The sequence below is a fragment of the Loxodonta africana genome, chromosome 16, assembly GCF_030014295.1.
Source record: "Loxodonta africana isolate mLoxAfr1 chromosome 16, mLoxAfr1.hap2, whole genome shotgun sequence".
Classification (NCBI taxonomy): Eukaryota; Metazoa; Chordata; class Mammalia; order Proboscidea; family Elephantidae; genus Loxodonta; species Loxodonta africana.
Genome location: NC_087357.1, coordinates 79,074,117 through 79,146,205, shown reverse-complemented (window position 1 = coordinate 79,146,205; position 72,089 = coordinate 79,074,117). Strand labels below are relative to the sequence as shown.

General features: G+C 43.4%; 1 protein-coding gene and 1 long non-coding RNA gene across 6 annotated transcripts in view; one reads left to right on the top strand and one right to left on the bottom strand.

The window, feature by feature from the left end:
• LOC135227951 (uncharacterized) overlaps positions 1-11,738 on the bottom strand; it is a 14,391-nt gene extending 2,653 nt beyond the window's left edge. Inside the window, exons 1-4 of one of the 3 annotated variants that reach the window (XR_010318149.1) lie at positions 9,599-11,392; positions 9,376-9,454; positions 8,082-8,177; positions 1-666 (exon numbers count right to left, since the gene is read on the bottom strand). The exon at positions 1-666 is cut by the window's left edge and continues 2,653 nt beyond it. This is a non-coding gene — a long non-coding RNA (uncharacterized LOC135227951). The other 2 variants (XR_010318148.1, XR_010318147.1) reach the window with 2 other exon arrangements.
• Positions 11,739-32,748: 21,010 nt separating this feature from the next.
• HNRNPF (heterogeneous nuclear ribonucleoprotein F) lies at positions 32,749-65,677 on the top strand. Of its 3 annotated transcripts, none has more exons than XM_010589269.3 (5): positions 32,749-32,819; positions 33,146-33,211; positions 42,997-43,114; positions 45,107-45,165; positions 48,490-65,677. In XM_010589269.3, the coding sequence occupies exon 5, from the start codon at positions 48,545-48,547 to the stop codon at positions 49,787-49,789; it is 1,245 nt and encodes a 414-aa protein (XP_010587571.1). In that variant the 5' UTR covers positions 32,749-32,819; positions 33,146-33,211; positions 42,997-43,114; positions 45,107-45,165; positions 48,490-48,544; the 3' UTR covers positions 49,790-65,677. The 3 variants fall into 3 exon arrangements, with proteins under 3 accessions (XP_010587571.1, XP_010587572.1, XP_003408964.1); XM_010589270.3 differs by having other exon boundaries at positions 42,981-43,114; XM_003408916.4 differs by lacking the exons at positions 32,749-32,819; positions 33,146-33,211 and adding an exon at positions 33,441-33,526.
• The last annotated feature ends 6,412 nt before the right edge of the window (positions 65,678-72,089 follow it).

Below are 72,089 nucleotides of genomic sequence, written 5' to 3'. Positions count from 1 at the left end.
TTTCGGTTAGCAGCCGAGCACTTAACGACTGCAGCACCTGGGCTTCTTCTGAGGTACGCCACTATGATATCAATATATTAAGTTGAAATAAGCTCAAAAGGCAAGAGAAATGTTTACATTACAAAATACTGAACAGGAATTTTTTGAAAAATACTGATTTCATAAGCTTCTGATGTAAACTGGTTACACGGCTACCACTTCTGTAAGAACAGCTGCTCACTGTTCCTCGGTTACCTGTAATGTTAGACTGAAAGAAGTGGTGTTTTTCTAGAAAACTAGCAGTATCAACATATGCTGGTTCTCACAAATACTATACGCATCACTGTGCTTCAACGTCCAATCCACTTTAGTTCCACATGACCTGAACACTTCAATAAATCCGTGTGCTGTGGTTTCTCTGCCTTTTTCAGGGCCATTTGATATATCTTCTGACTAGAGTTTAAACGAAGCCTCAGCACTCCACCTGCCTTCTCTGGTGTAGAAAAAAATGAACGTCTGATGCCCCATCCTGAATTCGGTAATCAGAGAGGCAACTCTCCACATCTTCAGCACTGAGGTAATTATCAAGGCAAGCAGGACCACAAATCCTTCGTCTCTGTGGGGACCCAGCACATGTAGACTTGACAGGTCGGGCATCAAACCAGCCTGGTGTACAGCTTTCTGTGGCTAAAAAAAAGTAAAAACTACATCATTAATATTTCTAACAAGAACGTGTAGTATTATTTTTCCCATTTTCCAAACAAGGAAGGTAAGGATGAACAGAATTAAATAAAAGACTTTAAGAAACATACCAAATACGTTTGAGAGCTGAGATTCAATCCCAGGTCTCTCTTACTCCAAAGCTTATAGAACCACCCCAACTTCCACCCGCAGGTACCAACTAACGTTACCCAGAGGGACTGTGCACAACTGAACTGAATCAAAATGGCACTTGGAGCACACACTGCATAGCCCCTCTGAAAAAAATCCTTAGAAATCACAAGATATTTTAAAACTATATATGTGTATCACTGGAAAATGAGAAGAGTCACCCCCAGTGGACATGGAATTTTGAAGAATTCAAGGAAGGTGAAATGACCATAGTCCAGCACCCTGCAGGCGATGGCAGCTGAGAAAACGCAAGAAGCTCCAGGGAGAGTTTGAGCTCTCAGGTTCCCTCCTCCTTGTGCCTGGAGGACTGGAATGCAGTCATCTGCTTACTCCCAGGCTGGCACTGTGAGAGTGACCAGGTGTGCAGGGTAATACCCCCAAGCTGCCAGGATACCCCAGGAATCCCATGCCAGTACACTGTCTCTTAGCACTCACTCACCCAGACTACATGCTCCATTCTACTATCAACACGTAAGGACACTGGAGTCAGGAAAAACACTAAATAGGCAATAGATAAGTGGTAACCTTGGTGAAGGGTAAGACAGTACAATACTGGAAAAGCCAGCACAATTTGCCCAAGGCAAGTTCATAAGTGCCATAAACACACTGAAACTCCCTGAGGGACTGAATTACTGGGCTAAGAGCCGTGGGGACAATGGACTCCAGGAACATCTAGCTCAACTGGCATAGTTTATAAAGAAAATGTTCTACCTTCTACTTTGGTGAGTGCATCTGGGGTCCTGGAAGCTTGTGGGCAGCCAACATATTCCGCTGGCGTCACCACATCTGGAGCAGGGGAGAGTGAGGAAATCCAAAGACACAGGGAAAGACTGGTCCAAAGGACTGATGGACCACAACTACCACAGCCTCCACCAGGCTAAGTCCCGCACAACTAGATGGCGCCTGGCTGCCACGACTGACTGCTCTGACAGGATCAGAATACAGGGTCCCTGACAAAACTGGAGAAAAATGTAGAACAAAATTCTAACTCACAAAAAAAGGCCGGGCTTGCTGGCCTGAGACCGGAGAAACCCTGAGAGTATGGCCCCCAGACATCGTTTTCGCTCAGTAATAAAGTCAAGCCTGGGGTTTACCCTTCAGCCAACGATTGCGCAGGCCTATAAAACAAAATGAGACTAAATGTGCACAGCAGCCCAGGGGCAAGGACTAGAAGGCGAGGGGACAGGAAAGCTGGTAATGAGGAACCCAAGGTTGAAAAGAGGACAGTGTCGACATGATGTGGGGTTGGCAACCAATGTCACAAAACAATACGTGTATTAACTGTTTAATGAGAAACTAGTTTGCTCTGTAAACCTTCATCTAAATTACAAAAAGAGAAAAAAGAAAGAACGGTATAAATCCATTTAATTCCACACACGAAAAAGAATACTTAGAGTCAGGCCAGCCAGGACCCTCAAAAAGAAAAATGTGTATACAACATGAGAGAAAAGCCAACACCCAAAAAGTGTCACCCAACTGAAAGGCCAAAAGCTACCATGGATGAAAACTAAACCAACAGAGCAGCAGGGGACTGTAAAAGATATATATCTAATATATTCAGAGAAATAAGAGGGGATAAGACACCTGTAAAAGAAGTAACATCTTTTATGAAAAAGAACAAACCGGGATTATCACATATTAAAAAGTGTCAAAATGTGGGGGGAAAAATGCTGATAGTATTAACGCAATAGCAGAAAGGGGGGGAAATTGGGAGACTGACACGGTGAGGCGGGAGACCCAGTCAATGCTGCAGAATACAGTGGAAAAGGAAAGAGTGTGGTTTTTATTTTTAAAGGGCCAAGTTACAATTTCTAATAGCCATCGACAGTATGTTCCAGAAGAAAAGAAAAGAGAGATGAATCTGGGGCAGTACACCCTGAAACAGTAGGATAATTTCTCCGAACTGGAGAAAAATGAGTCCATAGATTATATGTATATTACTAAAGCAGGAACATGTGTATAATCCAGTTGCCTTGAACATTCCAGGAATATAAATATTAGTCAGGTTAGGGCAAAGGTGCTTTCTGATTAGATTTATATTTATTTCATATACTGTCAAGATAAAAATTGGTAAATTGATTAAAAAGAACTTCTCTGTGAGAATAACTGTAATTGTCAATTACGAAGAAAACCCTTACACTTAACCATGAATAGCTGCTGACTTGTTTGTGGGAGGAGATACATAGGATTGTTGCTGATAAAAGTTGAATTTCACCTTGACGAGCAAACCTTCTCACTGCCTATGGCCTTAATTACTACGTTTTAATTAACAAAACAAATAAAGTAATTACCCTTGGAACCTTGTGGTCGAGAGCAACTACCTGGCTCTACCTTTATAACAAATTTTGGTTAAAGTAAAAATGAGTGATTAACATATCTGAACATTTTAAACCACGGGTTGAAAATCAGATTTACAGCTCTGGAAAGGAACCACAATCAGGTCAGCAGCGATGTTTATAAGAATGCAAGAGAGCAATGACTTCCACATGCCAAGGGCATATAATTTTGATCCTAAAATTTTCAATTAGATAGGAAAAAAACCAAGTATAAGGCCTAAGCGCAGATTTGTTTTACCCACGACCACTATTTTTCAGGATTATTGAAGGATGTATCTCGCAAAACAAAAAACTAATTCTAAGAGATGTGGTATACACAACTGTGATGGAAAACATTTATATATTGCTAAGACTAAATTAACATATATATTTTAAAATAAAATTCTACAATTAAGGCTGTAAAGGATTCCCATGTGAGAGACACCAAGTAGGAGGAGATGGGATAGGCACACGTGTAACATGTGACCAAGTGATCCCCTTCTGTGAATATGCCCAGGAGAAATCCTCCTAAGTGAAAGCTGGCAGGCGAACAAGCATCAGGATCAGTTTGAAGGAAATAAATATGCACAGAGCAACATGATTAGATGGGAGAACACTGTGCTGGGTGACAAAAGAACAAAAAAATTCACCAGCAGAGTATTACGTATTTGCACTGCAAACAAAGGCTCAGAAAATAAATTATACATTTTACAAGTTCACATATAAATAAAAGGATACATAAAATACATCCCATTAGAATTGCTGCCTACGGGTTCAGGGAATGGAAGTAGGAAATGGGCATTTCCCGGGAGCAAATATATAACAAAATGGACCCGAGTGTTATAAAATTAAGAAAAAATTTACTCACCACTATGCACCTGAGGTCCAAATTAGAAAAAATAGATACAGATTTATATAAAAATAAAATATGGAGGACATTCCCCTCAGTGAAAGATGTAGTAACAAGCACCAGATTAAACTTCTCATATGAAACAATAAAACAAAAATCAACAAAATATAAGGAATAACAGTTTTCAGAACACTAGACATGAGGCAACAAAGGGCAGTAATCCCCAGGAGATGGCAAACAAATGAGTCCCTACAATCGCCCCAGTTTACTGCTTGACAGAGTATTCCCGCTGTCAGGAAGACAAATTAGAGACAGAGCCTGGAAGACTCCCAAAGTTAGGAAATGGAGTTGAGAGTCTAGGAGAGGCAGCTAGAGTTCACAGGACAGAGCGCTAGAGAGAGAGGACCTTCATAATCTGCAGAGGTCGCCCTTGAGTATTCAGCGGAATATTGATCAGCATGTGCGTGTAAAGAAATTACCTAGGTTCCAGGAAAGAATTACCCAAAAGTATTAGCGGAAGCAATGCCTGGCACTCACAGGGAACCTGAAATAGTGTCTGTGCCTACCCGTCAGAGAGAAAAAATTCATAATTCATGGGCCATTAAGTAGAATATATAAGATCTTGCTTCAGTAGTGGGGAGTAATTAACCCTAAACTGAGTGTTATGGATTGAATTGTGTCCCCCCAAAACATACATCAGCTTGGCTAGGCCATGATTTCCAGTATCGTGTGACTGTCCACCATTTTGTCATCTGATGTGATTTTCCTATGTGTTGTAAATCCTACCTCTATGATGTTAATGAGCCAGGATTAGAGGCAGCTATGTTAATGAGGCAGAACTCAATGTACAAAATTAGGTTGTGTCCTAAATCAATCTCTTTAGAGATATAAAAGAGATAAGCAAGCAGAGAGACCTGGGAAACTCATATTGCCAAGAAACAAGAGCCAGAAGAATAGCACGTCCTTTGGACCTGGAGTCCCTGTGCTGAGAAACTCCTCAACCAGGAAAGACTGATGACAAGTACCCTCCCTCAGATCCAACAAAGTGAGGGGGCTTTCCCCTGGAGCTGGCACCCTGAACTTGGACTTCTGGCCTCTTAGACTGTGAGACTGTAAATTTCTCTTTGTTAAAGCCATCCACTTGTAGTATTTCTGTTATAGCAGCACTAGATAACTAAGATACAGAGCAATGCTCTGAACCTGCCTAACAAATCAAAGACAAAAATTGATAAAGACCGAACTGTTTTCAAGTAACTTAATTATAGCCCTGAAGATTTATATAAAAAAGATTTATAGGAATACAAAAATAAGTCATAATGTCTAACATTCAATAGAAGATTATCAAGCATACAAACTGGCAAGAAAACATGACCTACAATGAGGAGAATATCGATGAATTAAAACTGAACCAGAACTGACACAGATATTAGAATTAGCAGAAAAAGGACATAACAGGAGTTATCGTAACTATATTCTGTATGTTCAGAAAGTAAGGACATGGGAGACCCAAACTGATCTTCTAAAAATAAAAGCTACAATGTCAGAAATTAAAAATACACAAGCTGGGATAAACAGTAGATTAAAAATTACAGAACAGATTGTTGAACTTGAAGGCAACCAAGTTCATTTCTTCAAAATGAAACATGGGGGAAAAAATCCAAAAACATATCCGTGAGTAGCGTAAAACCAGCTTGGGGGCAGCACTTGACCTCTAACTTCATGAGGCAGGTAGGAAAATCACAATCTACAGCCCAAGGCTGATACCTATGAAGCAGAGGTCAAACACCTCCTCTCTCCTCCAACTTTACCAATTCTGACACCAACTGCCCCACCCACAACTCTCTCTGCTGGATCATTGCGATGGCCACACAGAACTCACAGACAATACTGACAATTATAGAGTTTATTAGGGAAGCAACAGGTGCAAACTCAGGCTCAGGAACACTCAGGATACAGTTCCTCCATCAGGACTGCCTCGTTTCAGCTGTGCTCACAGGCACGCCTCCCTCCGGCCCTAGGCCTCTGCCCTTCTCAGGCAGGCGTTATAAAGCTCTTTCACGCCCTGCCAGTAAGTCCCCAAAGGCACCCCGGGCACTCAGCTTTCTCACTCCATGGGCCAGGACGCCCACTGCTTGGTCTCCTGCTGGTCTCTCCTGCCACCACTTTTTGCTGTCTTCAGGGTTACAGCTTACTCTCTGTCTCCTGGTTCCAGGAGCTTCTCAGCCCAGGGATCCCGTGTCCAAAGGATGCAATCTCCGCTCCTGGTTGCTCTTCCTTGGTGGTGGTGGGATCCTCTCTCTCCTGCCTCTGGGATGGCTCACCTCAAGCCCAGTGGGATGGCAAAACTGACCAATCCCTCGGTGGCACACAATTACCCTATCTGCTCAATCCCGCCAATCATCTGCGGGGGGAGTTACCAAATGATGGTGAGAAAGGCCACGCAGCTATCCATCGCACTGCAGTAGTATGAGGACAACCAGTTTAATATATAGGTAATTGGGGCTCCTGAAGAAGGGGACGGGGAGAAACAAAAAAAATTTGAAGAAATAATAGCCTAAAACTTTCTAAACTTAATATAAACCATAAACCTATACTTCCAAGAAACTCACCAAACCTTAAACAAAAGACAACTGTATCAAAGAACATATAACGAAATTTCTTAAAAAAAAAAAAAAAAGTCTTAAACTAACCAGAAAAAACACGTTACACATAAAAGAACAAAGATAAGGATGACATCAGGTTTCTCATTAGAAAAAATACAAGCAAGAATAAAAAAGAGTGACATCTTTACAGTACCGAAGGAAGAAAACTATCAAAGTAGAATTTTATAGAGAACAAAAACATCTTTCAAAAACGAAGGCAAGTAAACTGGTGATGGTCTTAAAAAAAAATGAAGGCAAGACTTCCAGTTTAGGACAAGATAAACAGTACTTCATATTCCTTCTACCAAGTACAGATATAAACCCTGGACATTGTAGATAACGAGGCTCTGAAAGGTGGAAAGAAAAAGCAGATCAGCCTGGGACCTGAGGAAGAACATGGTGCTGCGCTCCCTCGGTTCTTTTTGCCTCGTATATATCCCATACTACGTGTTAGAGAAGCCAACGGCCTGGAAACATCAATAGGTGCAGGTCAAAAAAGCCTAAGGAAAGCCTGTTCTCTCTGGTCAAGGACAAGGAAAGGGGCAGTCTAGCAAGACAGAGAACTTTGAGAAATAACCACCCTACTCCACCCAAACTTCATGGAGAAGAACTGATTCCCGCCCTCACCCATGTTAGCTGTCTTCATTATCTTGTGCTGCTGTAACAAATTCCGTAAGTGGGCGACTTTAACAAACAAATTTATTTTCTTACAGTTAGAAGGCTAGAAGTTTGAATTCTAGGGGAATTCTAAGGGAAGCATCTCACTGCTCTGGGGAGGTCCCTGTGTCTTTTCAGCTTCTATTCCTCAGTTCCTTGGAGATCTTCATTTGGTATGGCATCTGTCTTCCTCCATCTGTGCTTCCTTGCTTTATGCATTGCACAATCTGCTCTTTTTATATCTCAAAAGAAACTGACTTAAGACACACCCTATACTAATACTGCCTCATTAACAGCAAAGAAAACCCACTCTGAAAAGGGATTATAACCATAAGTATAGGGGTTTAGCATTTACAATACATATTTTGCAGGGACACAATTAAATCCATAACATTAGCAAAGACTTAATACAAAGTCTAGACTTCCATCCACTCTTGCTGGGCTACAAGGCACACCTCACCCTCCCAGCCAAGGTGCTGTCATTGAGGGCCTACTATGGCACCTGAACATATACTGTGGCCTACTGCTATTGAGGCATTCCGCTCTGTCCCCATATTGTCAACAGAGGCTGAGTGGAGAACCTGGGCTTCCATCCACACCTGGCAGTAATGAGGTGGCCCTTCTCTTGCCCTGCTGGCACTGGGTCAGAGGAAAGTTGCTGAAAACAGGAGATTAAGAGCCAAGGTCTTGCAATATCCAGGATATCCTGGATCCAATAAGAAAAAAAAAAAAAATAGCTTGTCATACCAAGAACTAAAAAATATTGACTGGGATGATGAAAGAAAATCAACAGACATCAACACCAAAGCGCTGGAATATCTGACAAGGATTTTTAAGCAGCCACTGCAAAAAAAAAAAAAAAAAAGTCATCGAGTACTTATGAACATGCTTGAAACAAATGAAAAAACAGAATGACTCAGCAAAGCAACAGAAAATTTAAAGGAGAACCAAATGGAAATTCTACAACTGAAAAATACAATTACCAAAATAAAAACTCACAAGATTGGCCCCAAAGCAGAATGGAGCCAACAGAGGAAAAAAATCAGTGAACTTGAAGATCAAAAACCAAAACCAAACCCAGTACCGTCAAGTCGATTCTGACTCACACCGACCCTATAGGACAGAGTAGAACTGCCCCATAGAGTTTCCAAGGAGCGCCTGGTGGATCTGAACTGCCGACCCTTCGGTTAGCAGCCGTAGCACTTAACCACTACGCCACCAGGGTTTCCGAACTTGAAGATAACTAGTAGAAATTACCTAATTTGCAGGACAGAAAACAGATGGAAAAAATGAATAGAGCCTCAAGAAACTGTGGGTCTATAACAACAGATCTAACATTCATGTTATTTAAGTCCCACAGGGAAGTGTGGGGCTGAAAATTATTCAAAAAAAAAAAATGAAAAATCTTGATTTTCGCAAACAACATCAAAGGGTAATATGGGAAAACTATGAACACACATAAATTGGCAACTTTGACGAATGTACCAATTCTTGAAAATAGTACTACCACAACTCACCAAACATGAAATAGATGATTTGAAAAGTCCTATGACCATTAAGGCATAGTGGTTAAGAGCTCAGCTGCTAACCAAAAGGTCAGCACTTCGAATTCACCAGCTGCCCACTGGAAACCCTATGGGGCAGTTCTACTCTGTCCTATGGGGTTGCTATGAGTTGGAAATGACTCAACGGCAACGGGTTTTTTGTTTTGTTTTTCATAACTATAAAAGAAATTGGATTTGTAGTATAAAAACTTCCCCCAAAATCTCCAGATCTAGACAGTTTCAGTGAAGAATTACACCAAATGTTTAAAGAATTAAGCCAGTTCTATACAACATTTTCCAGAAGACAGTAAAGGAGGAAACACTCTCTAATTCATTTAATGATGCCAGTATTACCCTGATACCCAAACCAGAAAAGATAGCCAAGAGAAGAAAAACACAAGCATCTGCGATGAATATAAATACAAAAATTCTCACTAAAATATTAACAATTATTCAATAATATATATGTATTTTTTATATATACATAAGTTACGCACCATGACCAAGTAAAGTTTACTCCAGGTTTGCAAGGCTGGTTCAACATTGGAAAATCAATTCAATGACTACATCAAAAGGCTAAAAAGGAAAATCATACGATCATATTAACTGATGCAGAAAAGGCCAAAAAAAAAAAAAAAAACTCTTGGCAAATTAGGAATAGAGGGAAACCACTTCAACTTGGTTAAAAGTTATCTACAAAAAACTACAGTAATATCATACTTAATACTGAAAAACTGCACGCTTTCCTCCAAGATTACGAACCGGGCAAGGATGTCCACTCTCAGTACTCTTATTCAACATAATACTAGAAGTCCTAGTCGGCAAAATAAAGGAAGAAACAGAAATAAAATTCATGCAGATAAGGCCAAAATACAACTGCCTTTTTTTTTTTTTTATTTGCAGGTGGTACGTATCTTAGGTATCTAGTGCTGTTACAATAGAAATGCCACAAGTGGATGGCTTTAACAAACTGAAATTTATTTTCTCATAGTTTTGGAGGCTAGAATTCCAAATTCAGAGTGCCAGCTCTAGGAGAAGGCTCTCTGTCGGCTCTGGAGGAAGGTCCTTGTCTCTTCAGCTTGTTTCCTGGCTCCTTGGAGATCTCCATGTGGCTTGGCATCACTCTTCCCCCATTTGTGCTTGCTGGCTCTCTTGTTTAATCTCTTTTATATCTCAAAAGAGATGGACTCAAGACACACCCTACACTAATCCTGCCTCATTAAATAACAAAGACAACCCATTCCCAAATGGGATTATAACCACAGGTGCAGAGGTTAAGATTTATAACACATATTTTGGGGAACACAACTCAATTCATAACAGTGTGATTGTTTACATGGAAAATTCAAGGAATCTACAAAATAAATAAAACTCTTAGAACAACTAAGCTAAGCAAGGTCGTAGGATACATCCTCAATGTACAAAAATCAACTATATGTACTAAGAATAAAACATGGCAACTAAAATAAAAATATACTGTTTACAATAGCTCAAAAATATTAAGTATTTAGGTATAAATCTAGTGAAACATAATGGAAGTTGTATACTGAAAACTACAAAATGTTTATGAAACCTCCGGGTAAAGGAGGGAGCTCTGAAGATTGGGGCTACACAAAGGGTTTTAAAGATAGAGTTCTATTTCTTAAAATGAGTAGGAAACTCATAGATCATAGATTAAGTAGTATTTTTTATATCTTCCAGAAATGTTTCATATCTTTTGTGTCAAATAAATACACAACATCTTGATCAAAATTAAAATACACGAAAGCCTGAGACAAAGCCGTAAAACCACTCCCACACAAACCTGGTAGATTCTGGTCATTCCAAGCTGAGTTGTCAAAAAGGAAGCACTGCAAAATGTATTCAAGCTGTAACTAGAAAACGAAAAAAGAAAAAACAAAAGCTGACCCCAGGTACTCAGCAGAAAGGTTTGGCCAAGAGGCAAAAGAAACCAGTGAGTGAATCTTTCAGAACAAAGTATACAGATTTAGTGAAGCTGATGAAGAGCACAGGGAAGAGATGCCGATACAAGGGGAAGAAGGGCAATCCTTAGGTAAAAAATGTTCAAAGGTTTGAAACTGTTTCCTCAGGGAGCTGGAAATGGGGGGAAGATGAAAGAGTGGCTGCTCTGGGAAACAGAGCCTTGTGCGAGTCTGTGCCTTTTGAAATATATCAATGTATTGCTTTATCAAAATATTACTACTAATAAAGAGCCTCTTCGCACCAGGGCCCAATGCCCTTGATGGCGTCCCTGCAGGCAGGCGCGGGACTCTCATATCTGCAGGGTCAGAGACGGTCGCCCACCCAAGACTCCCCAAACAGACACCTTCGCCCTGAAGAAGCTCTTCCTTTTGGATCCTCTAGCCCGTCAACCGATGGACTGGCTGCTCCTCTCCTGGGGCCACCGACCCTCTGGGCTCCCTCTGCCGCGATCCCGGATCTCAGCTCCGCCGTCCCCCCACACCCAGTTCTCCCAGTCTCCGACCCCCGGGTGTGCAACCTGCCCAGGGCGCCCCTCACCTCGGGCTCCGAGTCTCCACCTCCGGCACCTCGCCTGTCCCTCCTGAGCACCTAAAGGAGAGTGGAACGCGCAGCACTGGGCAGTCGCACCCCAGGCAGTTCAGGCTTGTTCACCATCACCATGGAAACCCCTCCTAACGCTCGGGGGCGGGGGCCTCTGCCTACAGCTCCCGCAGCGCCGTGTGCAACAGGCGCTTCCGATCCCTGCCGTGCCACCTGCCCTGGGCTCCTGGGAGCGGCGGCCCCGGAAGTCCGTGTCCCCGCCCTTCCAGCGGCTGCCGACGTGACCGCGGGCCCGTCCGGCTAGCTCAGCCCCACCCTCAGCTCGCGAAAGTTCCAGGGCAGAGGCGGAAGGGCGGAAGTGCCGCGGCGGGCGCCATTATGACGCGTCCGGAGCCGAGCCGACGACTGGCCGGCAGGCCGCGGGGCGGGGCTGAGGCTCGCGCAGAGGGGCGGTGCGAGGGATTCTAGCCCAATGCCCTGGGCAGTGCTCCTTGGCCCCGCCTCGGCCTGTGGGCGGGGCCCCGGCGGGGCGGGCCCGCGAAGGCGTCATTGTGACGCGCCCAGAGCGGAGCCAATGGTTGGCCGGCAGGGCCCGAGGCCCCTCGGCGGAGCCAGGCAGGAAAGCGGCCGAGGGAGTTGGGCGGCTGGGTTGCTGCGGGTAGAGGAGCGGCGGCACCGGCACGAGCCCTGCTTAGGGAGGGGAAGGGGCCGGCCTCAGCTCCCGGAGGATGCTGACTGACGAACACCCGAAGAGGAGCCCACGAGGCCCCTGAACTGAAGAGAACCGTGAAAGAAGAAAATGAGCCTTGCCGAGGGAGCAGTCTTACAACAGCGGAGACGGAGTAAAGGCGTCTCGGAGTGCGAGGGCCTAAGGTGGGCCAGCCGTGTCGCAGGCGTGGGGACACGGAGATGAGGAAGTCGGCTCACCCGGCCCCGCACCTTGGCCGCTGGCCTGAGCCTCAGGGATAAAGCGCTGGGTGGGAAAATGTCACCACCGTGAACTTCACTGCTGGAGAAATACTGAGTTCCTGCTACATCCACACCAGCTGGGTTTTTGCTCCAAAAACCAAGACAGAACTTCCCAGACATTTGTTAAGTATATTTGTGTGTCATCCATTGGATTCTGACACATAGTGACCCCATATGACAGTAGAACTGCCCCCACAGGGTTTCCTGCGCTGTAATCTTCACAGGAGCAGATCGCCAGGACTTTTCTCCCGTGCTTAACCATTGCACCACCAGAGCTCCTTTAAGTTGGAATTAGCAGTAGGGAAAGCTGCTAAGCAATATCCTTTTACTTTTCATCACCACACTTGAAATTCATTGCTTGCTTAATGTTAAAAAAAAGTAGCGCTTACGGCGATACATGGTATATCTGGCCTGGTTGTTTCCACTAGACCAAGGCATTCCCCTCACAGAATACCAGAGGAGGACTGACCTTGTGGAAGGAAAAAAAAATGAGGCCACTCTAGTTACGCCTGAACAGAGATAAAAACAAAGACCCTACAACCACAAAAGTGACCAAACATCCCTTCTCCAGCTAATATGACTACTGCTGCTGCTTCCTTTCTCCTGCTTTCTAGATAAAAATTATTTAACTACTCAAGCACTAAATTCCTCCTGCTTTCTGGCAGCACCCAATCAAGAACAGACCCCCATTTCCTTGGACCCTTCGCAAAGTCATTTAACATAAGCTCAAATCCTTCAAGCAAGCCCTCTCAACACCCTCTTCCTGAGACACCCCATGGTTCCTCACGGTGTGAAGTCTGTCTACCTCCTTGCAGCAAATAATAACACACCTTTGACCATAACTATGTCCCTGGTGGTCTTTGGTTGGTAGGCATCCCCGGAATGAATAAAGTTTTGTATTTGTGTATGAACTATACATAACTCATACACACACAAAAAGAAAACGTCAGAACCAGTACTTTAATGAGAAATCAAAAGCAGGCATTTCTAAGTGGAGATAGATCTTGATATAGAAAACGCTTGCATGCTAAATGCAATGTGGAATCCTAGATTGGATTTTGGAACAGTAAAAAGACATTAATGGGAAAGCTGATCAAATCAGGTTAAAATCTGTAGTTATAAGTAATGTACTAATGTTAATGTCTTAGTTTCTACAAATGTACCCTGGTCATATAAGACGTTAACTATAGGAGAAACTAGGTAAAGGGTAAATGAGAGCTCTCTGTACTATCTTCGCAACTTTTCAGTGGATCTAAAAAATTATCCCAAAATAATTTTATTTAAAAAGAAAACAAAAAACTTACATGCACAGCTCACTTCGGGAGGAACCTTGTTTTTCTTTTGGGTGGACTGGTAGGGATGGTTGTCATATCATGAGTGACCCTGGCAGGAGCGACAAGAATATAATCAATCACAGCTGCCCTCTTGCCTCAATCTCTAGCCTCTGGCTCTTCCTGACATTTCAGGGTTCCCTCCTGGGTCCCCATACAACCAAACCCCTTGACACTGGGCATGCACTGAACTTCACCACACCACGTCTCAGTCCTGTCCCACTACTGCATTGTCACACAGACCCAAGTAGGTCCAGGGCTTCCGACTCCTTTCCTAGTGGAAATAACTCAAGTTGTAAATGGGTAAGAACCACAAACTCCCAGAAGGAGAAGTGTCAAGGCAGCACTGTCAATGGGAGGAGAAGGAAGGTGTCTGTTTCAGCTCTGCCAACACATTAACCCATCTCCTGAGCTTGGTTTTGCTGAGGCCCCCAGGCTTCAACCCAGGCACGGGGGTTAATGGACACCGTAAGGGAGAGCGTGGGGCTCTGACACACCAACAAAACATAAACAATTATTACCCAGCCTGAGCACTAGACAGTCACTGTGGGACAGAGTAACAGGCTGGCCTTGTGCAGCAACAGTGGACAGAAGCTTCCATTCGGGGAGTCCTCTCCTAGTTAGAGGAAGGTGGATGTGCGTGTTACAGAGGGAAGGAAAGATGAAGAGTGTGACTTAAGACAGTCAGGACTTTGGGAGAAGGGGTTTGTCTTCTGGCATCTGGTGGCTTTTATTATGTGGTAAGGATGGAAGTTCTCTAAAGCAGTGCTGTTCAATAGAAATATAATGTTAAATTTTCTAGTAGCCACATTTTGAAAAAGTAAAAAGAAACAGGTGAATATTAACAAATAACATTTGTATTTGACCCAATATACCAAAAATATTATCTCAATATGTAGTCAATATATAAAATCCTTAGACGTTTAACTTTTTAAAAATTAAGTCTTTGAAATCTGGTATTTTACACTTATCAAAACCAAACGCGTTGCCATCTAGTAGATTCTGACTCATGCGACCCTAATGGACAGAGTAGAACTGCTCCATAGGGTTTCCAAGGAGCACCTGGTGGATTTGAACTGCCAACCTTTTGCTTAGCAGATGTAGCTCTTAACCACTGTGCCGCCAAGTTTCCACTAAGGCCTACAGCACCCGGTATTCCCAGGCAGTCCCCAATCCAAGTATTAACCAGGCCCAACCCTGCTTAGCTTCCGAGATTTATACTTACAGCACATCTTAATTCAAACACTACATTTTCACGAGGAATATTTGATGTGTATTTTCATATTTACAGTAGAAAAAGTAGGTTCACATACCCATATTGTTCCAACATAAACTCTTTCCAATTAACTGAATTGACTATTGGTTTTTAAATTTAAAGTAAACAAAATTTAAAAGTCAGTTCCTCAGTCACAGCACTAGCCACATTTCAGGTGTTCAGTGGTTAGCTAATGGCTTCAGTATCACACAGTACTGCATTAAACGAAGAACCTGAAAAACGGTTGCCATCCAGTCAATTCCAACTCATAGCGATCCTATAGGACAGAGTAGAACAGCCAGTGCATTTGAACTGCCAACCTTTTGCTTAGCAGCTGAATGTTTAACCACTGTGCCACCAGGGCTCCCAGACTGAAAAGGAGGAACCAAAATCTTGCTATCCTCAATCTGTCCCTCTCTGTAAGGGCCACCTAGTGGCTGTGTCTCTACTGTAAGCCACTGCCTTTCTTAACTAAGCCTGGAGGGTTACAGCCTGTTATCTGATAACTCGTGATTATGGCAGGTGCTCTCACTAATTATTTCAGAGTAAACCTCAGCTTGTTTTTTTTTTTTTTTAAATAGTGTTTTCAGTGAAGGTTTACACAGCAGTTTAGGTTCCCATTCAACAATTTCTAAGCAAACTGTTCAGTGACATTGGTTACCTTCTTCATGATGTGTAAATACTTGCATTATTTCCATTCTGTTTGTTCCACTAGTCTAGTATCCCTGCCCCCTTACCTTCTCATCTTTGTTTTAAAGTGATTGGTGACCATTCTCATATAGATGATTTTTTAAGAGCACGGTACTCACGGTTGATATTCTTCATTTTGTGAGCCAATCTGTAATTGAGCTAAAAGGTGACCTCGGGCTAATTTCGATTGAAAGTTTAAAGAATATCTCAGGGCAGTAGTCTTGGGGAACCCTCCAGTCTCAACCATTCCAGTAGGCCTGGATTTTTTTTTTTAAGAAGTTGAGGTTCTGTTCCACATCTTTCTCCCATCAGGTAGATAAGGCCCTGATTCATGTCAACTGTCTTGTAGACTAGTTTCTTCTTTGACTGTTTGGTTTCCTTCTATCTCTTTTGCTCTGGGTAAGTAGAAACCAATAGTTGTATCTTAGATGACCGCTCGCAAGCTTTTAAGACCTCAGACACTACTTACCAAACTAGAATGCAGAATATGAACTTTATGAACAATATTATGCCAGTTGACCAAGATGTCCCATGAGAATATAGTCCTAAACCTTCACACCCAGAAAACCAATCCCAAGAGGTGTTTGGTTATGTCTAAGAAGTATCTGTAACCGTGCCCCTATGTACTTCATGATATTTGAATATATGTGCAAAAGTCACATAGCTACATATACATATGTATATACCTATATATAAACCCATATACACTCACAAGAATAAGGCATAAGGAAGACAGAAGAAGAATTATTGCCTTTGAATTGTGGTGTTGGCGAAGAATATTAAATATACCATGGACTGCCAGAACGAACAAATCTGTCTTGGAAGAAGTACAACCAGAATGCTCCTTAGAAGCAAGAATGGCGAGACTGTGTCTTACATACTTTAGACATGTTGTCAGGAGGGATCAGTCCCCAGAGAAGAACATCATGCTTGGTAGAGTACAGGATCAGTGAAAAAGAGGAGGACCCTCAACAAGGTGGACTGACACAGTGGCTGCAACAATGGGCTCAAGCATAAGAACAACTGTGGGCCTGGCGCAGGACAGGGCAGTGTTTCGTTCTGTTGTACATGCGGTCGCTATGAGTTGGAACCCACTCGACGGCACCTAACAACAATACTCATATCCCTACATGCATACACATATACCCACAAATTTTGGTTGTTGCTATGTTTGCAAAATTACATATGCCATGGCAATTAACAAAAGGTCCTTTTTTCTTACGTGTATCTTCGGGACATCACCTACCTTCGTCAAGTGCACTTACCTGTGCAACACTTCACCCTCTTTCTGTTACCTTTCCCATCACCAAAAATAATAAGTGTCTATTCTTTTTTATTGTCTAGAGAGTGAATCCTCCCTCCCGCCCCAATCCCTGGTAGCCACTAATGAATATCAGTTTCCGTTCATGTCATTTCATAAAAGAATATACAAAATATATTTGTGATTGACTTATTTTGTTCAACGTAACGTTAAACCTCAGGGTTTTTTTGTTTTGTTTTTTGTTTTTAGGAAGTTTCACTTGTATTTACAGAGGAAAATGCAGCCTCACCTGCATGTTCCAAACCAAACCCACTGCCACCAAGTCTATCCTGACTCACGGCAACCACGCGTGTTACAGAGTAGAACTGCTCCGTAAGGTTTTCTTGGCTGTAATCTTTATGGGAGCAGGTCACCAGGCCTTTGTTCTGCAGAGCCGCTGGGTGAGTTCAGACTGCTAGCCTTTGGGTTAGCAGCCAATCACAAACGACTTGGGCCCTGCGGGCATTCGTTTTAACCCTGCAGACGTGATTCTCAGCGTGGAGAATGTTTCTCAGGATGTGTAACAACCCTAGAGACTTAATCTATCGCCATTTGTCACCCCATGGAATGTTAACCTAAAATGGATTATTTCACACTGAAGTCAATGTGATCCAACTTGTAAGATTTGAAAGTAACTTGTTAAAAAGTTACCTTATTTGTGAGTAGCACAGGGACTAGAAATCTCCAGAACAGAAGGGTGAAGGGTGAATCTCAAGAACGAGGCATATGGAAGTTTGCTCTTGACTTTCCCTCTAGGGTTTAAGCATGGTTGACTTTTATTTACAGTTTTTAGCATAAACTAGAGTTCTCAACAGTGTTAAATATATACTTAAACAAGGATTGACTGGAGTTGTGTTACTTTTGTATTAACCTTTATATTTTATTCCTATGTGATTTATCCAAATTTTTGTAGTGTCTAATAAAATTTTTTTTAGTTACTTTTGGCTCCTGAGACTTTTTATTTTTTCTGAAAATGTATCGTGTATGATGTCGCTCAGGTTGGTGGTTAGCTCTCTAAAAGCAGAGATTAAAGCAAAAACAAAATTAATCCCATTGGAAATAAATTATTTATAAATTCATAGTTCGTATTTCCAAGAAATCCCAAAATTCCTTTACAGATTTTAATAGATTCATTTATAGTTTCAAACAGAAACAATGACTAAATGGTTTAGACCAGTCCGAGGTGCTTCCACCTAAAATTATAAACCTTACTTAACTGGGATTTTCCAAACACACATTCTCTTGAGACTTCTCATATTAAAGCCAAGAACCCTTGTGTTATGGATTGAATCGTGTCCCCCAAAACTACGTGTTGTACCTGTGTTTTTAATCCCATTTGAGGATGAGTTTTCTGTGTTATGTTAATGGGGCACTATTAGCGTGTGTTTTTTAAATCACTCTCTTTTGAGATCTAAAAGAGCAGATTAAGCAAGGAATAAAGGAATCAGAGATGGGGGAAGATAGATGCCAGGCCACATGATGATCACCAAGGAGCCAAGGAATAGAAGCTGAAAAGAGACAAGGACCTTCCCCTGGAGCAGCCAGCGAGAGAGAGTCTTCCTCTGGGGATGGCACCCTGAATTCGGAGTTGTAGCCTCTTAAAGTGTGAGAAAATAAATTTGTTTGTTAAAGCCATCCACTTGCGGTATTTCTGTCATAGCAGCACTAGAAAACTAAGACACCTTGCAACTATTAAAAATCCATTACTCAGTCAGATGCAGATCTTAAACTCTCGTAAAAACACCAGGCTTAATGGTCTGAGACTGGAGGGACCCTGATGGTCATGGTCCCCGGGCCCTCTGACAGGCCAAGATTGGAACCATCCCGAAACCAACTCTACATACAGGGATTGGCCTGGACTATAAGACAGACAATGATGCTGGTGAGGAGTGAACTTCGTGGCTCAAGTAGACACATAAGACTATGCGGGCAGCTCCTGTTTGGTGGCGAGATGAGAAGAAAGAGGGGGACAGGAGCTGGTTGAATGGACACGGCGAATACAGGGTGGAGAGGAGGAATGTGCTGTCTCACTAATGGGAGAGCAGCTGGGAGTGCACTGTGGGGGGTGTGTGGCTTTTTGTATGAGGGACTGACTTGGTTTGTAAACTTCCACCTAAAGCACAATAAAAAAAAAAAAAATCCGTTAACTGTCAAGTTGATTGTGACTCACAGCAGCCCCATGTGTTACAGAGTAGAACTGTTCCATGGGGTTTTCTTGGCTGTAATCTTTATGGAAGCAGATCGCGAAGCCTTTCTTCCAGGGTACCACTGGGTGGGTTAGAACTGCCAACCTTTAGGTTAGTAGTCAAGAGCAAACTGAACTTACTCATTTTTTCCCCCAGCTTTCTCGAAGATGCTTAGTAAAAAAAAAAAAAAAAAAAGACTACTATTTTTCTCAAACTGAAGTCTTTGGTATTTCCTCTTGAATGCCAGGCTTCCTTACTGGAGGAATTTGGCTTACTCCCAAATAAAATATTTGTTATAATTTTTATAACTAGACTCCACAATCTGTCATTTAACAATGGATTCAATGTTTATGACTGAATTGTAGACTGAGTTAGGTGGCCCTCTGGCTTAAAGAGAACAAAAGGAAGGTCTGACCAGTAATAACTAATGGGTTGTCACCTGGCAGAAGTCAAACACTGAGGAGGACAGAAGAGAGTCAAAGACCCCTTATTTCATTGCTGAGGAAACTCAGCTCAGGGAAGTTAAATGACTTCCGAAGTTACTCAGATGGTAAATGGCTGCTCACAAACCCAGTATTCTTAGATTCCATTCTAATGATCTTAATCGAGACAGATAGTTTTTTCTAGATCGATTATTGTGTGTATGCGTATGCCTGTGTGTGTGCGTATGCATGATCTTAATATATAGGGCATCCACTTAGCACAGCAGTGTGCGACTGTAACAATGACCATGTGAGCTGAAACAGTGCAGAGTGATCTTAAGGATCAATGGGAAAAAATTATGATTGTTCTGTGACCTCTAAAACTGTTGGTCAAAACATCAAAAACGCTTACTGTCAGTTATAAATGTACAGAGATATGAAAAAATAATATATTTAGTACCGTGTCACTTAAAATATTAGAAATGTTGAGAATTAAAGTGTTTTACTTGAAAAAAAGAAGTATCAAGGATAGTCCTTGCCTCTTCTACTCATCATATGGCTGACGACATGGAGGGCGTCTACACCTTGATGTTATGGATTGTGTCCCCCAAAATATATGCTGGAACCCTAACTCCTACACCTGTGGGTGTAATCTTCTTTAGAAATAGTTTTTTCTTTGTTAATTAGATGATGCCTGAGTAGGATGAGTTCTAAATCTAATCATCTCTGAGTTATAAAAAGAGCAGATTACATGTGGGCAGGAACACGGGGGAGGACAGATGCCCCCCAAGGATCTGCAAGGAACCAAGGAGTGCCCATGGCTACCACCAGGGAAGCACCCACCATGGCCAGACGCTGGCTTGGGTGGACTTTTAGCCTCCAGAACTGTGAAAGAAACGTTTTGTCCTTTAAAGCCACTCGCTTGTGGTATTTGTTACAGCAGCACTAGGTAATTAAAACACTTGGTGAATTGTCATATTCCTTTGTAAGTCTGGATGAGCTTCCAACATTTTATCCTTTGCATTTTCTATGTCACGAAATATCTACAATGTGAAGTTTAATATGAAGTTTTTTTTGCCTGCATCAGTTCCTCTGGGACATCTTCATCCTTTTGTCACGACCACTTCCTCTTTTGTTGCCAAGTTCCTGTCAACAAGTTCTTCTGGTTGCAGATCTAGTCTCTTGAATGGTGGCAGTAAACATCACACCAGCCAGCTGTTTTTTGATCACTCCATTTACATTTGATTCTGATTTCACTTCCAGCATTATCACTTTTCGTTTCTCTGCTGCATTTTCATCTGTGTTGGTCAATTTCCTCTTTTGATTATCCATTTTTGTAAAATGCCAGGTGGGCTTATGGCTGGGAGACAACAAACAACACAACTACATTCTTTTCTGTCTCTGCATAAATTGAACAGCAAATGCCCAGTGATCAATCACCGAAAGACTTTCAAAGAAATGGTCACTGACCACGATACACGTTACATAGTGATGTGTGGACTAAAGAGCTAGCGGCGAAGTTTCTATTTTATGCAATTATTCAATTTTATATATTGTAGTAACTGAACTCTGAACCATGTCGTTGGGGGACTAGTGTTATTTAACTAAAACTATGGTAAGTGAAATTTGTACATTTCAGAACCTTGTAAAGCTAGGACTGGCTGTGTCTGCATGCAGTATACCCAAAAAAACCAAACCCACTGCCGCTGAGTCGATTCCAGTTCATAGTGACCCTACAGGATGGAGTAGAACTGCCCCATAGGGTTTTCAAGGAGCACTTGGTAGATTCGAACTGGCCATCTTTTGGTTAGCAGCTGTAGTACTTAACCACCACGCCACTAGATTATAAGAGGAACACAGACTTGATTTGAATCTGGGATCTGCCACTTGCCATCTGGGTGACCTTGGGCAGGTCCCTCACCTGTAAAATGAGATAATACTACCCATTTCTCAAGGTCAGTGGAGCCCTGATGGTTCAGTGGCTAAGTGCTTGGCTGCTAACCAAAAGTTTGGTGGTTAGAACCCCCTAGTGGCTCTACAGGAGAAAGATGTGGCAGTCTGCTTCCATAAAGATTACAGCCTTGGAAACCCTACAGGACAGTTGCACTCAGTCCTGTAGGGTCACTATGAGTCGGAATGGGTTTCTGTGGGAACTGGTGATCACCTAAAGACCTTGTCCCACACAGCACTGGGCAGATGGTTGCCAGGCATAAGAGTGGGAATAGTGGTGCTCCTAGCAGTATAAATACAATCTAAATTTTCTATAGACAATTCCAAAATTACTTTTAGATTTTTACTGATATAATTAAACAGAGGGAGAGAAAATACTTTTACCTTCTTACAGTCTACTGCCTGTTCAGATGTCTAGTTTTGAGGGGTTGGGAAAGAAAGTTAGACTGTTTAAAGTAAGGCATGGGTATAACTGTCTAAGAGGCAGTGTTGCCTTGTTTCCAGGGAGGGAGAGGTGGGTAAGAAGTGTAGGGTGAGGTGTGGGATAGGGTTTTAGACAACGTTCTGTATTTTCCTGAATCAGGTCTGCATGGGAGCTTATTTTGTTTGCAGTAATTTCTAGAACATTAGCCAGTCTATTCCCAAATGAAGAACAGACATAGTCCAGTACCAAGTGTTAAACACTGTAATAGAGGTAAAAGTTAGAATGGCTCCCCTGGGCCAAGAGCCAAACAAAAATTAGACATCAAGTCGTTTATAAGAAACAGAATAAAAACTTAGCAAGCTTTACTTGCTTACCAGCATGAATTAGTATGAGTTAGCAGTACTTATTGGAGCACTGGTGTTGCAATGGGTAAAGCACTCATCTGCTAATCGAAAGGTTGGGCAGTTCAAACCCACCAGCCGCTCTGCAGAAGAAAAGACCTAGCCATCTGCTCCTGTAAAGACGTCAGCCTAGAAAACCCTATGGGGCAGTTTGACTCTGTCACATAGGGTCCCTGTGGGTTGGAATCCACTTGATGGGCACACAAAAAACAGCAACAGCAGTACTTAGAAGCATGAGTTAGCAACAGTCATCAACCAGTCAAAGCAAAAGGCAAGGCACTTGGTCATCTACGTCGTAAAAGGGGGTTGTAATTGTGTAAACTCGAGCCCCCTCAGCTTGGGGTACTCCCTGTTTGCAAACCACCTCTCACGCAATAAACCCTATTAACTCTGATTCGATCAAATTTTTCTTTTCGACACAAGTAACAGTTCTTTTGATATCTGCAATTTTAGTGTTCTGTATCACTGTGTATTTCTATGAACTTTTTTTTTTATGTACTAAAGTATAGATATATCGATGTCATGTATGTTAAGGAAAACAAGGTAGATCATTCAAAGTCTTTATCTTTTTTTTTTCTCAGAATCTGTAAAAATGGTGTGGCAGGGGCATCTGACCTCCTCTAACTTCACAAGAAGGAAGGAGAATCAAGATCAACAGCCCAAGGCTGATTCCTATGAGGTGAAGGTCAGACATACCTCCTCTCTCTGACCTTTTTACCAGTTTTGAAACCAACTGTCCCTCCCATGGTACTCTCTACTTCTCTGTGGGTTTGATAATTCGTTGCAATGGCCACACATAACTCACAGACCATACTCACAGTTATGGGGTCTGTTTTAGTTATATAGTGCTGCTATAAAAGAAATACCACAGGTGGATGGCTTTAACAAAGAGACATTTATTCCCTCACAGATGAGAAGGCTAGTAGTCTGAATTCAGGGTGCCAGCTCCAGGGGAAGGGTTTCTCTCTCTGTTGGCTCTGGGGGAAGGCCCTTGTCATCAATCTTCCCCAGTCGAGGAGCTTTTCAGCACAGGGATCCCTGGTCCAAAGCATGTGCTATTCTCCTGGCTCTTTTTTCTGGTGGTATGAGGTCCCCATGTCTCTCTGCTTGCTTCTCTCTTTTATATCTCAAAAGAGATTGGCTTAAGACATAGCCTGATCTTGTAGATTGAGTCCTGCCTCATTAACATAATTGCCTCTAATCCTGCCTAAGTAACATAAGATTTACAACATATAAGACAATCACATCAGATGATAAAATGGTGGACAATCATACAATATTAGGAATCATGGCCTAGCCACATTGACACATATTTTGGGGGGGCCATAATTCAATCCCTAGCAGGGTCTATTAGGGAAGTAACAGGTTAGGGAACATTCAGAATACAGATGTTTGATCAGGACAGCTGTGCCCACAGGCAGGTCTTTCTCTGGCCCTCAGCCTGGCCACTGCTCTGCTCCAGCAACTGTTACAAAGCTCTTTTAGCTCTGCCAGTAAGTGCCCAGAGGCACCCCACTCTGCTAGTAAGCCACTCTGCTGGTAAGTGCTCGGCTCTAGCTGCTCAGTGGGTAAGCAAACCTAGCTCCACCAAGTGTTCAGAGGCACCCTACTCTGCCAGCAAGCCTCCTACCCAAAGGCACTTAGCTTTTTCGCTGTGTGGGCTGGGAAGCCTACCTTGCCCTCTCCTCGGGGTCTCCTGCCTCTGCTGCTGCCGTTTCTCTGCCGCTGTTTCTTTCCATCTTCAGTGTTACAGCTCTCTCTCTTGGTCCTCTGGTTCCAGGAGCTGCTCAGTGCAGGGATCCTGTGTAAAAAGGATGTACTCCACTCCTAGCTCTTCTTTCTTGGTAGCGGCGAGATCTTCCCTTTCCACCTCTGGGATGGCTCATTTTAAGCCTAGCAGGATGGCAAAATTGACCAATCCCCTCATTAGGGTCCCCCCCCCCCACAAGGGTGCCATCTACCTTATTTACATTATTAGCAAGCTTTCCAATCCCCTTGCTGGGCCATAAGCACCTCATCTGCATAGTCACACCCGGTCATTTGGGGGAGTTACAGAGACTATGACTAGAAGGGCTACGTTATGTAACTCGCTACACCACACAGCCTACAAAATGGCTTTCAGGAGAGGGTAAGAACATGTCTGACAAGTGCTAGTGGCCAGTGGAATTAACATTGGTTTAACAGGCAGTTGAGACCCGTGAGAGCCAAGAGCATGTAAGTGGGCATTAGCTGCTCCAGATAAATTCCAGTCAGCTGTACAGGCAACTCACTTCAAGAGTATACGCTACAATAACCTGCAAATGAGTGTGCTGCACTGAGGCCCTGAGTTTGAGGAACCACGAAGAAAGGAGGAAGCCCTAGAAAAACAGAAATAGGTGGTCATCCCCATTTTCTGAAGAGATAGAGGAAACCACTGTTAACCTTCTTTGGCACATCCTTCTAGAAATTTTTAATATATGAAAGTACATATTACATATTTTATCACGATATCATAATACTTCACTCTAGGAAATGTATACTGAACCAACCACTTTTGAAAAAGGCCAAGACTTTCTCCCCTGCTCCCTGAGCCTTCATCATCCCAGGACAGTGAGCAGAGTTAACCACTTGTAATGTTAGAGGCTTTCACCTCTCTGTATTTGTTTCCTAGGGCAGGTATAACAAATGACCACAAACTCGGATGGCTTAAAACAGAAATGTACCCTCTCACAGTTCTGAAAGCCAGAAATCTGAAATCAAGGTGTTCCACAGGTCAGGCTCCCTCTGAAGCCCCTAGAGGAGGATCCTTTCTTGCCTCTCCCAGCTTCTGATAGCCCCAGGCATTCCTTGGATTGTTGCTGCATAACTCCAGCTTCAGCCTCTGTCTTCACAGGGCTGTCTTCCCTGGGTCTGTTCTCCTCTTCTTATTAAGGACATCAGTCATATAAGATTTAAGGCCCACTCCACTCCAGTATGACCTCATCTGAACATGACTGCATCTGCAAAGACCCTATTTCTAAATAAGGTCACATTCACAGGTGTGGGGATTAGGACTTCAACATATCTTTTTAGGGTCACAATTCATCCTACAGCACTCTGATGTGTGTTAAGCAGAATAGCACTAAGAACTCATTTATGTCACTAAATACACATTTATTGAAACATGGAGTGTACACTCTGTATCAAAAAAGAAAAACAAACCAAACCCATTGCCGTCGAGTCGATTCCGACTAATAGTGACCCTACAGGACAGAGTAGAACTGCCCCATAGAGTTTCCAAGGAGCAGCTGGTGGATTCAAACTGCTAACCTTCTGGTTAGCAGATGTACCTCATAACCAGTATGCTGCCAGGGTTTCCATACTCTGTACAGCTACTTAAAAACTGCAGTGGCCTCTCATATCTGTCAGGGTTCAATCGGAGAAACAAAACTACCAAGAGAAAGGTATAAATTTATATGTATACAGTCCTCCCTTGGTATCCGCAGGGCATTGGTTCCAAGACCCCAACGGACAGCAAAATCCACGGATGCTCAAGTCCCTTATAGAAATGGAGTAGTATTTGCATATAACCTATGCATATTCTCCAGATTATTTATAATACCTAATACAACGTGAACGCTATGTAAATGGTGATTATACTGTGTTGTTTAGGGAATAATGACAAGACACAAGGCAAAGAACGCTCAAACAATGAGTGCTGGAGAGAGACGAGGATCTGTGAAATGGCAGGAGGCTACAGCACGGGCTGCTGACACATCATTTCAGTTGTGTGGATTTGGCATAGTGCTCAGAGCCAGGCAAATTTAGGTTTTCCTTTTTAGAACTTTTTTTTTCCCCTGAGTATTTTCAATCTGTGGTTGGTTGAATCTGCGGATGTGGAACCTGCAGATACAGAGGGCCGACTGTATGTGTGTGTATACACACACACCTGGAAACCTTGATGGCATAGTGGTTAAGAGTTCAGCTGTTAACCAAAAGGCCAGTAGTTCAAATCCATCAGGTGCTCCTTGGAAACCCTATACATACGGTGGTGGTTCAGTGGTGAGGGAGAACTGGCCAGTGCACCTCATGAGTGGCTACTATCCCTCTGTCACTGGAAGCTTGTGTGTTGCTGTGATGCTAAACCGGTTTCAGTGGAGATTCCAGACTAAGAGGGATAAGGAATAATGGCCTGGTGATCTACTTCTGAAAATTAGCCAACGAAAACCCTGTACATAGAAAGTGTTTCGTTCCTGGAAGTGTTTCGTTCCGTTGTGCATGGGGTTGCCATGAGTTAAAGGCCAACTGGACGGCAGTTAACCACCACAACAAATGTATTTGTACAGACATTTGACCTTATGCAATTGTGGGAACTGATCAAGAAGCCTCTGTCAGGAAGGGACGACAGATCTAAAATGGGTGAGGGCAAGAACAAGCTGGAGCTTGTTGGGAAATATTAAAAACAAAATCTACTCCCAACCCAGAAATTTCCCCCACAAAAATAGGAGTGAAAGAAAACACTTTTATTATTGAAAAAATATTCAACCAGAAAGTGATACCTCACAGGCAATCTCCTAAAGACGTTGGAAAGAGAGGAAGGAATCTGACCCTTTATATAGCTGAGTGGATACAACCCAGTACATTCATGTTTTCAAGATAAAATTCCTAATGTCTTTATGGCCAGAGTCTGGATGTTCCAGTCCACCCGACGTGCCTCGCAAGAAAGGTCTGTCCAACTACTTCCGAAAAAACAGCCATTGAAAACCCTATGGAGCACAGTCTGCTCGGATACACACGGGGTTGCCACGAGTTGGAGTCCACTTCATGGCAACTGGTTATCTTTAGACAGCCAGGGGTAGGTGTAGGTGGAGCCACCAAAGCTATACTATTCTCCTTCCAGGAGACTGGGAGATAGGGGAGGATTTTCCCAGGTCTTTTAAATTTTTTTTTTTGAGCAAACATTCTAGATTTGCACACTTTTCAAAGAAACAAAGAATTTACAAGTTTTCTCCAGCGAATTCTCAAAAAAAAGGGGGAGCATTTCATTCTCAACACGGACAATTAAAACGTCTTAAAGTGTTTGCTCTTAGAAGCCCTCGAGGATAGACTGAACCTTGGTACTGTTGCCTTTGACCTTGGTAGGTGGGTGTCCTTGTAGAGGCCAGGGCTCTTCAGAGCTAAGCAGACACACCTGAGGCAGAAGCCAGCGAAGTTAAACGCGGATCCAGAGAGAGGTGGAGCAGCTGCAGGCCGATTAGCTACAGCCTGTGTGCCCCGCCCTCCAAATCTCGCACAGCCATCTTTGTAGTCGCCCAGGGAGGGGAACTCTGGGAAATGTAGTTCGGCTGCACGCGGCCGCCACAGTCGGAGGCCGCCACACCGCCGTTCTTCGCAGACCCCCTCGTGGCCTGCCTGAGGGGCGCCTTGAGGAGAGCGGGCAGTTAGAGTTTTAGTGGTTACTGTTTTGAGGCTATTTGTGATGCAAGCTATATTTTCTGAGTAAAGTTCTGGTTTCTTTGTAGACAAGGAGAAGCCCTACCCCTTCTCTTTTCTCCTCCCTCTCTCATTGCCACATTATTCCACCAAGCCACCTTATTCCAATTCATCTTTTTACGTATGAACTTTTTTCTTCCTGTCGCAGGTCAGAAACTTTCAAAGTCAACATTATTAGTAAGAGGGATTATTATGAAGATCTCAAATTTATTCCATTTTTCCATGATAAAACTTGGAATTTATTTTTCATAAAGTATTCAAAATGTAAATGTTAGCAGGACACACTGCTGCTTAATAAACTCCAAGTGATAAAAAATACAGAACTTCTGACAAAAGCATAGATAATATAAAATGCTTAGAACGTACTTAGCTCTCAGAGGGAGGGCTGGAAGCCACAGGGCCTGGGCCCACACTTCTGTCCCCTACTTCCCAACAGAGTGAGACTCGGGAGCCACTGGCCAGCTCTGGCCTCCTTGCTCCCTTGCCATTGGGGAGCAGAAACTCTGCCCTGGGGAAGGAGAGGCAGGAGGAGGCTGGCGTTCAGAGGGGAATATGGGGCTGAGGCCCAGGCCTCAGTGCCAGGCTCCCTCCCACCCATCCAACCATGGTGGTTTTGAAATACAAGCTAGAGTAGCAAGGAAGCAATGGTCTGTTAGTCAAATTTTTATTACTTCCCTGTTCCCAACGCATCAGTGCTTCCCACTGACTATATATTTATAAGGATAATAATCAACATAAAACAGAATCCCCACTTTTCACTTCTCTGCCACCTGTGTTCTGACATCAGCTGCCCATGCAGCACTTCTTCCTCTAACCCTAACCACCCAGAGCTAGGTCAGACCTCACAAGTTAACGGACACAGTCCTCAAGACTGCCAAGGCTGCCCAAGACATCAAATGCCAGCCCCAGCTCCCCAGGGCTCCCATCACTTCTGACCTGCTGGCTACAAATCCGGGGGTGCCCTTTATACCCTCAGGATACCAGCCATAAGCTCAGGCATTCTCAGCCCCTTCACTTCTGACCTGCTGGCTCCCACTACTCCCTTGGGCTTGAGAATTCGATGGAACGATTCACAGCAAGCACTATACCATGATCCCAACTTTATTACAAAGAATACAAATCAGGATCGGCACAAAGAAAAGACACATAAAGGGAGGCCTAGGAAGGTCTCCAATGCGAAGCTTCCATGTCCCGAGAAGGGACTAGTTACCCCCCACTTTCATTAACCGGAAAGCCCACGGAACTTCAGTGCCCACAGCCTTTGTCAGGGTTCATTGAAACGGCCGTCTCCCTTGAGGTCAGCTGATACCACAAAGTGGTCGTTCTGGTTTGGCAATCCCCTCACTTGAGTCACACATTAGCATAAACTCTCAGGTGTGGTCTGAAGGCCTATCAACAACGACCCAAACAATACCAAATCCACTGCAGTGGAGTCAATTCCAACTCATAGTGAGACCCTATAAGACAGAGTTGAACTGCCCCATAGGATTTCCAATGCTGTAAATCTTTCCTGAAGCCAACTGCCATATCTTTCTCCCTCAGAGTGTCTGGTGGGTGCGAACCAGTGACCTTTTGGATAGCAGGTGAGGGCTTTAGCCACTTGCCGCCATGGCTCCTACAGATAAAAACAGCACTTCAATTTCTCAGAAATTCCAAGGGTTTAGAGTTATTGCTCAGGAAACAACAACAACAAAAAAAACAAACCCAGTGCTGTCAATTCCGACTCTGAGCGACCCTACAGGACAGAGTAGACCTGCCCCACATCCTCCAAGGAGTGCCTGGCGGATCCGAACTGACGACCCTTTGGTTAGCAGCCGTAGCACTTAACCACTACGCCACCAGGGTTTCCTATTGCTCAGGAATCAAGGATAAAGACCAAAATTACTTTAAGTTAGTGTGGAAGGAGCTCTGGTGGTGCAGTGGTTAAAGTGCTTAGCTACTAACAGGTTAGTGTCTCAAACCCAGCAGCTGCTTCAAAGGAGAAAGATATGACAGGCTGCCTCCATAAAGATGACAGCCTTGGAAACCCTGTGGGACAGTTCTCCACTGTCCAATAGGGTCACTGTGAGCCAGAATAGACACGATGGCAATAAGTTTTTGGTTTAAAGTTAAGGTGGAGCCCCTGGCTAGAGGTTCGAGTCCACTCAAAAGCAGTGCAGAAGAAAGGCCTGGTGATCTTCCAAAAAATCGGCCATTGAAAACCCTAAGGAGCACACTACTCTGGCACACATGGGATCACCATGAGTCAGTTAATATAAATAAACCCCAAAATACTGTTTCCAAAATTTCTTAAAATTTGAAATATTTCTTCATTCAAAAACTGTATTATAGTAAGTTAAAAATCACATCACTGGTTTATCTGTAATCTTTTATCCAAAAACAACTAAATAGGGCAAAATGACAACACTTTGAAAAATTGTTACAATATTATCTGTAACTTTCCCTATGTGTTAAGTATTCCATCATTTTCAAAAAGTTAGTTACTTAGAGAGAGAGACAGTTGGAGACGGAAAACTGCAAGCCGCCCCAACCCCCAGCACATCTTGATCCACATGAAGTTTTCTGATGGTCCTGAGGGTCTGCAGAGGTAAAGGCATCAAACGGTTAATGATGGGAAAACTCATGATTGGACCAAAACGCTGAAGACTTGGAATAGAGACAGAGCTAGACCTCGAGTCACTAACGTCCAACTCATTTCACTAATGTGCATGCCAAGACTCCAGTCTCTGGCCCAGCCTGCCTGGGAAATGCGCAAGGGAACGGTCCCCAACTTGACCAACGTTACCCAGTCCACCGCGGTCTGCTCTTGTGCAAAGCAACCAGCTCAAGCAAATACCCATCAAGCACGGGGAGTGCCGTAACCCCTCTTTCACTATTTGACACACATGAAAGTGCTGTTTGGCTGTTCCCTCTGAATGAACTGTAATTAATCCAAGGGTCCAGCCTTCATGCTGATGCACTCCGTGAATAAGCACTGGTGCTGCTTTCAAAACCAAAACCCACTGCCATCGAGTTGACTCCGACTCACAGCCATCCTAAACAGAGTAGGACTGCCCCATGGGGTTCCCAAGGGTGTAAATCTTTACAGAAGCAGACTGCCACAACTTTCTCCTGAGGAGCAGTTGGTAGGTTTGAACTGACAACCTTTTGGTTAGCAGCTGAGTGCTTTAACCACTGCACCACCAAGGGGCAGGCAGTGCTGCTTCAGAGGAGCATTTTTCTGTGTTGGTCCAGAAAGTTAACCAGACCATGCTATGACTGCTAAACCTGCCTGCTTCCTATCTGCAAAATGAAAGCTGAAATGGGATAAAATCCTGGAAAATTTATTACAACTTCTGACTCCATTAGGCAGGGATCTTATCCCTCGCCACTGCCTAATAGAGCACCTGGTTTTAAGGAGCGATATTTCCTTTGGACGGGGCCTATACTGTAACTGGACAATTCAATTTGCTTTCTCATTTCCTTCATTCTCTCAGATGGGAAAGGGAGGCAGAGAAGGGCTTTGTTTATGAGCCAGCCTTAAAGTCCCGTCTCTTTGTGGGGCCTAGAGTGTGCCTTTCTGCAACATGTACTGTGATGGGAGTCTTTCTGGGGTTTCTTATTAAGAATACCTATTTAATTTTTGAGGAGCCCTAGTGGTGCAGTGGTTAGAGCTTGGTTGCTAACCAAACGGTCAGTAGTTCAAATCCACCACTCTTCAGAAACCCTATAGGGCAGTTCTACTTTCTCCTATAAGGTCACTATGAGTCAGAATTATACCTCAAATTAATTTCCTCCTCACATCTGCACCTCCTCTGACACCTGCATTTTCTATTATTTTTTTCCCTGGAGCCAGCTTCTTTTGTAACTGCACTCCTTTCTTCATTATGGCCATCCACTCATAATATGACACAATTCCAAGCACTCCCTTAATTTTTTCCTGTAAATCTGCTTACCCTGTTGATAATACCTTATATCTTCCCTTTATGAAGGCAGTTCCAAAAGTGGAACCTGTCAAGAAAATCGGAAACCCTGGTGGCGAAGTGGTTAAGTGCTATGGCTGCTAACCAAAAGGTCAGCAGTTCAAATCCACCAGGTGCTTCTTGGAAGCTCTATGGGGCAGTTCTACTCTGTCCTATAGGGTCGCTATGAGCCGGAATTACACCTCAAATTATTTAATTTTCCGGCTATGAGTCGAAATCGACTCAACGGCAACGGGTTTTCTCGATCAAGACAATCTGCTTCACTGTCTCAGGCAGAGTAGCCATTAACCACTCAGTCCATCGGCTCCGGGGCTCTGTGATTCCGAGCCACGGGACACGTGGGCAACGTCTGTCAGACTGACTAATTCGGCTTTAAAACCTAGCACTCAAAGACGCCTTTACTACGCCTCAGGTGTTCTGTCTCCTCTCTCAGCAAAACTTATTTTCTTCTCTCACGCGTCTATTCAGTGCAGGGCTCCTTTGGGCTCTTTTTTTTGTTTTCATCGGGGATAATTTTTAACCTAGTCCGTATCCTCCAGGGCTTCGGCAGTGACCAGTGGGCCACTTCCCTCCCCTGAGTAGGGCCTGGCCCGTCCCGTCCCGCTACGCCTCTCCCCACAACGTCCCTGCTCCGGGCGGCCGCTTTCCGGAGTGGCTCCCCCGAGGCCTCGGCCCCAGCAGGCCAATCGCTAGCTCCGCTCTGGGCGCGTCACAATGGCGCGCTGGCGGCCCCAGCCCCGCCCAGCTCCCAGGAGGCCTCGCGAGCGGAATAGCCCGCTAAACCCCGGTCGCGCGCGGAAGGAGAGCGGGACGGGTCCACAGGGAGGGGGCAGAGCCAAGGAGCACCGTCCAGGTCATTGGACCAGAGTGCCTCAGCGTCTCTCGTCTCCGCCGGCATCAGCCCCGCCCCACGCCCGCACGGCCAATCGCCTACTCCGCTACGGGAACGTCACAATGGCGCCCTCGCGGCCCCGCCCCCTAGATGCCCGCCCCGGAGGCCCCGCCCCGCCTTGGTCCTTTCCTTCTTCCGGCTCCGCGGTGGAACCAGGACTGCGTCGCGTCTTACGAGAGCTGAAGGTGGGGATCAGCGAGGGGGACGAGTCCGCGGTCTCGCCAGCAGTCGGCAGACGGGCGAGGGTGCAGACTTCCAGGGCTGCTGCTCTCAGGAGTCTAGGGTGTGGGGCCGAGCAGGGGCCGGAGACGCCGATGGTATCGGGGCCTCCCGGAAGCCGCGGGTGCGCACGACGCGGCGGGAGTTGTAAGCTCGTGCCCGCCCGCGCGCTTGGCCCCGCCCCCTGGGGGGGCGTCCGGGCGCGCTCGCAGGGGTTTCCATGGTGATGGTAAACAAGCCTCAACTGCCTCTGGTACAACTGCCAAGTCCACCGCGTTCCACCCTTTTCTAGGTACTCAGGCAGGACGAGGGAAGTGCCGGATGTGAAGAGCGAGAGCGTGGAGTCTCCGAGCCCGAGGTGAGGGGCGACCTGGGGCGGGACAGGGTGGGGGGCCCGAGGTCAGGGCGCTCACCCGGGGGCGGGGAACTGGGAGAATTGGGCGTGGGGGCTGCGGAGCCGAGATTAGGCATGGGGGCGGGGTCTGAGGTCAAGGGCGCACACCCGGGGACGGGGCGGCAGGGACGGGCCAACAAGGGGTGGGGACTGTGGGGGATTTAGCAATCGGTAGGCGGGGTCCATGGGCCCGGCGGGAAGGGCTTGAGTTCGCGGCGGAGAGCAGAGAGTGTGCGGAAGGCTCCGGTAAGGCCGCGGCTGGCGGAGCGGACTGGAAGGGTGAGTAGCCAGGCCCGCCACTTGTGGGGTGCGGAGCCGTAGTCGGGGAAGGAGTTCGTTCTTCTGAGGCAGGCAGCACATGATGGGGGTTCAAGTGTACGACTTCACTGTGGGAAACGGCAGCTCCGCCCTCCTCCCCAGCTCTCGCTCTCCCGGGAACCATTTTCAGCCCTTGGAGACTTTTTTCCAGAGCCTTCTCTCCTCAGGGGCCCCGCTCTGGGCCCTTCCGTCTCTGCGTGTCTCGCTGTTCGTGGAGGCACCGTTTTTCGGATGTAAATCTTTGGTGCTTGTCTTTTGCCTCGTGAGCGCAGTTTTGGTGAGAGTTCAGTCAGCTCCTTGCTTGTCCTTTACTTGGTATCTTTGAACGTACTTTCTGCTAAGAGACTCGCGGACGCCGCAGCCCGCGCTCTGGTCGCCCTTCCCGCCTCAGTTGAGCGCAGAGCGGTCTCCTCGCGTCTCCACTTCCGTTTCCTCGTCCCGCTCCCTCCCCGCCGGGACAGTGGCTGCCGAGCCGGCCTGCGGGACCCTGGGCCTGGCGCCTCCTTTCATGCGAGTCCGTTTCCTATAACAGACGCGGGTGCTGATGAGCATGATGGCGCCGGCCGCCCCCGCCCCCACCCGACCCGCACCCCGACCCCCACCCCCGCCCCGGCGCCCGGCCCGCCCGCGGACGCGCGGTTTTCGCGGCCTGGAGCCACGCGGGGAGCGGGCTCGGGGACGGCCCCACTCTAGGCCTCGCTCCTGGTCCTTTCGGGAGGCCCCGGGCCGGCGCAGCCGCTCGGAGGAGCCGCCTGGCCCCGGAGCCTGGCTCCCGCCGGAAGAGGCGGCCGCGCCGTCTGGTGGGGGAGGGGCAGGGCGCCCGGCCGCGCCGTCTCCCTCGTGGCGCCCTCCGCCCGCATGACTTCTGGGGGCGCCTCGGCCGGCCGGTGCGCGAGTAACTCGGCCGCGGGAGGGCCGGGCGGGTTCGCTCCTCTAGTTTCCACAGCTGCTTGCGGGGCTCTGGGGCTCCTGGCGGCTGCTTGGACTCTGAGGGCGGGAGGGCCTGCGGCTCGTGGCCGACCGAGGTGGGACCGCCCGGGGTGGCCCGGCCTGGACGGGGCCGCAACTTGCTGGCGCGGGGAGAGTTGCGAAAACTACAGATGACCTTTTAAAAAAAAAAAAACACCGAAACTGATTGTAATATATTTTCAGTGCGTGTTTTTGAAAGTTTCTAGTAAGTGAAAATATTCCCGGCTCTTCGGTTAGACAAAAGATACATCATGATGTATCAGTGAAAAGTGATACTTACGGTGCTCATTTTTAGACAAAATTTTTTTCATTTCAAGATAAGGAGTAAGTTTATTTTAATCAGTATTGGGAGAGATTAATTACTGACATTAAATCTATGCTTCGCTTTGAGCATCTTTTATTCTTGTATACCCAGTGCATATTTATAAATTGAACGTATTGTTTGTATGTTGTAATCTATTTTTTTCTTTGATAATCTTTACTTTTTTGTTCCTTTTTTTTTTTTTTAAGCTTCCAAATAACTTTTTCTTTCAGTTAAGGCTAGTATTAAAAGCTTTCCTTTAAACATAGAATATTCAAGTAAAACTATGAACTGATTTAAGGGAAGGAGTAAATGGGAGGGTTTCCCCTCGCGTGTGGCCAAACCGTGAAGGAAAGAAAGGCTCAAGACTCGATTCTCTCGGGGTAGGTGCCTGGAGGGGCTATGGGGACAGGAGGAGACTTCAGTGTCTAGTCTGTCCTCAGTGGCTGCCCCTAGTGGAGATAAGGCCCCGGCGTCGGAGGCGGTGACATCGCGCCAACCCCTCCCCCATCACCTGAGCTGTGGCGCTAGAACCACGTTAACTGACGCTTACTAGGCCTAGGCACTCAGCTGTAGGTTTAACCGCATTTTCTAATACTCATACAATGTAAGCGAGGTACGCTGTTAAAACGGCGGCTGGGAGAAAAGTTATTTGCCCAGGGACACAGTTGGGACAAGGACTCAGGTTGGCCTAACAGGGCTTCCTTTCCCCGGTGACAGCTGCCCTGAGCCTGGCTCTTTTTGATGGGCAGGTAGAGGTTAGGGCCCAGCCTAGTTTATTTTACATTTTAATTTATAAATATTTGAGCTTGTATTTCTAAGGATTTTTAAAAACAACGACATTAAAACAACTGCTTAGTATCAAATACCCAGTGTTCAGATGTCACTGATTGTGTAATGTTTTTATACAGGTGGTTGATTTTTAATTGAGATCCAAACAAGGTCACACTTTATATTTGGTAGATAATTTTTAATCTAGAGCAGCACTGTCCAGTAGAAACATACTGTGAGCCACATACAATTTTTTTTTTATTATGGTGAAAATATACTTAAAAAAACATATTCCATCTCAGTAGGGCCCCATATTTTACTTGTAGTAGTAAAAGAAACATTGTTTCCTTTAACAATAATTTTAAATTTTTTAATTTTTTTATGCTGTCTTCAAAATGTATTTCCATTTATAGCACATCTGAATTTTTATCAGCCACATTTCAAGTGTGTAGAGTGTATTATACAGTGACGATTCAGAAATTCTGTTTTCTTAAAATGGGTTTCCCTTGCACTTTGCCAGACAAATCAGATTGTCATGCTGAGTTTCCCACATTGGATTTTTCTGATTGCATCTATGGTGCTGTTTGAATTTCTGTCTTTTGTATTTGCTTTAAAAATGGTAGTCAGTCCTAGAGGCTATTCTGGTTACGTGAGATTTTTTTGAAAAATACCATTGGCAGTGGTATCCGAGGCACATAATAATTGGTGTTCTCTTTTTTTTTAAGCCACTGGTGATCATTGCCTAGATCCGTAATTTCGCTAATGGTGCTTTCAGGGTTCATCCATGTGTCAGTACTTGATTGCTTTTTATCACCAAACAGTATTCCATTATGGACATGCCACATTTTGTTTAGCCATTCATCAGTTGGTGAAGAGTCATCAATTCATGGACATTTCTTATTTTGTCTCATAAATAATGTTGCTATAAACATCTGTGTACAAGTTTTTGTGTGAACTTAATGTTTTCAACTTTGGGGGGTGTATATATACGTATATATATATGTGTGTGTGTATGTACATATCTATCCACGTAGGAAATCCCGGCGGCGTAGTGGTTAAGTGCTATGGCTGATAACGAAAGAATCAGCAGTTCGAATCCGCCAGGTGCTCTTTGGAAACTCTTTGGGGCATTTCTACTCTGTCCTGTAGGGTCTCTATGAGTCAGAATTGACTCGATGGCACCGGGTTTGGTTTTCGTATATATATGTGTGTATATGTGTATATGGGAGTGGAATAGGTAAATCTTATATGATAGTTCTATATATTTAACTTTCTGAGAAACTGCCCAGCTATTTTTCTTGTGTGTTTTAGGTGAAAGTTTACAGAGCAAGTTAGGTTCCCATTTAACAAATTCCACTAGGTTTACAGAATTTTTCCATGACATTGGTTACATTTGCCAAACTGTTTTTCATAGGCTGCACCATTTTACATTTCCGCCAGCACTGTATGAGGGTTCAAGTTTTCCACATCTTTGCCAGCACCTTTTATAGTTTGTCTTTTTGTAGTTATCCTCATGGGTGTGAACTGGTATCTCATGATGGTTTTGATTTGCATTCCCTGGTTGCTAATAATGTTGAGCATCTTTTTTTGTTCTTAATGGCCATTTGTATATTTTCTGTGAAGAAAGTGTGTTCATATCTTTTACCCAGGTTTTAATTGGGTTGTTTGTTTTTATTGTTGTAAGTCTATATGTTCTGGATACTAGTTCCTTATCAGATATATAATTTGCAAATATTTTCTCCCATTCTGTATTTTGTTTCCTTACCTTGGAATAGTGTCATTTGAAGCACAGATTTTTAAATTTTAATCAAGTCCAGTTTAGCTTTTCTTTTATTGGCTTGTGCTTTTGGTGTCATATCTAAGAAACTATTCCTAATCCAAGGTCACACCTTGAATTTACACCTATGTTTTCTCTAAGAGTTTTTATAGTTTTAGCTCTTATATTTAGGTCTTTGGTTCATTTTGAGTTAATTTTTGTGTATGGTGTGAGGCAGACGTCCACTTTTTTCCCTTTTACCTGTGCGTACCTAGTTCCAGTACCAGTTGAGTAATCTTAACCCACTGAAATTGACTTGGCACCGTTGTTGAAAATCAAGTGGCTGTAAAACCTAAGGGTTTATTTGTGGACGTTCGGTTTTTTTCCATTTACCTATGTTTATGTTTGTACCTTCAGTGGAAACCCTGGTGGTGTAGTGGTTAAGTGCTATGGCTGCTAACCAAGAGGTCTGCAGTTCAGATCTGCCAGGTGCTCCTTGGAAACTCTATTGGGCAGTTCTACTCTGTCCCACAGGGTCGCTATGAGTCGGAATCCACTCGACGGCAGTGGGTTTGGGTTTGTTTTTGGTTTTATACCTTCAATACCATGCAGTCCTGGTTATGGTACCTCTGTAGTAGATTTTGAAATTGGAAACTTGTGAGTCGAGGTTGTTTTGGTTAGTTTGGGTCCCTTGCATTTCCATATGAATTTTAGGATCAGCTTGTCTTTTTTTTTTTTTTTTTCCAGGTAAAAAAAATGGCAATGGTAAACACGTGGGACACATTAGTATGTTCTGTCAGTAGCTATATCGTCCAGTGTTTCACAGCAGCTGTCAGGTGCCATTTTACATTTGTAGCCTTTGTATAGAACTTGTTTTTTCCCAAGCGGTTTAAACATAGGAATTTTTCCAACTTACGGTTCAAGTTGTAGCTTTTTTAAATATCCTGCTGGGTACTACAGAATCGGGCTTATCTTAAACCAGCAAAATTATCTGTTCTTTTGTCTCCATCTGTGTCTCTTTATGGAATTCCTGTTATGCACATGTCATTTCTCCTTGTTACGTCCTCTAAATCTCATGTCTTTTCTGCCCATATGGTTTTTTTTTCTCTCTATTTTGAGGTATTTCTTCCACTTGAATTTCCAGGCCATTCCCTTTCCAGTTAATTACTGACTTAAAAATTCCAAACTTAAAATTTTTAGTATCAGAAAGTTTTTTATTCTGTGACTGAAAACCTGAAGTGCTCTTATATTTTTCTTGCTTTTAAAATATTTATGGTTTTGCCTAGCAGTTCTCATTTCTTGAAAACTGCCTGCTGTTCTAGGTATGATGTGTGGTATTCCTTCTGGATGCTGGGGTCCCTCTCATGAGCTATGATTTTCCCTTCCTCCTCCTGGCTCTGTTCTCCACTTCCTTTGGATCAAAATGCTGTAGTCCTGTAAGCATTGAATATTGAGCAGGAGCCATAGGACCTGGCAAGGTGTCAGCCTCCGTAGAGACACCCAGAGGAAGCCCCACTGCTCCTAGGGTTGCCTCACGGATAAGGGAGGGAGCTAGAAGGCTCCTGTGGGACACACCTTCCTAAGGGGGCTGTGACTGTGTCGTGACAGAGGTCTCCCTTGACACCATGGAGTGTAACCCACAGGCCTCCTGAGGCTGGTCACCCAGCTCCAGAATCTGACTGCTGACCCACAGAGCAGCTGCTTTCTCAGGACAGAATTATAGGAAAGTTGACAGAATCCCCACCCTATTGGGATCTCGTTTCCTACTATGGGGAGAGAGGGAAGAGAAAGCCACCAATTAGTCCAAATGATGAAATTTTTTCTTCAGTTGAAGAAAACAGATTTTATCTAGCCGTGTTTCTTTTTTATGAAAAATTTAAAGGAACTTCACATGATAATGAATTTTTGTTATTCTCCATTGTAACCTTAGATGTCTTGATTTTTGCATCATCTGCAAAATGGAATAGATGATATAGAGCAGCAGCGACTTGAGTTGGTTAAAAATTGTCCCTTATGCTAAATGCAATATAAGCATTATAAAGGAAATTTACTTACAATTTATATTTTGCTTTTTATTAACAAAGCTTTTGAGAAAGGAACACTGAAGAAAATACTGTATTATTACCCCAGATTTAGCTACAGTAAGTAAACTAAAGGGCCTAATAGTTAAAGATAATGGAAAACAGCTTTCCTGTTGCTCACAGAGGGTGAGGTATCCCCTTAAAAAATAATAAAATAAAATAAAAATGTAGTACTAGCAATAAACGTTTAAATGTAATGTGCTTAATCGTCCACCTACAGGTTCTCTTTCCGTAATAGCTCTTAGGTAGCTTGTGTGTCTTGAACTTGCAATATTGTACACAGTGGGTCAGAGGTTTCAGCTGTAAGGTCCGTGAGCCCCCTCAAAACTTAGATACAGTTGTCTGTGTTGCCACAATTAAAAAAATTTTTTTTATCCGTTGGTCCAGACTTGCTTCGTATTTTCAAACATCAAACAAGTCCGTGATAGCAAGAGATGTTTAAGAGCCACTGGATTGGGGACTTCATAAAATTGCGCAGTTGGAAGAGACTTTTTGAGGTCTTTAAGTCCAATTTCCAGTGTGGTTCCCAGTAGAACAGGAAAACATAACAAATAACAGGTTTCTGATCATGTACCGTCCTGTGATTGAGAATTGCCTCCTCCTGAGGCCCATCCATGTCTCTCGAGCAGAGAAAACGAATAGGAAAACCAATATCCAGAGTTTCCTTTCATGAATTTAATGAGAGCTGAACATAAAGATCAAGGATTCACAACAAAATAAAAATATTAATATAAAACAACCAAGACCAAAACACATCCTGGGAAAGGACTACATTTAAAAAAAAAAATTAACGTGCATCAACGTGGAATACATAGGTGATGAGCAGAGGGGAAAAAAAAGGGCTTTAACTTGTACTTTCAAAGCATAGCTATTTACCTTTAAAGCATAGCTATTTACCAGGTAACAAAAGACTTACTGTTCTCTCTACATGGAACTGTTACTCTCAGTTCCCATTCTAGCCCCTTACTCAACCACCGTCAGCAATATCCACCCCCAACTCATGCTTCTGGTCTGTTCAAATGTTACTTTCTCCACCCCATTTAGTTTTGTTTGTGGCATGTATCAGAATTTGCCATCATACATTGTTTGTCCATTTAACTTCCTAGTCCACTACAACCATGAAGGCAGCAATGCCTGTCTTTCCCACCAGCCCATGTGCATGGTATGGTGCCTGCATCTTGTAAGTGTACTCTGTTATTTGATGACTGGATTAATTTCCCAAGTTTGCTAAATTTCATCTATTGCCTGTTACTCAAATTTCCACATTATCCAATCTCCAGCAGAGTCTTCCTGTTGCAGGTTACCATGAGCTCTTCCTGAATTTGTCTTGTTTCCACGCATCGGTTCCCACTATTGATTTTCCAGATAACATCTAGACTGCTGTATCAAACAAAACTCAAATACTACAGTCCATCTTGAAATAAGTGACTTCCCATAGACCTTAGAATGAAGTCCAAAATACCGTACCAGACCTTCAAGGGTATGGAGGCTCTTTCTCTCCAGTTACTTCAAACCTCGCTGCAGTTGTTTGCTATTTCAGCGAGACTGAGGTCCTGGAGCACAAGAGGCTCCCTAGCACGAGACTTCTGCACATGCTGTTCCCTCAACAGCCAAGAACTATCTCCTAACTGATAAATAATTCACACTCTCCTGGCAGTGGGAGAAATCAGCTAAGCCACAAAGGCAAACATGACTCAAGTACAACAAATGAAATGCATGTTAATCATGTAATTTACCAAGACCATATTTCTGAAAAGAATTTTAACTGAAGTAAAAGTTGTGAAGCAGTCAATGCTCCCATTTCTGTAGTGGTTACTCTAACTTGGGGGGGGGGAGTGGCTTAATTTTTCTCCAGAATATTGTTTCAGTTGTCTTGAATGAGAGGCCTGGTGGTGCAGTGGTAAGAGCTCGGCTCCTAATGAAAAGGTCAGCAGTTCTAGTCCGTCAGCAGCTCCTTGGGAACTCTATGGGGCGTTTCTGCTCTGTCTTACAGGGTCGCTGTGAGTCAGAATCCACTGGAAGGCAACTGGTTTGATTTGGTTTGTCTTGAATCTACGTTTTTAGTATCTATTTCTCACTTTCCTCAAGATGGCCGGAATTTGAATACTCTGAGTATTCTCATTCTCTGAAGATAATAATCATGATTGATTTTTTTTTTTTTTTGAGTAACATTTTTATTATGGAATATTTCAACAAATACAGAAGTAACCTCTCACCCATCTTTAACAATTACGAATAATTTTATCTATAAGTGGCCCCTCAGACTTTTTCCTTGGAGCCATTTTTATGGAGGAGGTATTAGCTTATAGAATTTCCCGGTCTGGTTTTGGTGCTTACAAGACCATATTACCACTTAATATTCTCTTCCTGGTATTTCCTATAATTTGGTAGTTACCTCTAGTAAATTAGTGAATTTCTAAGACTATTTTTTCTTTTAAAAACACTTATTAAAGATGTCAAACATACAAAAGTAGAGAAGTATGAAAAATCTCCGTGTACATCTGAGGCAGCATCAATAATTATAACAGCTGGTTGTTTCATCTGTACTCCCACCCACTCCCATTATTTTGAGCCAAGACATCAAATTATCTAATCTGTTAATATTTTTGTAATCTCTAAGTAATGACTTCTGAAAGAAAATAACATAATTCCTTTATGTTTTGAAATACTCATTGCTCAAATTACCGCAGTTGTTTTGTAGTTGTGTATTGTTTTCCAGTTCATTTCAATTAGAATTCAAAGGTTTGTGCACTGTAGTTGTCAAGTTTTAGGGATTGGGTTCTTTAAAATTACATTGAACCTGCCTGTGGTCAAGTCTACAAAACAGGTATATAGAAAATTAGTTTCCATTCTAAAATTTCCCTGCCTTTTATAGTTTATCTTTCAATTTGTCAAATACAAATCATGCCCGCCCTCCTCGTTACAGGTGATAGTCCTGGACTTTTTTCCCAGGTTACTCCATTATCCTGAGAACTCATTTAAGAGCTGTCTTGTTGCTTTTTTTTTTTTTCCTGCTATCTTGTGAGCTTTCTTCCAGTTCTGGGCTTTGTCACCGGTTTCACTTGCAGGGATGTTTTTTCCAGTGGTGGCATCTTAGCAGGCCCTGTTGGCCTCAGAATGACTCATTTCCTCCAGGACCCAGCCCTAAGCGATCGAGGCCCTTTACATTCCTTACAAAGTGCCCCCCTCCTCGAAAGAATCCGCCTGGGTCTGTGGCTCCATCTGATCGTGCTGAGCCCCCACCCTGGACCAGTGAGAGCTGCGGGTCTTCTCCCTGCCTCTGTCCCACTCCGGGACCCCTCCCCCAGATCCGGGAAGCCCTCCAGGAGGAACCCGCCATCCCACCCCGTCGTGGGGTGTGGTTGCTGTGGGTTCTGAACCTGGGGGTGTCGTCTGGTCACCGGCTAGAAGCTGAGGAAACCCTTTACCTTGTCTCTGGGCATCGGGGTGCGTGGGGACTTTGCAGCTGCACTCCCATCAGAAAGCGAACCTGAGGGTGTTCTAGAAACCTCGTGCCAAGCACTTACGTATTGCCAGTGAAATTTCATTTCAGGTTGAGAACAAAAGATGTCCCGGAGACCTCTGGGTTTCTAAGCTTTGCGTGGACTTCGCAGCCCTTTGGCGCTAAACCTCACTTGCTCAAGGAGATATCAGTCCTCTTCTCCTCACTGGTAAGTCTTTTAAAAAAAAATGTAAACAGCTTGAACCTGAGGGAGTGTCTTCCGTGTATGGTTTAAGAGTACTTTCTGAATAATGAAGACAACCTGGCCTCACTGGCTCCCAGCTGTCTGCAGGTTAAAATTCATTTACAAAACAAAGAGTGGGGGAATGCTTACTTTCAGAATGCACCACCAGACTCTCCTGAGGGCAAGGTCCCCACCCGTTCCCCTCTGTCCCTGAACAAAGATGAGTTGAGTTTAAACTGCCCCGTTTATTCAGCTGATAACCTAATTGGTTTTAGTACTCACGGCACACCCTGTTTATCTTGATTGCTTCTGCTTCGAGCCAAACAGAAAACTTGTCTGCCCACCACAGTACAGTGGTAAAGAGCACATTTGTCTGAATCTTGTTACTTACTGGAGGCCAGGGGAGCGGGTTAAGAGGCAGAATCTGGGCCCCAACCCAGATCTGTTGTTCAGGGCTCTGCATTTTAACAATATCCCTAAGTGACTTGTATGCACATTTGGCATGGGCCAGTCACCCGAGGAGTTTTAAAAAAGCCTCCCAGCTGCACCCCATACCAGATAAATTGGAATCCCTGGGTGTAGGACCCAGGATTGGTACTTTCACCACTCCCCCAGTGACAGCACACTCGCACTGCTAGGAATGGGAACTGGTGCCACAGTTGACCTAGGTGTGTCTGAATGCAGGCTGGGCTTCAGTGGGTCTGGTCAGACTGTCCCTTCTTTGGTGGTGCCCATGCTGTTTTCTGATCCACATGAAGGAGCTAAGGTAGAAAAGGCAGAGGTGGGTCAGATCCAGTTGAGATGGTTGGTCTCTGCCCTTTAGAATTTCTACTTTTTTCTGGAGGAGGAGGGAGGTTGAACCTCTTGAAAAACCAGTTCCAGAGTATTTGAGATGCTATTTCTTAACAGATTTCCTAATAACTAATTCTTTCCAGTTATATTTTTTTTCCCAAATAACACACTTGTGTGTAATCACGGGAAACTTACAACATGAGGCAGATAAAATGACCTGTTTTAAGACAAGGGAGCCTCTAAGGCTCAGAAAAATTAACTTTCTCAATTTTGTTTCCAAAATAATAAGAATATAATTTAGGTCTTCTCAGAAGTAATCCATGGATTTAAACACATAGCCTCATCCTCTGAGGATAGCTTTATCACGTGGCACTTGTTGATGGTAGGGATGATGGTTTTTCCTATTGAAAAGCCTTTTTCATTTCCTCCCATTTTCCCTCAGTTAATTAAAAGAACAGTACAATGTCAGATTAAATACAGATCACAAGAAATGAAATTACCAAATTAAACTAGGAACATCTTTGAGGATCTCCACACCTTTCCCACAGAGATTTTTTTGTAAATTAGGTTGAACAATTTCTAGCAAGAACACTTGCCCTACTGACCTTCACCAAAAAAAAAGAAAGACACAAACCTGCTGCCATCGAATAGATTCAACTCATAGCGACCCTGAAGGACAAAAAAGAATTAGTTACTTGTAGGGTTTCAAGGCTGTCAGCCTTTACAGTAGCAGACTGTCACAGCTTCTCTGGCTGGTGGATCTGAACTGCCAATCTTTTGGTTAGCAGCTGAGCACTTAATCACTGCACTACCAGCCTCCTTTAAAAAAAAAAATAGGAGTCCTGGTAGGGCAGTGGCTAAACGCTTGGCTGCTATCCAAACCTCCTTCTACATCAGACTGACTTGATGGAGCTCCTCCTACCGAAATATTTAAATTTCTTCACTGCACTTTATAAAAATTCAGGAATTTAAGTCTAATGAAGGCAAATGGGTGGCTTCCTTCTCTTATCCCTTGAATTAGCCTATAAAAAGGTAAACCTTGTAAATGCCATTAGGGCTGTGACTTGTAGTAGTCATAAAGGGCCCTTGTGGCCCTGCCCAGCCTTTGCCCGGAAGAGCTCTGGCTTGGACCTGTTCTTCCCCGTGTCTGACACCAGCTTTTTTTTTTTTTTTTCTTTTTTGAAGGACATTTGGTAACTGCCAGAACATTTTGAGACTGTCAGCATCCAACCTTGTCTTTAAAGGTGAGTTTTTCTTTTAAAAAGCAATTTTTTATTTATATTTGATTTGTTAGATTCCAGTAAAAAGAAATTTTCTTAGGAACCTGAAGTAGATTTTTTTTTTTTTGTCAGAAAACACAGGGCCACTATGAGTCTGAATAGACTCTCAACAGTAACTGGTTTGGTTTTTTTAATCCGATATGAACAGCTGTCTTTAACTTACAGTACTTAGGACATTAAAACAGTCCCCACAAAGAATCAAATATAGAGGATCCAAGAGCAGAAATGAGGATGATGCATTACGTTAGCACCAAAAATTAGGTTTGGATTCCATCAAAAATTTAGACGAGTACGCAATTAAGCCTTAAGACCTCCCCAGAGAAAAGGAAGTATCTAATTCTGGAGTAAAAATAAAATACAAGTTTAAGTGTAGACACTTAATAATTCCTGAAAAGAATGTTTTGTTTTTTAAATGTTTTCTGAAAACATTTGTAATCTGTATGGTATTGTTAGCAGGCACCTTAAGGTATTATCTGGGTATTTTAACCAATTCTTATGTGTGAAACATTTGTGTTTCTTTTATACTTTTTCAGCCTGACAAGGCTGCCTCATTCTTATGAGGGACGTTGACTCGCATAGTCTCAGCTGGCCTGTGCTGGGCTGAGGGCCCCGGTGGCCGACAGAACAGACACAACAGCTTCTGTTTGGAAGATACCTGTAAACAGATCATGGCAATGTGCCCTGGCAGTGCAGATTCAGAAGACTTAATTTACAGACTGGGAAGACCTTTTGGAAATGGTGTATTTGAGTTGAGACCTTGAAAGTTAGATTTATCCAGACAAAGTGTGGAAGCTTCAGGGGCATTGTGTTTGGAAAGACAATTACCAGTTGAGAAAACCACATTTGTCTTGAGGAGGGAGAGATCCTGAGGCCAGTGGGAAGCTAGGAGAGTGAGTGCTAGCCATAATTGGAATGAGATAGGGATAGCCGGGGGCAGGGTGGGGGGATAGGCTGTTGGTACTGGCATCAGAAAGAAACAAAAGGAGAGAAATGTAGAAAGAAAAGGTGGCCATTTGGTGGTTCATTTATTAACAAAAGAATGTTGAGCTAGGATCTGAGTATAGAGCTGTGAGGGTATGAATTGGATTTAGGGATGTGTGGTTTCAGTAGAGAATGGGGGTGCCCAAGGGAATATTGAATTGATAGGATTTGGGGTCTAGGGAGAGGTTGGTTGTTAAGGATTAACGTTTTCCTTCTGCAGCCTCCTGGATAATAGATGATAAGGCCAGTTGTGCTGGGTGGGAGCACAGTATCATAGGAAAACAGTGGGTTCATGTATGGGACGGGTGAGGGAGCTGTGGAATACTCTGGACTGGGGGGCTCGGGAGCCTGAGGCTGGGGTTGGACGAGGCTGACCCAAATCCAGTAATTCCCTACAGAAGGACTTAGAGGAAGAGACTTGAGAAGAGTTTCTAAACAAAAGGAAAACCAAAATAAAGTTGTATCCTAGAAGAGAAGGGGATGGAGGGTTTTAGGAGGGAGTGGTTAAACTCTGCTGAGTGAAGATAACAAGTTGAAGAAAACGCTTTTGGCATGGAGCAGAGGGGGATCATGCTCATTAAATGACAGGGGCACGCGGGGTGAGGAGGAGACAGAAGGGAGTTTTGAAGAGATTTTACTGGGGAAGCCAAATAGGGAAGTTGGAGGCAAAGTTGGCATCTGGGAAGATTATTTAAAGATTTGATACAAGTAAATGTATTTAATTGCCAAAAAAACCTTCAGTAGAGAGACTGAAGAAGGTGCGTGAGGTTGTAGCAAAGCTGTAGATAATGATCTATAAGAAGCAGCAGCTCCTTGTTTGTAAATTAACTTGGTGGCAGTTCCTGCACCGGGTCCTTGTTAACTATGAAAAGGAAGACAAGTGAGAGGGAATGAGAGTATGTGAGGTTACCATAGACATCTTGAAAGGGCTCTGGGGAGAGCGGGGAATTACGCAGGCAGTATTGAGGGCCTATTCTAAGGTTGGTGACCCTGATTTTCTACAGTAGTGCTTCCCAGTTGGGACGTCCGGCAATATGTCGGGAAATGTCATTAGTTTTCACAGCTTGGGGAGCTCCTGACATCTAGTGGGTTTAAGAGGCCCAAGGCTGCTGCTAAACACATTCTACAATGCACAGAAGACTCACCCCAACTTACCTGGTCAGTAGTCATGAATTTGAGAAACCCTGGCCGGGGCGGGGGGCCGGGGCACCATTTTGGCTGGCTGCATGCGGCTAAGGCATTCAGTGCAGCCTGCCTACCCTTACACAGGCACCTCACCTTGTTTTCTCTTGAAGTTCGGACTGAGGTGCCAGATGTCACACTCTGACTTCAGAACACTGTTGGGAAGGGCCACCTCTTGCCTCTCTTGGTGTATCTAGATATTTGTTAATTTCCTTCTTCGTGGTGTCTTCTCCCTGCACCATGGGCAGCAGTTCTAATGTGCTTTATGTTTCATTTGTATATGACCCTGTACGGCAGTATAGTTTGGCTTCTGTGCCTTTATTCGTAGTGCAAAACCAGCAGTCTGTTTGATGAACTTAACCAGCACACGCCTTCAGCACGGCCTCACACTTGGCATTTTTGAGTTGATAATTTAGCAACAGAGTGATAGTTACTTAAGCTCCGGAAGCCACTGCTGTTTCGCATCCTTCCAGCATCGCTGGTGCTGAGAACACTAACGTTCATCCTGGTGTCAAAGAAAATGTTACCCTATATTGTGGTTTAGAAAGCCTGCTGAGTTTGTAATTAATTGTACTGCTGTAGTGTCTGTCCTAGCGCAGACAGGCAAATGGGTTAAATGTAAGGATGTAGTTAAGGAGGAATTGCATAGGGGAACTCTTGTAAATGACTTGTAAACTTCCTCATGACAAGTGCCTGGAATAAATGTAATATAAATCTAACCAGAAAATGCCTTTGTTCTAACCTGACTAATGTAATAGAGTCCTCTGTGTTCGGAGGTCCAAGTTCACACATACCCCTCTACCTTTTACTTTATCCATAGCAAAAAAAAAAAAAAAGTTACCATTGAGTTGATTCCAACTCGTGGTGACACCGCCCGCCCCCCGCCCCGTGTGTGTAGAGTAGCTCCGAGAGTTTTCGGTGGCTGATTTTTCAGAAGTAGGTCGCCAGTATCTCTGTGGTAATATTATGTGAAGCTTGGATGTGTTTGGTACATCTCTTAGGTCTTCAGATTTCATTCATTCTTACCTTACTCATCTGTAATGTAGAAAAACCAGGCTTGCTGCATATTTTTGTTATAAATATTAAATGAAAAATTACATAAGGTAGTGTTTGTTTTCTTTCCAGCCACAAAAAGCTGCACACTAAGCTGATTTGACACCTGACGCATCCAGTCTCCACGATGCTGGGTCCTGAGGGAGGTGAAGGATTTGTGGTCAAGCTCCGCGGCTTGCCGTGGTCTTGCTCTATTGAGGATGTGCAGAATTTCCTCTCTGAATGCAAAATTCATGATGGCGTTGCAGGTGTTCATTTCATCTACACCAGAGAAGGCAGACAGAGTGGTGAGGCTTTTGTTGAACTTGAATCAGAAGAAGATGTAAAAATGGCCCTGAAGAAAGACAGAGAAAGCATGGGGCATCGCTATATTGAGGTATTTAAGTCCCACAGAACCGAAATGGATTGGGTGTTGAAGCACAGCGGTCCAAACAGTGCCGACACTGCCAATGATGGCTTTGTGCGCCTTCGAGGACTCCCGTTTGGATGCACAAAGGAAGAAATTGTTCAGTTCTTCTCAGGGTTGGAAATCATGCCGAATGGGATCACTTTGCCGGTGGACCCTGAGGGCAAGATTACAGGGGAAGCCTTCGTGCAGTTTGCCTCCCAGGAATTAGCTGAGAAGGCTCTAGGGAAGCACAAGGAAAGAATAGGGCATAGGTATATTGAAGTGTTCAAGAGCAGCCAGGAGGAAGTGAGATCATACTCTGATCCCCCTCTGAAGTTCATGTCTGTGCAGCGGCCAGGGCCCTATGATCGACCCGGCACTGCCCGGAGATACATTGGCATTGTCAAACAAGCAGGCTTTGACAGGATGAGGTCTGGGGCCTATAGCACAGGCTATGGGGGCTATGAAGAGTACAGTGGCCTCAGCGACAGCTATGGCTTTACCACCGATCTGTTTGGAAGAGATCTCAGTTATTGCCTGTCAGGAATGTATGACCACAGATACGGAGACAGTGAGTTCGCTGTCCAGAGCACAACCGGACACTGTGTCCACATGAGGGGGCTACCGTACAAAGCAACCGAGAATGACATCTATAACTTCTTCTCTCCACTCAACCCCGTGAGAGTGCATATTGAGATTGGCCCTGATGGAAGAGTGACCGGCGAAGCAGATGTCGAGTTTGCCACTCACGAAGAAGCTGTGGCCGCTATGTCAAAAGACAGAGCCAACATGCAGCACAGATACATAGAGCTCTTCTTGAATTCAACCACAGGGGCCAGCAATGGGGCTTACAGTAGCCAAATGATGCAGGGCATGGGGGTGTCGACCCAGTCCACGTACACTGGCCTTGAGAGCCAGTCAGTGAGCGGCTGTTACGGGGCTGGCTATAGCGGTCAGCAGAACAGCATGGGTGGGTACGACTAGTCTCGTAGAAGCATTTGAGTTCTTGCAATCACATTTTCACAGGCAGCCAACAAGCAGTGGAGAGCAGTTATTACATAGAGAAAGCTGTGGGACCCATTTTGCACCATGAGTTTGTGAAATCTGGATTAAAAAAAATTACCTCTTCAGTGTTTTCTCATGCAAAGTTTCTTCTAGCATGTGATAAAAATATTGAGTAAACTATAAGAAACTATTTTCAGCTTTTCTCAGTTAACATTTTGGTAGTGTACTTCAGAGAGATGTCTGAGTTCCAGGAGTTTAAGTGTGTTAAATGTGGGTCTTCTGCACCACATCACAGCAGACACGTTCGGGAGACACACTTTTGTGGAAAACTCAGAGGTGCTAGGTCCTTAATCCAAAGAGAAACATTTCTCATGTTTGTTCAATTCTAGTTTGTTTTCATTTAAAATCCTTTAGGTTAAGTTTTAAGCTTTTAAAAAGTTAATTTTGAAAATTGAGACACAATACTAATACTGTAGGAATTGGTGAGGCCTTGACTTAAACCTTTCTTTGTACTGTGATTTCCTTTTGGGTGTATTTTGCTAAGTGAAACTTGTTAACTAAATTTTTTTCTTAAAATAAAGACTTTTTCACAATGACTGGCACAGACTGTCTGCTCACCAAAAGGCAGCAAAATGACTGGGCGGCTCGAGATGATTCATCTTCATACTCCTGTATTTTAGTGTGAATTAGATAATTTAGCACAGCTAATCTGTTTTTCTTTATATTTTCAGAATGAGGCTAAAATAAAAGTTAAATAAAAACATTAAATGTGACTGGAAATGGTGATAGAAATACACATACTGGACAGTATAAAAACACACACAGTCCCATTCTCTCTGTGACTTGTTTGCTCTATGTTCTTCACAGACTTTTGGCAATACCTTTATTCCCTTTTACACTGTAGGTACATTCATCATATATAACTATAGTTCTAAGTGCTACATGTGTTATGAGGTCATTAATCACAGTTGTTTTTTATATAAAAGGTGCAGATCTGCACGTTTTTCTCACACCTACAATTTTATAGGACACAAATTGCTTCTAAAAAGTTGCCGTCTACCTTGCCGTGGAAAGCAATGTCTAAATTCCAGGCAGCTCTGCACACAGCATATAACCTTTTTTAAAAAAGATTCTGTGCAAAAGGGATGACTTTGTTATATACCTACTCCTCATCGACCATCTCGTCATTTGATGTTTTGCATTTACTAAAAATCTGCTTATTTTTCACATTGATGACACATGCCTGGAAGACGGACACTGAGGTGCAAGGGGAGTGATGCTGGCAGTGATGGTTATGTGTCAGCTTGACTGGGCCATGATTCTCAGTGGTTTAGTAGTTAGGTGATGATGTAGTCATCCTCTGTTTTCACATAATGACCTGGTCTTTGGCCCCTAACCATGTCGATAAGTGAGGAGTGGGTTTATACTGTCGGCGATTTTCTCCAACAACTTTAATTTTTCGCTTGTCTTTAATTAGGCATGTAATACAACCTAGGTACCCTAATTTCACCAGTTTAAGAATCTTGCCTACCTGGCATCTCTATTTACAGGAAATGGCTTCCTATTCGTTTACAGAGAAAATGGCCTCTTAAGGTCATGTTGAGTGAGAAGAGCAACTCAAATACATCCTAAGAGAACCTCTTTTGGGGTGTGTAACATGGGTGTCGTCATGCTCATTTTACAAATAGAACTAAAGCAAATAGAGGATTATTAAGGGCATACAGTTGATAGTTGACATTTTGCTCCATGGTGGAAGCAGTTGACCTGCTCATTGTCTCTCAGGGCCAGAGCAGGAGGGAGTGCCCGGCCCTGCTGCAGGAGGGCCTCAAGGACATCTGCTGAATTGTCATTTTGCAGCACCCCGCACAGCTCCTGTCTGACTCCATGACACAAGTAATCATAAGAATAGCAATGGCAACAAGACAAAACTGGGTTTGTTGTTTTATTGCTATTAGGTGCTTAAACAGGACACATTAAAAATATATATAGGTAGACTAGAGTCTTACTCCATGCTTTTCTGGCCTCCTCAGGTTCAGTTGGCCCAGCTTAACCTGCCAGTGTTCACCCTACGGTGTTCATTCAGCCTCAGCCTCACCCAGGAATGGCAAGAGGTATAGAGACAATAGAGCTAGGAAAATGGGGTAGCATGAGGGAGTTCTAAAGAAATACAGGAGGCAGGGACAATTTCTGAGTCCTAGGCCCTGTTCACAAAGTCTGCCCAACCAATGGACCCACCTTGCTCTGAGCCCTGGGCAACACTACACCACAGGGAAACACATGGAGCACCTGGGAGACTCTGAAACCTGCAACACTGGATGATAGACTTCAAATGCAAGTCAAACCTAAGGTTTGATACTAAAGATACAAGGAGCATGTCTGGGTAGCACAAATGGGTGCTCGGCTACTAACAAAGGTGGGTGTTTCAAACCCACCCAGCAGTGGTGGAAGGAAAGCCTAGCAATCTGCTTTCATAAAGACTACAGTAGAGCAGTTGTACTCGAGGAGTTGCCATGAGTAGGAATTGATGGCAATGGGTTTGGGTTTTTTTTTTTTTTTCCCGTTAAGTTCCCTATGCTGAGTGTAGGTACAGAAGGAGAAGGCCCCAGAAACCTGGGATGGGAACATTTGGGGAAAATGCTAGGTGGCCTTAGATTCCAGGATGACCCTGAAATGAAATTTCAGCCAGCAGCAGTGACACTCTCCCTCTTGAGAGAAGATCCTTTGGAGACTGCCAAGGCCTCCCCTGGGGAGAGACGCAAGGTCCACGCTCACTGCTTGCTGAACAGGAAACAGTAAACTGCCTGTGGGCTAAAATACTGCCTGTCACCTGTTTTTTTACAGCCCACAAGAAAGGTCTTTACAGATCAAAGTTTGTAATCTGATGACCTGTGGAGTCACCTGACGCATGGCACCCCGTTTGTCACAGTAGAACTGTGCTAGGGCAAACGGAAGGCATTTGGGATGGCCTTCCTTTGAGCTGCCTTGGGGATCTCTCTCCAGTTTGGGCATTTTGACACCGATCCTTCCTGCTGGTCTTGACTTGCTCCCCCTCACTCTCAGGTGTGGGCAGTGGTGATCCTTGCTCTTAGGGGAGAGCCCAGCCTTCCTCCGGCCTGGTCAGCAGTCAGACACCCCAGAGGGCAGTCTCCATGCCGGCCCCTGGCATGCTTTCCTTGCACCTGCCTTTGCTTGTCAGGACAGCTGGTGCGGCCTTTGGCTGCCTTGGGCAGGGACCCCTCAAGTTGGGATGGGATGCTTCTGCTGTACAGGAGCTCTTCTAGTTCTTCTGCCCAGGTCTCTAGTTCAGCCTCAGTGCAGGGGTGAAATACTCAAGTTTCTCATCTGTCTACTCCCTTCTAACCTTGTTCCAGAAGGGATCCCAAAAGCCCAGACAAATTGCCGCAGAGTTGATTCCGGCTCATGGCAACCTCGTGTATTGGTAAGTATGCTCCACAGGATTTTCAGTGGCTGGTTTTTCAGAAGTAGATCACCAGGCCTTTCTTCCAAGGTGCCTCTGGGTGGACTCCAGCCTTTTGATCAGCAGCTGAGCACTTAACCGTTTGTGCTATCCAGGGACTCCAGTCTGATAATCCAAATCCATTGCTATTGAGTCGATTCTGACTCGTAACAACCCTGTAGAACGGAGCAGAACTGGGGAGCAGAAAGGTGCTATCAACCGTCTTTATTTTCAAAAAGCAGAGTCTTGTTCTAGTTCCAGAATGGAGCCAGGTGGCAGCATTAAAACCATCTTAGTTATCTAGTGCTGCTGTAACAGAAATACCACAAATGAATGGCTTTAACAAACCAAAGTTTATTCTCTCACAGTCTAATAAGATGTAAGTCCAAATTCAGGGCGTCAGCTCCAGGGGAAGGCTTTCTCTATTGGCTCTGAAGGAAGGTCCTTGTCATCAATCTTTCCCTGATTGAGGAGCATCTCAGCACCGGAACCATGGGTCCACAGGATACCCTATTCTCCTGGCTCTTGTTTCTGGGTGGTATGAGGTCCGCATGTCTCTCTGGTCACTTCTCATATCTCAAAAGAGAATGGCTCAAGACACAACTAATCTTGTAGTTTGAGTCCTGCCTCATTAACATAACTGCCACTAATGCCATCTCATCAGTATTACAGAGACAGGATTTACAACACACAGAAAATCATGTCAGGTGACAAAAATGGTAGGTAATCCCACAATAGTGGGCATCATGGCCCAGCCAAGTTGACAGATATTTTTGGGTGTGGGGGGGGACACAATTCAATCCATGACACCATCCTATGCAATAAACTTATCAGTCCTTCCCCTATGGGACCAAGGGAAAGGGAATGACCCAGGACTGTGGAGGGCAGCTGGATATATGGTCTGAGCTGATAACAGGTACCTGGGGAGCCCGTACCAACCTGACCCAAGTGATGAATGGAGGTGTGGACCAAGTTCATCTCACAGTGGGTCAAGGGGGTTGACAGGCCTCCCCTCAGGTCATTTCTCCAAGTGAATAATTGGGATGGATATTCTCAGCAGCTGAGCGCCCTCACACTGGATCTCAACTTGTGAAGTAAGAGCCTTAATGAAACGACACTCCCCATAAGTCAGTCAGAAGCGGTGCTGCAACTTGTGGGTAATGTCTGAGGTCAGGGCCGCCACTCAGTGACTTAAGAGCAGCATCCTATACCCTTTTAACTTATTGTCGGGCTCCAACAAAAACCAGAGGGATCATGGCAGATGAGAGTGGAGCACCAGACACTTGACCAAGTAGTAGCCCCAATCACAGAGCAGTATCTAATGGGCTGTCCTCACTAGAGCTGAGGAGCCCGGCTGCTGGCCGCTGACCTAGTGAGTGCATTCTCTTCATTCCACGTCCTGTAGGAGGTTGAAAAGTTCCCCCTTCCCAGAGCAGAGCACACGCCCTGTCTTTCTCCAGCTCTCTGTTACGACCGTCTGATGAGACATTGATCGCTTGATGATCCACTATATAGATGACATGTGAATTGCACAGAGTTGGGGGGGGCAGAAAGTACTCTGGATGCCCCAGGAAGACACATGTGAGCCAGAGAGAAGACAAATTCACGGCTGTGCCACGTCAGGGAGGTTTTTAGGGTTCAACAATTGGCCAGGTATTGGACAAACTAGGGTCCTTGGGCCAAATCTGGCCTGTTGCTATGTGTCACTGAGTCAGTTTCTACTCATAGCGACCCTATATGCAGAGTAGATCTGACCCAAAGGGCTTCCTAGGCTGAAATCTATGGGAGCAAATTGCCAGGTCGTTTCTCCCGTGGAGTGGCTGATGGGTTTCAACTGCCAACCTTTTGGTTAGTAGCTGAGCACTTAACCATTGCGCTACCAAAACCAAAAACCGAACTCATTGCCCTTGAGTCGATTCCAACTCATAGCGACCTGTAGGACAGAGCAGAACCGCCCCGTAGGGTTTCCAAGGCTGTAATCTTTATGGAGGCAGACTGCCACTTCTTTCTCCTGAGGAGTGGCTGGTGGGTTCAAACCGCCAACATTTCAGTTCACCACTGAGCACTTAACCACTGCGACACCAGGGTCCTCAAGTCTGGCCTGTTACCTCTTTTTGTAAGTAAAGTTTTGTTGGCACACAGCATTTATTCATTCATGTATTGCCTACGGCTGCTTTTGTGCTACAATGGCAGAGAACTGAACAGCTGCATCAGAGACCTCACGGGCAGCAAAGTATAAAACATTTACTATCTGACCCTTTACAGAAAATGTTTGCTAGCTCTGGCCTTGGGCATAACTGGGATGGTTCCTCCAACGTAAAGGTCAAGATCCTGCATCTTACAGCTTTTATCAGTAAGAAAAAGGCATAATTCTTTGGAGGACTTCTAAATTTGGGAGGAAGCTTATTTTACTTTTGAAATATATATATATCTCAAACTTTTGCTGCCATGGTAATCCCATATGTTACAGGGTAGAACTACTCCATAAGGTTTTCTTGGCTGTAATCCATATGGAAGTAAATTGCCAGGCCTTTCTTCTGAGGTGCTGCAGGGTGAGTTTGAACTGCCAACCTTTAGGTTAGGAAAAAAAAGCCAAGAGTAATCCATTTGTGCCACCCAGGGACCTTTTGAAAATGATAATTGTGACCATCAGGTGACCCATAGGGCTGCTGTTCCCGAGTGGGGCCCAGAGCAAGAGAGGGCTCCGCCGAAGACACAGGCAGTGCTGCCAGCTGCCCTGCCGTCTGCTTCAAGTGGTAAAGCAGACGCCTTCATAGGCCGTATCTCTGCGAGTAAATGTCTAACGAATCTCAATAGCCACAGCCCAGACCCCTAGTATTCTGAATCAAGGCTGTGTCTTCTGCAGCACAGAGCTATTTAACACTCAGAAAACAACTCCTGGAATGTGACTGACCTCAGGGGAGGTCTGGTGCCCACACTGCATCAAGCCATGACGGTCTCTCCATTTTGTTTCTAGTTATTATGTAAAGTTTCTTGCATATATATCATTAGATTTATTCCTAGGTACCTGATTTCCTGGTATTTTAAGGGTTGTCTTTTATTTCATTCGCTGATAGTTTGTTGCTGGAAAGAGAAACACAATGGATTTTTTTTACGTGGACCTTTGTGACCTTGCTAAATTCACTTATTTAGTCTCATAATTTAAATGTAGATTCCATGGGTTTTCTACATACAAAAACATGTTATTTGCAAGTAATGACGGTTTTATTAATTTCTTTCTAATCCTGATGTACTTAATTTCTTTTCTTGCCTCATTGCCTGCTCCTGTTCTTTGTTGGCTGCTGTCCATTTGTACTCATTGCAACCCCACGTGTGCAGAACAGAACTGCTCCATAAGATAGTTTTTTCAAGACTGTCACCTTTCTGGAGCAGACTGCCAGGCCTGTGTTCCGAGGTGCCCCGGGGTAGGTTTGAACCGCCAACCTTTCGGCTAGTAGTGTGGGACGTGTAACCCTTTGAGCCACCAGGGTGCAAGTTTATGTTTTATTAGTAAATGTGATGCTGAACAAAGTTGGGGAAGGAGGACATCCTTGTCTTATTCTTTGACATTACATTAGAAAAATTAGATAAAATGAAAAAAATCCTAGAAAATAAAATTTACCAAAGCTGACACGAGAAGAATTAGAAGCTCTGATAACTCTAATTTCTTTTAGCTAATTTAATTGAATCTGTAATTAAAATTCAATTTATTTCAATTATTCTTTCAACAAAGAAGGTTCCAGGCCCTAACAGTTTCATTGTTGACTTCTTGCAAATATTTAAAGAGCAAATAATACCAATCTTATACAAACCCTTCCAGAGAACAGAAAAAAAGGGAATATTTCTATCTTGTTTTTTTTTTTTTAAGCCAGCAAAACCTTGATATCAAAACCTGAGAAGGACACTACAAAAAAAGAACACACCCCAGGGAAACTCCCTTTACCTTGGATCAGGGAGGTGACCCGAGTAAACGAGTAAACGCGGTGTTACAAGCCCACCCTAATCCTTTTAACATAAAATTACAATCACAAAATGGAGGACAACCACACAATACCGGGAATCATGGCCTGACCAAGTTGATATACATATTTTTGGGGGGACATAATTCAGTCCATGACAACGACCATCATCACCATTATCTGCTCCAAGTTTTCCCATCACCCTTAGAGAAGCTCGGTGTCCCCTAGGCAATGAGTTCCCCAATCTTCCTCCCTCCCACCCGCTCCTGATAACCACTAACGAGCTTGGTCTGTACACACTTGTCCTTCCTAAATATTTCATGTAAGTGGTCCTTTTGTGACTGACTGAATTCATTCAGCATGATATTGTTAAGATTCATCCGTGCTGTGGCCTTATTCATCATGTGTCTGTACCCTCTTTTGTTGATTGTGATAAAATATATATCACAAAAGTTTGCGGTTTAACCCAGTCTTAATTGTACAATTCAGTGGCATTAATCCCATTCACCATGCTGTGCCAATGTCACCACTATCTATTGCAACATTTTTTTATCACCCCTGTGAGGGTAATAATCAACCTCCATGTTTACTTCTCTGTTCAGTTCTGACACCTGCTACCCAAGCAGCGAGTCTTTTCCTGACACTAGCTTTCTAGAGAGAGGTCAGATCTCACAAGTCAACAGACACAATTCTCCAGACTGTAAAGCAGGCCTAAGTTCAGGTGCCAGCCACAAGCTTGGGAGTCCACATGACACTCTTACTACTGACCTGCTGGCTACAAATTCAGGCTTTTCCCACTATACCTTCAGGATGCCAGCTGCAGCTCGGGGCTTTCCTGGGCCCCCTCACTTCTGAACTGCTAGCTATAAATCTGGGGCCTCCTTCCACCACCTTAGGGATACCAACCATAAGTTCAGGGGTTTCCAGACCCACCCCCCTCAGTTATGACCTGCTGGCTCCCATTACTCCGTCAGGTTCAATAATTCACTGGAACTACTCATAGAACTCATGGAAAGTGCCATACTTATGATTACAGTTCAGTGTACGAAAAAAGGACACAAATGAGGAAACTCATAGGGCAAGGTCTCGGAGGGTTCCCAACAGAGCTTCCATGTCCCAAAAAGGGACACACTCCCCTCCCACATGCATCAATGTCTTCCACCAACCAAGAAGCCCATGGAGTTTCTGTGTCCACAACATTTATTGGGGGTCTCGTTACACAATGAGAACTCTAGCCTCTCTCCCTGAGGTTGGTCGGCATCAAGAGGTGATCACACAGTATTAAATGGTGGGTCTTTCTGGCCTGGCCAGCTCCCAGCCCAGAGTCACTTCATTACCTCACCTAACCTTACCTGTGTTCTGGAGTCCTTGTAAAGGACACAAAAATTCCAAGTTTTTTTTTTTTGTTTTTTAGAGATTATCTCTCAGGAACTGAAGGCAAAGACCAAATTCTTTGGATAAAGTTAATGTAAACCCCACAACTCAAATAAAATCCTGATATTCCTTAAGCAATAACTATTCCCGCCCCCCTCCCCACACACCTTACCCCCCAATAACAACTGATAAACTTTTATTTCTACGCATTTTCTGTTCCAGATAATTTTTTTATTGTGACAAATAAATAATCTCTCTCTCTCTCTCTACCTACCTACCTGTCTATACACACACCATATTTTTACACAAATAACGGGTGTCTTCTATATTTGTTTGCCAACCGCTCCCTGCCCCAGTGAGGGAGCTGTAAAAAAAATTAGCATAGTGCACTTATGAAAATACCTCACGAGGGCAGCGGGAGGGAGCAGTTGGCAAACAAATGTAGAAGGCACATACTGTTTGTGTAAAAATGTGGTAAACCCATTGTTGTAAAGTCAGTTTTGTCTTACAGCAACCCTGCAGGACAGAGTAGAACTGCCACATAGGGTTTCCAAGGCTGTAAATCTTCACAGAAGCAGACTATCATATCTTTCTCCTGTGGAGGGGCTGGTGGGTTTGAACCACCGACCTTTAGATTAGAAGTGTAGTGCTTTAAACGTTGCACCACCAGGGTTCCTTATCTGTAGACAGATATAGTAAAACCTGCAACCCTGGAAGCTGTAAGGCGGAAAACTGTCAAAGAAGAAAAACTCAAATATTTTCACTAATAATTATTGTTTGTAGGTGCCGTTGAGTTGGTTCCAACTCATAGTGACCCTGTGTACAACAGAAGGAAACACTGCCGTATCCTGCCCCATCCTCATAATCGTTATGCTTGAGCCCATTGTTGCAGCCACTCTGTCAATCCATCTCATTGAAGGTTTTCTTCTTTTTAGCTGACCCTCTACCAAGCATGATGTCCTTCTCCAGGGACTGGTCCCTCCTGATAATATGTCCAAAGTATGTGAGATGAAGTCTCGCCATCCTTGCTTCTAACGAGCATTGTGGCCGTACTCCTTCCAAGACAAACTTGCTCATTCTTCTGGCAGTCTATGGTATATTCAATATTCTTTGCCAGCACCACAGTTCAAATGCATCAGTTCTTCAGTCTTCCTTGGGTCCAGCTTTCCCATGCATGTAAGGGGATTGAAAACACCATGGCTTGGGTCAGGCGTGCTGTCTTAGCTCCCGGTGCAGCTTTCTTGGTGGTATGAGGTCCCCAGCTCTCTGCTTGCATCTCTTTCCTTTTATCTCTTGAGAGAGAAAAGGTGGTGCAGGCCACACCACAGGGAAACTCCCTTTACCTTGGATCAGGGAGGTGACCTGAGTGAGGGTAGTATTATAATCCCACCCTAATTCTCTCAACATAAAATTGCAATTACAAAATGGAGGACAACCACACAATACTGGGAATCATGGCCTAACCAAGTTGACACATATTTTTGGGGGGACACAATTCAATCCATGACACATACCTTAGAACTTAAAGTGACATCTTTTCTTTTTAACACTTTAAAGAGTTCTTTTGCAGCAGATTTGCCCAGTGCAATACGTCATTTGATTTCCTGACTGCTGCTTCCATGGGCGTTGATTGCAGATCCAAGTAAAACGAAATCCTCAACAACTTCAATTTTTTCACCATTTATCATAATGTTGTTTATTGGTCCAGTTGTGAGGATTTTTGTTTTCTTTATGTTGAGGTGTAATCCATACTGAAGGCTGTGGTCTTTGATCTTCATCAGTAAGTGCTTCAAGTCCTCTTCACTTTCAGCAAGCAAGGTTGTGTCATCTACACATTGCAGGCTGTTAATGAGTCTTCCTCCAATCCTGATGCCCTGTAGTTCTTCATATAGTTCAGCTTCTTGGATTATTTGCTCAGCATACAGACTGAATAGGTATGGTGAAAGGATACAACCCTGATGCACACCTTTCCTGACTTTAAACCACGCAGTATCCCCTTGTCCTGTCCGAACAACTGCTTCTTGATCTATATACAGGTTCCTCATGAGCACAATTAAGTGTTCTGGAATTCCCATTCTTCTCAAGGTTATCCATAATTTGTTATGATTCACACAGTCAAATGCCTTTGCACAGTCAATAAAACACAGGTAAACATCTTTCTGGTATTCTCTGCTTTCGGTCAGGATCCATCTGACATCAGCAATGATATCCCTGGTTCCACGTCCTCTTCTTAATCTGGTCTGAGTTTCCAGCAGTTCCCTGTCGATGTACTGCTGCAACCGCTTTTGAATAATCTTCAGCAGAATTTTACTTATGTGTGATTTTAACAATATTGTTTGATAATTTCCGTATTCTGATGGATCACCTTTCTTTGGAATTGGTACAAATATGGAAATCTTCCAGTCAGCTGGCCAGGTAGCTGTCTTCCAAACTTCTTGGCACAGATAAGTGAACGTTGTCAGCGCTGCATCCATTTGTTGAAACATCTCAATTGGTATTCCATCAATTCTTGAAGCCTTGTTTCTCACCAGTGCCTTCAGCGCAGCTTGGACCTCTTCCTTCAGTACCATTGGTTCCTGGTCATATGCTACCTTCTGAAATGGCTGAATGTCAACCAATTCTTTTTGATGCAATGACTCGTGTATTCCTTCCATCTTCTTTTGATGCTTCTGGCATCGTTTAATATTTTCCCCATAGAATTCTTCAGTATTGCAACTTGAGGCTTGAAATTTTTCTTCATTTTTGTCAGCTTTAGAAATGCTGAGCATGTTCTTCTCTTTTGGTTTTCTATCTCCAGATCTTTGCACATTTCATTATAATACTTTACTTTGTCTTCTAGAACCACCCTTTGAAATCTTCTGTTCAGCTCTTTTACTTCATCGTTTCTTCCTTTCACTTTAGCTACTCTATGTTCAACAGCAAGTTTTAGAATCTCTTCTGACATCCATTTTGGTCTTTTCTTTTTTTCTGCTTTTTTAACGACCCCTTGCTTTCCTCATGTATGATGTCCTTGATGTCACTGCATAACTCGTCTGCCCTTTGGTCATTAGTATTCAATGCAGCAAATCTGCTCTTGAGATGGTCTCTAAATTCAGGTGGGTTATACTCAAGGTCATACTTTGGCCCTCATGGACTTGTTTGAATTTTCTCCAGGTTCAACTTGAACATGCGTATCAGCAACTGATGGTTTGTTCCACAGCTGGCCTCTCTCTGGCCTTGTCCTGAGTGATGATATTGAGCTTTTCCATCGACTCCTTCCATGGATGTAGTGGATTTGATTCCTGTGTATTCCATCTGGTGAGGTCCACATGTATAATCACCATTTTTGTTGTTGAAAAAAGGTTATTTGCAATGAAGAAGTCGTTGGTCTTGCAAAATTCTATCGTGCGATCTCTGGCATCATGTCTATCACCGAGGCCATATTTTCCAACTACCAATCCTTCTTCTTTGTTTCCAACTTTTGTATTTCAATCACCAGTAATTACCACTGCATCCTGATTGCATGTCTGATCAATTTCAGACTACAGAAGTTGGTAAAAGTCTTCAATTTCTTCATCTTTGGCCTTAGTGGTTGGTATGTAAATTTGAATAATGGATTGACTGGTCTTCCTTGTAGGTGTATGGATATTATCCTATCGCTGACAGCATTGTACTTCAGGATACATCTTGAAATGTTCTTTTTGACAATGAATGTGGTGCCATTTGTCTTCAATTTGTCATTTCCAGCATAGTAGACCATATGATTGTCTGATTCAAAATGGCCAATACTAGTCCCTTTTAGCTCACTAATGCCTAGGATATTGATGTTTATGCATTCCACTTAATTTTTGATGACTTCCAATTTTCCTAGATTCATACTTTGTACATTTCATGTTCTGATTATCAATGGATATTTGCAGCTATTTCTTCTCATTTTGAGTCATGCCACATAAGCAAATGAAGATCCCGAAAGCTTGACTCCCTCCATCCATATCATTAACGTTGACTTTACTTTGAGGAGGCGGCTCTTCCCCAGTTGTACTTTGAATGCCTTCCAACCTGAGGGCTCATCTTCCAGCACTATATCAGACAATGTTCTGCTGCTATCCATAAGGTTTTCACTAGTCAGTTTTTTCAGAAATAGACTCCCAAGTCCTTCTTCCTAGTCTGTCTTAGTCTGGAAGCTCAGCTGAAACCTGTGCACCAAGGATGACTTTGTTCGTATTTGAAATACCAGTGGCAAAGCTTCAGGTATCACAGCAACATGCAAGCCACTATAGTATGACAAACTGACAGACACTAATAAAGAGTGATAGAAAAGTGGTAAGTTGCACCCTCTCAAAGGCAGAAAACTTGCAAGATCCAGAAAAACAAGCAGTCCTGTTGAGTTCTGGCTCTCATTGGTTTCACCGTATGTGTGTGTGTGTATATATATATATATTTATATATATACATATAAAACACTTGCCATTCTGATATTTTTACATGTACAATTCAGTGACATTAATTACATTCATCATGTTGTGAAACCATCACCAGTATCTGTTTTCAAATTTTCCAACACTGTAAACAGAAGCTGAACAACAAAACAACAACCCATTGCCGTTGAGTCAATTCCGACTCATAGTGACCCTATAGGACAGAGTAGAACTGCCTCATAGGATTTCCAAGGAGCAGCTGGTGGATTCAAACTGCTGATCTTTTCGTTAGCAGCTGAGCTCTTAATCTCTATGCCACCAGGGCTCCCACAGAAGCTCAGCACCACCTAAACAAAGATTCCCTCTTTCCCCCTCACTCCCACCCATGATACCCACTAATAAACTTTAGTCTCTGTACATTTTCCTACTGTAGATATTTCATATATGTGGGATCATATTTGTCCTTTTGTGTCTGGCTTATTTCACTCAGCATAATGTTTTCAAGGTTAATCCACGTGCTGGGGTATATCAGAACTTCATTTATTTCTCTTCATGGCTGAATGATAGTCTATTGTATGTATAAACCACACTTTGTTCATCCGTTCATCTGCTGACGGACACGGGTTTTTCCACCTTTTGGCTACTGTGCATGATGCTGCAGTGAACATATGTCTGCTTGAGTCACTGCTTTCAATTCTTTTGGATTTGTACCTAGGAATGGATTTGCTAGGTCACATGGTAATTGTGGAGCCCTCGTGGGCAGTGGTTAAGAGCTTGGCTGCTAACCAAAAGGTTGGCAGTTGAAACCCACCAGCTGCTCCTTGGAAACCCTATAGGGCAGTTCTACCCTGTCCTATAGGGTTGCTATGAGTCGGAATCGACTCGATGGCAACAGGTTTGGTTTGGTATGGTAATTGTGTTTTAACTTTTTTGAGGAATCTCCAAATTGTTTTACACAGCATCTGTACCATTTTACATTCTCACCAGCAATGTGTAAGTATTCTAGTTTTCTACATCCTCTCCAACACTTGTTATTTTCCACTTAAAAAAAAAAAAATAGCCATCCCAGTGGGTGTGAAGTAGTTCTTCATTGTGGTTTTGATATACATTTCCTTTATGAGTAACGATATTGAGCATCTTTTCAGGTGCTTGTTGCCCATTTGTATATATTCTTAAGAGAAATCTTTAAGTCCTTTGAATTGGGTTGTTGGTCTTTTTTGTGGTTAAGTTTTAAAAGTTCTTTATATATTCCGGATATTAAACCTTTATCTGATATATGGTTTCTAAATTATTTTTCTCCTGTTACATAGGTTTTTTCACTTTCTTGATTATACCCCTGATACACCAAGGTTTTTAACTTTGATGAAATCCAGATTATCTATTTTTCTCTTGTTGCTTGTGCTTTTGGTGTTATGTCTTGTAAAAATGGCATGACAGCATCAGACCTCCTCTAACTTCGTGAGGGGTGGGGAGAGAACCAGGATTAGCAGCATCAGCCCCAGACTGATTTCTGCGAGGCGGAGTCAGACATACCTCCTCTCTCCAACTTTCTTGCCAGTTCTGACACCAGTTGTCCCTCCCGGGGCACTCTTTATTTCTCTGCTGGGTTCGATGATTCATTGCAATGGTCACACAGAACTCAAAGACCATAGTCATAGTTATGGGGTCTGTTAGGGGAGTAACAAGTTGCAATTCAGGATCAGGAATGACTCAGGATACAGTTTTTCTGTCAGGACAACTTCTTTGCCGTGCCTATTGGCAGACTTCTTACTTGGCTCTTAGCTCTCAGGTCCTTGACCCCCAGGTCTGGCCTCTGCCCTACTTGGGCCAGTGTTACAAAGCTCTTTAGCCCAGCGGACAAGTGCCCGCAGGCATCCCACTCTGCCAGGAAACCTCCTGCCTGCAGGTGCTCTGTTCTCTGGATCCGTGTGTCTGCACGCCCACTGTGGCCCATTGGTTTATGTACCATCTGTGGCTGCTTTTGTGCTACCAGGGCAGTGTTGAATAGTTAGGACACAAAATACATGGCCCACAATGCTGAAAATATTTACTATTTGGTCCTTTACAGAAAAAGTTTGCTGACCACCTCCAGTCTCAAACAAGTATATACATTCAAACTACACCTTCTGATTGAAGGTTGTAACAACAACCATAACTCTGATTTTAATACCCTAAATATATATGAAAATCCATACCTCTGATTATCTAATCGGTTTAAGTCTTGCCTATGAGATTTCTTCATAAAAACCTGTAGTCCCTGTATTTTTTTTTTTTTTAAACTACAAGGCTTCCTAGGCAAATCTATGCCAGTAATTTAAATGTTCCTGTTATAAACTGAATTGCGTCCTCCCAAAATACATGTTGGAATCCTAACCCCTATACATGTGGCTGTAATCCTATTTGAAAATAGGGTTTTCTTTGTTATGTTAATAAGGTCCTATCAGTGTAGGGTGTGTCCTAAACCTAATCACTTCTGAGTGATACAAGGAGCAGCCTAGACACAGAGACAAGCAAGGACACAGGGGAAGACAGATGCCTCATGAAGATATCCAAAGAACTGAGGAAGATAAGCTGAGACAAAGATCCTTCCCCAGACTGACACAGAGAGCCTTCCCCTAAAGCCTGTAAAAAAAAAAAAAATCAAACCCGTTGCCTTCAAGTCAATTTGGACTCATAGCAACCCTATAGGACAGAGTAGAACTACCCCATAGGGTTTCCAAGGTGGATTTGAACTGCTGACCTTTTGGTTAGCAGCCCCCAGCTCTTAACCACTGCACCACTAGGGCTCTACCGTATAGCCAGTGCCCTGAATTTCGACTTCTAGCCTCCTAAAACTGTGAGAAAATAAATTTCTGTTTGCTAAAGCCACCCACTTGTGGTATTCCTGTTATAGCAGCACTAGAAAACTAAGACAGTTCTTATGTGAAATTGACGGCCAAGTTCTAAATGTAAATACATCAGAATATTAAGCAAATGAGCATTACAACTGTCAGCATAGTCAAAGCAGAAAGTTCAGATTTTGATAATTTCCTCTTGCAGTGGCCAAAAGGAAAGAAAAAACCTCTCCAACTGTTAGACATTCCAACCACATATTGCATGAGGAGACAGATAATAGGCATTAGGTACTACAGCTGGCAGTATTTACTGAATAAACCCATTGTGTATGACACCATACTACCCATGTTGTAGAACAGTGAAAAACAAGGCCCCACTTTCAGGAGCTTCTCTAGAGCCAAAAATAATCACCAGCAATGCGTGACATCATAAATAACCTATGAGGTATTAAAATTTATTCATGTAATTCCAAATGTTGTTTTCAGTTATAGTCAATGTGTTCAATACACAATTTTAAAGTTCTTTTTCACTTTATAGCATATATTACTTATAAGCCTATAAAGCATGCATTATTTGTGTAAAAATATAGTATTTAATGGCTGTCATGGATTGAATTGTGTCCCCCCAAAATATCTGTCAATTTGGTTAGGCCACAATTCCCAGTATCGTGTGGTTGTCCTCCATTTTGTGATTGATATAATCTTCCTATGTGTTGTAAATCCTAATCTTTTTATGCTAAAGAGGATTAGAGTGGGATATAACACCATTGCTCAGGTCATATGCCTGATCCAAGATAAAGGGAGTTTTCCCTGGCATGTGCCTGCACTACTTTTTACCTTACAAGAGATATAAGGAAAGGGAAGGGAGCAGAGAGCTGGAGGAGCTCATACCACCAAGAAAGCGGCACCGAAATCAGAGCGTGTCCTTCGGACCCAGGGTCCCTGTGCCTGAGAAGCTCCTCAACCAGGGGAAGATTGATGACAAGGACCTTCCTCCAGAGCCGACAAAGAGAGAAAGCCTTCCTCTGGAGCTGATGCCCTGAATTTGGATTTGTAGCCTTCTAGACTGAGAATAAATTTCTCTTTGTTAAAGCCAGCCACTTGTGGTATTTCTGTTATACCAGCACTAGATGACTAAGACAATGGCTAACTTCCAAAGGAACCCTAATTTACCTTCTCATCAGTCTCAGTATTTCCAGTCTATTCCTTTAAGGATATAATAGATTGCAGGAAACCTGTATCATGCCAGCACAGAACTTAGTGGCGACCATGTAGGAAAAGAAGTGTTCAAAATCTTCTTTGGATAAGTTATGTGCTTGGAGGAAAAGGGTTCTGACCCCATAGACAATAAGGCTAAAAACCTTGACTTACGTAATAATTGGTATGGTAGAAATGAATGGCTGAAACCTTCCAGAGCCCTTTTTACATTCCTGAAGGCTTTTTTTTTTTTTTTTTTTAAAAGAAGTGAGCACCAAGAGGTGGGATAAGGAAAAACAACTGGCTTCACCTGCATAGAGTCTGTTTTCAGAGCAGCCAATGTTCTTGGCCCACTGCTTTGAGTAGGTCGATGTAATTCACTGGTGGATAAATGCAAAATTTAGCCCTACAGCTGTTCTGATGAGCTACCTTACGTAAAGTCTACTGGTTAGCTAAAAAGTAAAGAAGCACAGCAACTAACCTTACCTGATGAAGACGTAGTACTGCTTCACTTTTTCCAGGAGATGCAGTTTATAACTCCTGTGCTATCGTCCACTACAAGAAAAACACAGAAGATCAAAAGTGAGATGTGGCATTGTTGCTGAACTGGCATGCTGTCACCGCATTCAGCCATACTGAGGGATGACATAAAACCCTCATCAAACTCTCCTTCCACCTTTAGAAATAATTGCTCATCACACACGAATGCAAATTGCTCGTTTGCACATGTCAATGTTCTATAGGAGTTCAATGTAATATATTTAACATTTCACTTACTCTGCCTCGAGGGAAGTAATGATTCTCGTCTACCCCTCTCTCCTAAAAATGGTTTCCTCCACCTCAATGTGATCCATAAGGTTTTTCATAATGATAGACTCGAACTTTCCATAATTATGGATTTGAACAAGGTGGCAATTGTGAGGATGATGCAGGACCAGGCAATGTTTTGTTCTGATGTACATAAGGTCACCATGAGTTGGAATCCACTCAATAGCAACTAACAACAACAATCTCAATGACTGCTGACATACAGAGTCAGTCTTCCTCTCCTACCCTGGAACAAGACAGCATCACGTGGTGCATAGTTAGAGTGCAGCCTTCTGTCACCATTTGCTCTCTCCCTAGCTTGCTAACTCACCAAGACACAGCATTCCAAGCCTTTGGAAAAGAGTGCAAGGTTTTGTGAAAGAGTTTCTACCCAGCTCTTACCACTTCAGGGGCAGTAAGAAAAGCAAAGCATATCAGAGAATGACAAAGTTTTATTTTCATCTTACAAAATAATTATATCCTGGCTATAAAAAGGATATCGATCTCACTTATTTTGTTCCAAGGGCAAAATATCAATTACCATTTGTGGTGCAGAGAATTACTTAATACAGCCCTTCTAGCCATGCATGCATGGTCTTGTGACTCCCACAAAATGATTGGGTGGGGCTATGCAAATTTGGTACTTGTGGCCCACCAAGGGGATTGGACTGCCTGCTAATAATGCAAATAAGGTGCATGGAACCCTTGTGGGTATAGAACCATGCGAGTAAGATGTATCGAACCCCAATGAGGGGACTGGTCAGTTTTGCCATCCCACTAGGCTTAAAGGGAGCCAATCCCAGAAGTGGAGAGGGGACTTCACTACCATCAAGAATAGTTGGGAGTGGCGCATGCCTTTTGGACTGGGGTCCCTGGGCTGAAACCTCCTAGACCTAGGAGCCAGTTATAATGCTGGAGAAGGTGCAAGATGGTGAGAAGCAGTGGCAAGCGCAGCAGAGAAACGGCAGCAGCAGAACGCTAGACCTGTGCTGGACATTGCAGTAGGCTTCCCACTCCATTGAGCTAGGTGGCTATAGTGGACATGCTGACCCACTGATCAAGACAGCTGCCTTTGGGGAGGAGCCTTCCTGCAGAGTGCAGTGCCTCTGGGCACTTATTGGCAGTGCTAAAGAGCTTTGTTATGCTTGCCCAGGCAGGGAAGAGGCCAGGCCCAGAGTCAGAGGGACCAAGAGAGAAGCCTGCCTGCAGACATGGTCAAGAAGCTATCCTGATCGATGAACTGTATCCTGAGTCGTTTCTGATCCTGAATTGTAACCTGTTACTTCCCTAAATAACTCTGTAACTGTGACTATGGTCTGTGAGTTCTGTGTAGCCACTTTAACGATCAAACCCAGCAGAAAAGTAGAGAATGCCATGAGAGGGATGAATTGGCAAAAAGGTTGGAGAGAGGAGATATGTCTGACCTCTGCCTCACAGGAATCAGCTTTGGCTGACGTTGCTCTCTCCTTCCCCTTGTGAAGTTAGTCGAGGAGCTCTGAAGCCCCACACTGTTTTCTACCCACTGCACTTGGTTTTGTGACTGCAGAGAATTTGGAGATATTTGCTATAGGATGATGTGTGTTTCCTCTTTGCCTAATTTCTCATAAACTAAGAAAGGAAGTTACTAAGCATGGGGTCAGTGTACCTAATGATTTTAAAAAACTCGACTATATTCTTGCAAAAGCACAGACAATACAGAAGAAATGTGAAGGAAAAAATTTTGATTGCTTGATTAAATCATAGAGGTATAATATCTATATTGAAAACGGAAGCCAAGAAGAATAGTCTTTATACTAAAATAAATTCTAGATGAATTTTTATTTCATTAAATGTAAAATAAAAAAGAAAATATGTGACTACTTTTTAATCTTGGGCTTATAGTTAATGGGTGAGATCTCCTGAAGCAGGACATGAGTGTTAGAATTCATTAAAAAAAAAAAAAAGTCTGATATATTTGACTACCTAAAAACTAAAATTGCATAGCAACTTTCCATATGATAGAGTTAGTGCCTTAACATATAAAGAATTCTTATATATTAATAAGAAAAATATTAAGATCAGCACAAAAGAAAATGGCAAAGAAAAAGTATATGCAAGTCACAGAAGATATAAAAATGGTCAATAAACATTTGAAGAGATGCTAAATTCACAAGTTACCAGGAAAAAAAAGAAATTTAAATAATTTCACAACTACTAGAATGACGAATATTAAACATGTTGATACCCTCATGTACTGTTTTAAAAAAAAAAACAAAAAAACCAACCGTTGCTGTCAAGAGGATTCCAACTCATAGTGACCCTATAGGATAGAGTAGAACTGCCCCATAGGGTTGCCAAGGAGCACCTGGTAGATTTGAAGTGCTGACCTTTTGGTTAGCACCTGAACTCTTCAACCACTGTGCTACCAGGGCTTCCATGTACTGTTAGTGGTGGTGTAAATTAGTACCAACTTTCTGAAGAGCAAGTTTGAAAACAAGCATCAAAATGTAAAATTTAAAAGACATATACATTTAAAATTTTGATGCTTGTTTTCAAACTTGCTTTTCAGAAAGTTGGTACTAATTTACACTACCATTAACAGTACATGGAAATGTATATAAAATGTGTATGTCCTTTCCCCCATGTGTCTGTAAGTTTGTCCTACTGTGAGGGCTTGTGTGTTGCTGTGATGCCGGAAGCTATGTCTCCAGTATTCAGATACCAGCAGGGTCACCCGTAGTGGACAGGTTTCAGCTGAGCTTTAGACTAAGACTAGGAAGAAGGACCCAGCAGTCTACTTCTGAAATGAATTAGTCAGTGAAAACCGTATGAATAGCAGCAGAACATTGTCTGATACAGAGCTGGAAGATGAGCACCGCCCCCCTACTCAAAAAACAACTGGGGAAGAGTTGTCTCCACAAAGTATAGTTGACCTTAATGACATGGAAGGAGTCAAGCTTTTGGAAGCTACATTTGCTGATGTGGCATGACTCAAAATGGGAAGAAATAGCTGCAAATATCTGTTAATAATTGGAACATAGCATGTACCAAGTATCAATCTAGGAAAGTTAGAAATTGTCAAAAATGAAATGGAACACATAAATATTGATATCCTAGGTATTAGTGAGCTGAAATGGACTGATATTGGCCATTTTGAATCACACAATCATATGGTCTACTATGCTGGGAATGACAACTCAAAGAAAAATGGTGTTGCATTCATTGTCAAAATGAACATTTCAAGATGTATCCTGAAGTATAACGCTGTCAGTGATAGAATAATATCCATAAGCCTACAACTAAGACCAGTTAATAAGACTATTATTCAAATTTCCATCAAACAATAAGGCCAAAGATGAAGAAATTGAAGATTTTTCCAACTTCTGCAATCTGAAATTATCAAACATGCAATCAGGATGCAGAGATAAAATTACTGGTGATAGGAATGAGAAAACTGGAAAAAAAGAAGGATCGGTAGTGGGAAATATGGCCTTGGTAATAGAAACGATGCCAGAGATCACTTGATAGAATTTTGCAAGACCAACAACTTCTTCACTGAAAATACCCTTTTTCAACAACATAAACGGAGACTATACACATGGACCTTGCCAGATGGAATACATAGGAATCAGACCGATTACATCTGTGGAAAGAGAAGAAGGAAAAGCTCAATAGCATCAGTCAGAACAAGGCCAGGGGCCGAATGTGGAACAGACCATCAATTGCTCATATGCAAGTTCAAGTTGAAACTGAAGAAAATTAGAATAAGTCCATGAGCCCCAAAGTATGACCTTGAATATATCCCATCTGAATTTAGAAACCATCTCAAGAATAGATTTGACACATTGAACACTAATGGTTGCGGACCAGAAGAATAGTGGAATGACATGAAGGAATCATACAGGAAGAGGTCACTAAAAAGACAGGAAAGAAAGAAAAGACCAAAATGGATGTCAGAAGAGACTCTGAAACTTGCTCTTGAACGTCGAGTCGCTAAAGCAAAAGGAAGAAATGACGAAGTAAAAGAACTGAACAGAAGATTTCAAAGAGCGGCTCCAGAAGACAAAGTAGTATAATACTTGTGCAAAGAGCTGGAGATAGAAAACCAAAAGGGAAGAACACATTTGGCATTTCTCAAGCTGAAAAAACTGAAGAAAAAATTCAAGCCTCGAGTCACAATAGTGAAGGATTCTATAGGGAAAATATTAAATGATGCAGGAAGCATCAAAAGAAGATGGAAGAAATACAGAGTCATTATACCAAAAAAAAAAATTG

Excerpts from the sequence above, each read along its gene's own strand:
- HNRNPF (XM_010589269.3), top strand. The coding sequence starts at position 48,545 with ATGCTGGGTCCTGAGGGAGGTGAAGGATTTGTGGTCAAGCTCCGCGGC.